Below are 58,607 nucleotides of genomic sequence, written 5' to 3' on the forward strand. Positions count from 1 at the left end.
TGCAGATGGAGAACAAGCAGTAAACGAGGTGAACGAAGGCTGAATGTTAATGAGTATACACTCCCCTGTCTAAATATTAGCTTTGCTTGCTGTTTTTACAGCTAAAGGCCTCAGAGGGTTTGATTTGATTTTCTTCCCAAAAACTAGATAGCGACAAACAGCATCATAGTAAAGCATTACATTTTCTTGATCCATGAGTTCGTTGTGTACACTGACAGAAGATTGAATTTGGGTTGTTTAATCTAACATTAAATTAATTAAATCTCATCTGTAAGTCGCTTTGGATAAAAGCGTCTGCTAAATTAATAAATGTAAATGCATTTTAAAACCCTGAAGATTTATATTGGTAAAAAGGATCCCTGAATCTATCACATTTATTTTTGGAGTTTAAATTTTGTAGGGAGGTCATGAAATACCTGAATTATTTCAATTAACCATAAATTGGTGTTTATTTTGAATAAGTCTATCCAAAAAAAAATAATAATAATTTATTTTGTGCACAGTCACAACATTTTCTTTTTTCTGACATATTGCTTATATGCATGCTTCTCAGTATAGCACTACATGCACACCAAAAACACACACAAAAAGAGTGAAAGAGCAAAGTAGTAAATGGGAGGAAATAAATCCTCTTTGTTTAGACATCAGGTTTCCTCCAACTTCAGTGTGTTGGTCTTTGATCAAGACCTGTTACTGGGGCAACACAGACCTATTCACAGACTTGGAACTGTCATGCACTAACCTCTGGTGCAGAGAGGGTTGCAAGAATGGTGGAGAAGAAAGGGGTGGGGAGCAGGAGAGACAGTTAATTACAGAATGCAAATTACGTTGTCAGAAGAGCCATTCAAAAAAGAGTCTGCTCCTGCCTTTCGGCTCCTCCCCTTTGGTGCAGGCTTAATAAGTGACTCTTTCAGACAGTCCTGCCTGTGGCTTTCAGAAACAACTGGAAATAATCTCAGAATGATGAACAGAATCGGATTGCCTCTTCCAGGCCTTGACAACTTAATTCATGCAAAATAGGGAGCTATGGGTAAAGCCATGGGCATGGGACTATCTTCTTACAAGGGGGTGAACAACATCTACCCCTGGGCTTCTCTGAAATTTGTATCCCTCTTACTCTCTTTTCTCTATAGCTCACTCTTTCTAACTTTAACTTCTCTCCATTTTCCCCACATATTTTTAGCCCTTGAAAATGTTCCCTCTAGTAATCCTATAATTTTATTATAGGACTTGTCACGGCTGCAGGAAACTTGAAGTCTGCTGAATATTGAGTGGTAATCCCACTGCTTCATTTATAGACAGACATAAATCAGTTTCAACATAATGAATAATAACAATGGTGGAAATGAATTATTGAATACTCTATACTGTAAATGTAAGGGCAGATCTGAACAACGCATCTAATGTCATCTCAATGACTGGCTCATTACTTCGTTTAGCCTTTGAAATTGTTTGTTTGATCAATAGCAAGGGGTTCACATACTTTTTCCACCATGCAATCTTAATGTTTTTCACTGTATCACAGATCTGTTTAAAACATGTCAGATGTTTTGTTCTGTCCTTTTCAGAATTGTTAAAGAGAGAACACTTCCCCTCACTTACTAAAACTATTAACATTACTGAAACTGATGTTGAAATGAAAGTGCTGTTTACTTTTCTTTTTTGCCATGGCATTGAAGAAAAAAAAAACTGTGTAGTTTTGTCACAGTGTCTGGTTTGTGTTCCCTGGGTAACCACTAGATGTCCTCCTTCCCCAAGGTGTCTGTCACTTCATGAACCACATTCCCCACGATCTCTGTCTAATCATTGCACTCAGCTGTCACTGGTCATTAATCATTGCACTCAGCCAATTCCCCATTAGCATTGTCATTTCCCTGTGTATTTATACCCTGTCTGTTTTAGTATGTGTCACGGAGTCCTTGTAGTTTTCACGACTATTCTAGTCTTGTTCTTGCCCGTCTGTTTAGTGTCTGTTTATGTTGTTTGGCTACTCTGGTTTTGACCCGGCTTGTTGGATTATTCTTTGGATTACCCCTCAATAAACATATCTGCATTTGGATCGCTCTCTCCTTGTGTCTTACTGGATCGCGAACGTGACAGAAGGACTCCGTCACACAAGAGATCCAGCGGTATGTATGTTGATGTTTCTTCCCCAGCCACCGAGCGGGAGAGAAGGAGTCAGCACAAAGTGGTCACCAGCCCAGCGCCACGATGCAAGATGGCCGCCAGCCCAGCGCCACTGCCCAAGATGGCCGCTGAAACATTTTTGGATTATTTCTCTATGCTGTCCAAAATCCTAGAGATTCCCAGGAGTGTTAACGTCACATCTGCTGATCCAGAGACTGTTCACGTCACGTCTGCTGAGCCAGCGCCACAGTACAAGATGGCCGCCAACCCAGCACCACTGCGCAAGGTGGCCGCCCACCCAGCGCCACTGCACAAGGTGGCCGCCAGCCCGGAGCCACTGCAGAGGATGGCAGCTACAGTTGGCTTTCCAGAGTCGAGTCAGGTCCCCGTTGACTTTCCAGAGTCGAGTCAGGTCCCCATTGACTTTCCAGAGTCGAGTCAGGTCCCCATTGACTTTCCAGAGTCGAGTCAGGTCCCCATTGACTTTCCAGAGTCGAGTCAGGATCCCCGTTGACTTTCCAAAGTCGAGTCAGGTCCCCGTTGACCCTCCAGAGTCAGGGCTAGTCACCGTTGACCTTCCGGAGTCAGGGCTAGTCACTGTTGACCTTCCGGAGTCAGGGCTAGTCACCGTCGACACTCCGGAGTCAAGCCAAGTCACCGGTGAAATTCATGGACAAAGGCAAATTACCAGTGTTCTTCATGGGCAAGGTCAAGTCACCTACTATCTTCATGGGCAAAGTCAGGTCACCAATGATCTTCATGAACAAATGCAGGTCACCAATGATCTTCATGAACAAAGGCAAGTCACCATTGATCTTCATGAACAGATGCAAGTCACCATTGATCTTCATGAACAGATGCAAGTCACCATTGATCTTCATGAACAAAGGCAAGTCACCATTGATCTTCATAAACAAATGCAAGTCACCATTGATCTTCATAAACAAATGCAAGTCACCAATGATCTTCTGGAATCCAGTATAAACACTATGGGATTACCAGAGTCTCGTCACTTTTCTGTGGAACTACCAGAGCCTCTCCACGTCTCTGCTGAACTACCAGAGCCTCTCCACGTCTCTGCTGAACTACTAGAGTCTCTCCTCGTCTCGGCTGAACTACCTGAGTCTCTCCTCGCCTTTGTGGAACTTCCTGACCCTAGTCACGTCTCAGCCGAACTCTCTGAGCGCTCGACTGATCCTGTCGTGGCCACGGAGGCTACCCTTAACTTGTTCATGTTCTCTGTTTCAGACTTGCCCAACCAGACTTGCTCTCCTGTCAATTCGATCCCACTGTGGTTGTCTTCGGCGCCGCCCTGGTGGGCTTCGGTCTCGACCACACGGATGTGGTGGTCTTCTGCTCTGCCCTGGTGGGCTTCTGGCTCGACCACACGGATGTGGTGGTCCTCTGCGCCCCCCGGATGGGCTTCTGTCTTGACCACATGGATATGGTGGTCTTCTGCTCCACCCTGGAATCCTGCCCGGTCTGCACTGTCCTGGGTCCCTGAACGCCCTGACCCACCCTGGTCTCCTGCTGTGTTGTTGTTGTTGTTTTTTTTTTTTTTTTTTTACTTCCTGTCCCTGTTCCCCTCTGTGAGCCTGGCCCTCCGTCCCTCCCCCTGATCCTCCGCCAGTCCACCTCCCTCCTGGTCTCCCTTTTTTGTGTTTGCACTTCTGGTCTCTGTTCCCCAATTTACATGTTCCTCTTGTCTCTGGTTTCCCCATTTTTTTTCCCTGGCCCTCCGTCCCTCCCCCTGAGCCTCCACCTGTCCACCTCCCTCCTGGTCTCTTGTTTTGTCAGTCTCGTCTTGGAGCGTCTGGTAGCCGCTCCGTAGAGGGGGGGGTATTGTCACAGTGTCTGGTTTGTGTTCCCTGGGTAACCACTAGATGTCCTCCTTTCCCCACGGTGTCTGTCACTCCATGAACCACATTCCCCACGATCTCTGTCTAATCATTGCACTCAGCTGTCACTGGTCATTAATCATTGCACTCAGCCAATTCCCCATTAGCATTGTCATTTCCCTGTGTATTTATACCCTGTCTATTTTAGTATGTGTCACGGAGTCCTTGTAGTTTTCACGACTATTCTAGTCTTGTTCTTGCCCATCTGTTTAGTGTCTGTTTATGTTGTTTGGCTACTCTGGTTTTGACCCGGCTTGTTGGATTATTTTTTGGATTACCCCTCAATAAACATATCTGCATTTGGATCACTCTCTCCCTGTGTCTTACTGGATCGCGAACGTGACAAGTTTCCCCTGACAAAGCACACTATATCATAAGCTTGAGAGCTTTATTGTCAATGCATGCATTACAAGTGTAGCTCTGACATTCATTTGAATACAATCATCTTCACTGTGATTTCAGTCAGAGGCAACAGCTGTTTTACAGCAATGTTAAATAGTGCATTTACATCTCACTCTTACTCAGGGCAAAGTGTTATTCGGCGGTTTAAGTGGATATGGATCCCGGTGTTTCACACACATTTCCTCTGAAGTGAAATCAATAGAATTACATGAGCACCAAGCTCCAAACACAACTCATTGTGGATCCGCGCAATAGCCACACATACTTCAATATGTGCCATGAAAGCTCAGAAGACTTTAAAACAAAAAGAGATAGCGGCTTAAAGAAAAAGGGAATTCCAATTACCCCCGTTTGCTGTCACCCATCATAAACCCATTTTATCTTAATTGTACAAGACAGGCTGTTCTTAAATAAAAGTGAATCAAATAGATCAACACATTTATAAGAAATCCATGCAGGCACATATGAATTTGTAATTACTTATGCTAATATTCTAGTGATCGAGGGAGGACATTGAAAAGAGACATAGGCTGACAGAGGTGCTAAATATGGATGGATGGATAAAAGGATGGATGAATGGATAGATATAGAAAATGTGAATGGTAGCCTATCACTCAAAAAAAAAAAAATCTGCCATTGTTTAATCACCCTCATGTCATTACAAGCCTGTATTTAATAAAAAAAAGTAAATGAGCACTGATAATCTCGAGCTTCAAAATGACAAAAAGCACCAAAAAAGTCAATATTCCAAGTCTTTTGAAGACTTAACTTGACATTGTGTGACACGCAGACTGAAATTTAAGTCTTTGACATATGATCTAACACTCTTTGGCCTTTGGAAACGATACATATTGTTTCAAAGTAGCTTTACAGGAGGTTCATGTTTCAGCATCACAAGAGTAAGAGTAAGTAAGAGTATTTTGTTACTATTGTTATGAGAAGTGACTGTCAAAGTACTGTTCGTGTGGCAGAAATATATAATTCTTGGATAATACAAATCATGCAGTAAGTAAATAGTATCTAAACAGAAACAATGAACACAATTAAGACAGTGATTACATGCTGTGATCATAATGTAGGGTAAATTTGTCACTTTTGTATATTTATTCATAGCTGGCATCATCTAAGGTCCTCACTGGGGCTTATAAGTGTCCCATTGGGCAATCAAAGTTCTACACACACGTGGGCCATATAGGAAAAACGTCATGTAAGTAGACATCTGGTAAAGTACAAAGATTGACAGCAATTGTTCACAAATTGGACTTATTCATTCTCAAGTCAGTTGATTTGTTATGAATAACATCTTACATTTCTGACTCTTTTACCACAGAAAACTATTGGACAGCTTCAGAAAACGTAATAATATATAGCTAATAAATCGTATAATGGTTTTATGGTGATTTATGTCTTTTGGACAGCTTGACCGCCCAACACCTCATTCACTTTCATGTATAGCTACTAAAAGTTGCAGCCAGGATATCCTACAAAAAAAAAAAAAAAAAAAAAAACAAAGAAAAAAAAAACTTTTTGCACATTGCACAGAATAAAAGAAAGGTAAGTGAAATGACAGAATTTAGATTTCCAGGTAACACTCTGGCCTGTCTCTGCATTGCCCCTCTAGAGAACTGGAGCCATTAAGGTAGTAATTACTGTTATCTGCCACTTGTTTTATTAACACGTGTCTTCAAAGAATGGAGTTCAACTGCGATGCCATGTGGGCCAAAACCCAGTTTGATAGGTCTGCAGGAAGAAATAATTATTTTGAGGAAAGCTCTTGTTATGCCATATAAAGAGGGCTTTACGTGGAAACACGCACACGGACCCTCACAATGAATGAGGCAGTTTGGTTAATGGAAGGATAGAAGCTATTAAACAGCACCAGAAGATGGAGAAGATATGTGGGCAAGAAAAAAGGGGAGAGGGAGATGATTTTGGGAAGAAGTTTTAAGTGCAGACAGAGAGTTTTAAAAAAGGATCCACAATAAAAAGAAAGGCGGGGTGGGGGTGGGGGGGTGCATACTGGTCCTTGTCTGTGCCAATAGCTAGTAATTACACGCCAATCATCCACCCTGGGGACAGCATGGGATTTAACTAAGCAGAGAAATCGAAGGAAAAATTCAATTAGAAATTGAATTAATACATGTTCTTTGGCTTTCCATACTGGTGTGAGTGGTTTGAGGGATTCGGACAGAATTAAATCCTTTACATGTGAAACACATTTGGTTCAGTTTTGTGCGTACATGTGCCTAGCAGTGTCAATCTGAACAAATTTAATGACGAGAATGTTTATTGACAAAGATTTTGTGTGTGTGTGTGTGTGTGTGTGTGTGTGTGTGTGTGTGTGTGTGTGTGTGTGTGTGTGAACAAACATATAAAAATACATCATGAAGATAAACAATTTTTAAAACCATGATAATCAGAATTCTTAATTTGCTGTTATCGATATGCTGTTGCCTTAACAATATCCTTACATAATTGTATATTAGGCTATGCTGAAGTCTATAAAATGCAAACAATTAATAATTAAAATGAACAATTAACTTTTATATGCTATTTCTCCAGGAGCTCAAGGCATATTTCTATATGCTTGACATATTCAAATTATTATACATTTTAAAGTTTAGTCTGTAACTGTATTGACAGTCTGTTATTGTCAACAAAAATTATATGCTGACAAAAATTTTAGTCCGTAAAATTGACTAAAATGGTTGAATATGACATGACAAAATGTTTTGCATTAAAGGACATTTTTGTTAAAAGACAAAAACTATGACTAAAAGCAAACCAAAAAGTACTGTAAAAATTAGCATTAGGTGATGAAAAAGTGAGTCAGATTAGCCTGGTGTAATAGGCACCTCAGTTACCTGTGTTTGATGGCAGCAAGGGCAATCTTTTCCACTGAAAGGCATTATTAACCACCTAATTGGCCGATAATTGAAGCATTGTTTGTTTGGCACTTTCGTGGTGTGCTAATACTGACCCAGTTTAATGATTAATGGCTCCATAATTTACATTTTACAAGTCTAATTATTTCCCCTCCACCTTCATTATTGCTGCCATGTTAATGGCGTGCCTCTCACCTGAGAGTTTTTCCTCAAAGGAAATGTAGGTCCAGACTCATTTGGCATCCATTGCTGTATCTGCATGTCCTTAATAAAGGCAACTTTACTGTTGACCAAAATCATCTCCTAATCATCCACATTATTGTAGAATGTCCTCTTATTGTTGAATATGTTTCATCGGGCTGATGGGGGTCAAACAGCAGGAAATGGTGTAGGAAAAGTCTCGAATACACTCTTTCCAGCACCTTTAATTGTGGAAGTAGATTTGTAGATGTAATAACTGCTCTGTCATTCTGCTAATCCTATGCCCTGAGTCTCTGTCGGCCCCCAGCAGCGGCTTGACAGAGAAATTAGTTGCTGCTGCCCGGAATAACTTTTGAGTGTGTATTAAAGCATTTAAAATCAGTGCTCACAGTTTAATCTTGCCATTTGATATATCTCCATGGCAAGAGACTTGAATTGAATAATAAATTTGTGAATTTGTTATTTTTACAAAGAGATATAGTGACACAAACCAGTTTTACTCAATTGCGTGTGTGAGGCTGCATTAAAATACAGTACAGTAACACAGTAACCAGAAGTTTCTGCAAAAAAAAATAAAAATAAAATAAAAAGAGGCTCTCTTTAATAGTTGGCATCTATTTAAATTTAAATTCTGTGCAAAGATTATGCAAATTTGATATATCTCCATGGCAAGAGACTTGAATTGAATAATAAATTTGTGAATTTGTTATTTTTACAAAGAGATATAGTGACACAAACCAGTTTTACTCAATTGCGTGTGTGAGGCTGCATTAAAATACAGTACAGTAACACAGTAACCAGAAGTTTCTGCAAATAAAAATAAAAATAAAATAAAAAGAGGCTCTCTTTAATAGTTGGCATCTATTTAAATTTAAATTCTGTGCAAAGATTATGCAAATAAATATTCTAAATATATAAAGCTTTCATATTTAATTCCTCTGAACTACTACACAAATATTTGCATATTTACATAACGTAGCTCCTTCAAATCTGTAAAATAATAATAAAAAAGATGGTAACCAAACTTTCAAAAATAAAAATTTGGACAGGGTCCATATAATAAATCTGGTTCTGTGGGAATTTAACAATGATGTGTATTTTTAAGTCCTGCTATATCCAGCTCTTCAAAATAATCTTCTTCTTCTTCTTCTTCTTCTTTTTTCACATTCATGTACAACCCGAATTCCGGAAAAGTTGAGACGTTTTTAAATTTTAATAAAATGAAAACTAAAGGAATTTCAAATCACATGAGCCAATATTTTATTCACAATAGAACATAGATAACGTAGCAAATGTTTAAACTGAGAAATTTTACACTTTTAACCACTTAATTAGCTCATTTAAAATTTAATGCCTGCTACAGGTCTCAAAAAAGTTGGCACGGGGGCAACAAATGGCTAAAAAATCAAGCAGTTTTGAAAAGATTCAGCTGGGAGAACATCTAGTGATTAATTAAGTTAATTGATATCAGGTCTGTAACATGATTAGCTATAAAAGCTTTGTCTTAGAGAAGCAGAGTCTCTCAGAAGTAAAGATGGGCAGAGGCTCTCCAATCTGTGAAAGACTGCGTAAAAAAATTGTGGAAAACTTTAAAAACAATGTTCCTCAACGTCAAATTGCAAAGGCTTTGCAAATCTCATCATCTACAGTGCATAACATCATCAAAAGATTCAGAGAAACTGGAGAAATCTCTGTGCGTAAGGGACAAGGCCGGAGACCTTTATTGGATGCCCGTGGTCTTCGGGCTCTCAGACGACACTGCATCACTCATCGGCATGATTGTGTCAATAACATTACTAAATGGGCCCAGGAATACTTTCAGAAACCACTGTCGGTAAACACAATCCGCCGTGCCATCAGCAGATGCCAACTAAAGCTCTATCATGCAAAAAGGAAGCCATATGTGAACATGGTCCAGAAGCGCCGTCGTGTCCTGTGGGCCAAGGCTCATTTAAAATGGACTATTTCAAAGTGGAATAGTGTTTTATGGTCATTCTTGTTGGAAATCAAGGACGCCGTGTCCTCCGGGCTAAAGAGGAGGGAGACCTTCCAGCATGTTATCAGCGTTCAGTTCAAAAGCCAGCATCTCTGATGGTATGGGGGTGCATAAGTGCATACGGTATGGGCAGCTTGCATGTTTTGGAAGGCTCTGTGAATGCTGAAAGGTATATAAAAGGTTTTAGAGCAACATATGCTTCCCTCCAAACAACGTCTATTTCAGGGAAGGCCTTGTTTATTTCAGCAGGACAATGCAAAACCACATACTGCAGCTATAACAACAGCATGGCTTCGTCGTAGAAGAGTCCGGGTGCTAACCTGGCCTGCCTGCAGTCCAGATCTTTCACCTATAGAGAACATTTGGCGCATCATTAAACGAAAAATACGTCAAAGACGACCACGAACTCTTCAGCAGCTGGAAATCTATATAAGGCATAATGGGACCAAATTCCAACAGCAAAACTCCAGCAACTCATAGCCTCAATGCCCAGACGTCTTCAAACTGTTTTGAAAAGAAAAGGAGATGCTACACCATGGTAAACATGCCCCGTCCCAACTATTTTGAGACCTGTAGCAGAAATCAAAATTGAAATGAGCTCATTTTGTGCATAAAATTGTAAACTTTCTCAGTTTAAACATTTGCTATGTTATCTATGTTCTATTGTAAATAAAATATTGGCTCATGTGATTTGAAAGTCTTTTAGTTTTCATTTTATTAAAATTTAAAAAACGTCCCAACTTTTCCGGAATTCGGGTTGTACTCAGGATCCAGACAAACACAAAGACCACCCTAATGACATGTCTGTCTAGCTTACAGCAAGTCTGCTTCGCCTGTGTCAAAGTGCGCTTCACAAAGCCTGAGGTTTAACAAATCCAGTGATGAATAATTATGTTGTCAAACACATATGAAAGTCAATGCAACTGAGTTAAGTTCAGGAAAGACAGTAATATTACTAAATGATTTACTCACTCGTGTGTGTGTGTGTGTGTGTGTGTGTGTGTGTGTGTGTGTGTGTGTGTGTGTGTGTGTGTGTGTGTGTGTGTGTGTGTTTTGTGTGTGTGTGTGTAAACTGTGCTTAATTTATACATATTTCTCTGCTGTTTTAGATAAGATGTTTTCAGTGGAGTAAGCAAGATTATGGACTCATGTTTTAGCTGTAAGCAATAGTTTGAAGATATAAACAGCTTATTGATGGATTTGATTCTTAAAAACACAGCTTTTAGATTAACAAGAAATTAATTGATGGACTGGAGTCATGTGGATTATTGTGATGTTTTTATCAGCTGTTTGGACTCTCATTCTGACAGCACCCATTCACTGCAAAGGATCCATTGATGAGCAAATGATGTAATACTGAATTACTCCAAATCTGTTCTAATGAAGAAACAAACTTATCTACATCTTGGATGCCCTGAGGGGGAGTACATTTTCAGCAAATTTTCATTTTCATTTCAACTGTTCCTTTAAACAAAAATACTGAGAATAAAAATGCAAGTTATTCACAGTTCAGTTGGTATTAAAAGCAGGCGTCATGTAATAAGTTGGAACCATACAATAGATAATGGTTTTACCTGCTGATGATGCTGATGTTTACATGCAGTTGCATAACCAGGGGAAGTACTAAAGGTGAGTAATTTCTGAGATCATTCTTCACTGAAATCGGTTCCAGTGATCCAGTTGTCTACATAAGCTCTGCTTTCATCACTGAGCCGGAGCTCTGAATGGTTCTGTAACATTAATTATGCGATTCCTGCCCTGGGCTGCGCTGCAAGAATATTCTTTTTGTCTGTATTCCTTTAATTTGGCATCTGAACAGATTCTTCATTTCTGATGTACTAGCTGGTGTTCACTTCATTCATCAAGTCACTATGTTCTGTCGTTGCTGTACTGAGAGAGTGGCAGCAATGTAATTTCGCATTGAATCCAGTGATGTGCTGCAGGTATATCGACCTCAGTTCGTTAATTTAATACTGGGGATGAGCTGAACAGGGAACGGACTTACATGCAACAGACTGAAGACGATTCCTGTCAACACTAGTTGTTCACACTGTAATAGAGTCATCAATGATTTTGAGCAATTAATTAAACAAAACCCCAGGCTTCAGATGTAATTGGAGTGCACTGAACGAGTTTTAAAGAGTTACAGCTCTTCAGATGTCATCAATATTTCTGCTTCATTCAACTTGGGAAATAACTAGCACATAATGTGTTATGTCAGATAAACGTTATTCCAGCTTTGTGAGTAAACATGAAAGAGTGTAGGTTCTGCAGAGGAAATACTGTTTGTGTGTGTGTGTGTGTGTGTGTGTGTGTGTGTGTGTGTGTGTGTGTGTGTGTGTGTGTGGTTCAATTTGCAAGCGAAGCTCAGCAACTCTTTCATGTACAAGGCTTTTAATGAACAAATGCTGCTCAAATTGTGTTTCTTTTCCTGCCTGCAACCAGTGTTATGAACAGGCTGTTCAATATAGACAAAAGGACCCAAAAAGGTCCTTCTTAAGAGACTTAAAGCACTTCATTAACTTGTATTTGCATCACTAACCCTTTTCATGTGTCGTCTGATTATCACAAGGCCAACAGACTGTAGACAGTCCATTCCTCACAATTACTTTCCATAAAGCCCCTGAGACATCAGAGGAGGAATCTCCTCAAGAAATGGCCTTTAAATTGACAAGACTGCTTAAAATAAACATATTAAAAACATATAATGATTTATACAAGAATTGGCAAATGCCTTTCTATGGAAGCTTGTTTCCACCACTGAATAAAAAATAAAAAAGCTTTTACAAAAGTTTAACTTTTAAATTTCTGACTTTTTTTTCTCAGAATTGTGTGATATAAACAATTACATGTTATAAAGTCAAAATTACGGACTTGCAATTACGAGTTTATATCTCACAATTCTTATATTCTGCATTTTTATATGTATTATATTACAAACTAATTTGGGCCGAGCCTCTGGAAGTGTTATATTTCTGTTCCTTTTCTTACATTTGGCCTGCAGTGATAAAACACCCGAATAAACTTAATTTGAACTGATTTTTACCTCACAATAAATGTTTTATTTACACGAGACACCATGCAACCAACACATTAAAACAGCCTCAGTGGAAGTTATGCAACAAGTCAGTTCTTGCGCTTTGTAAACACACTTACCACAGACCAATCAAGTGCCGCAGCTGGGGGCGGAGTTACCGTCTGAGGCATTTCTTCCTCCATCAGAGTCCTGTTTTCTCTTCCTCTACTAGCACTCCCCATTCTGTTCATGTGTGAAATGAGCAAGGGTCTTATCTCTTAGAAACACACCACTGAGCCAGAGGAGACACAAGCGAGACAGAGACAGCACGGGAGGGGTGAGGGCAGAGAGTGAGGGAGAGAGAGCATTTGAGAGTGTTTTTGCCCACGTGGGCTCCACACTAATAGGCCGTGTTTGGTATGCCACAGGCCACACGTTTATTTCCAACAGCAAGCAGCAATAATCCAGACGAGTATGAGCTCCATACTGCAGACATGTACTGAACATACTGAAACATTCAAGCAAAGTCCTGAGATACACTTTTTTTCTTCATCTCCTTCTTTTTTTTCACCACAGCACTGTTTTGTGATAATTTTTGTCCACGAGGTGGTAATTTTAATTATTCAAGGGCTGGAACTAATCGAAAAGGGCATTCTTTTGTGCTTTTAGACTGAAATACATTCAAGGAGTGAGACACAGAGAACTAGAAGAGGGAAAAGCAATAAGGCATCTGTGTGAAAAAGAAAATCGAGTGAACTGTAAGGGTCTTTGAGTGGGACATGGTTTTATTATCACAAATCATTTCTGCTTCAGCCTCTGCTGTACAGTGATGTCTGTCTACAATGTCTGAGTTGAGAAAATTGCTTCCTTTTCAATGACAAAACTCCATTGCTTCTCAGTAAAGGGTTATTAGAGGTGTTGCTACAGAAACAAAAACATATACAAACCTGTGCTGACTTTTGGGGCTAAAAGCTTAAACAATAGGGGGAAAAAAATTAGCAATAATAAAGTGGCTAAATACAAGGTCACACTTAATTTGTAAGTGACTTCTAGATTGTTCTTTGTAAAAGCCAGAAAACCACTGCCAATGATATTGTGCTTGATCAGAAATCACTTACCTATGCTATGAGTAATTGTCAACGTATAATTTATAGATGCAAAACTTGCAAATTTGCCTGAAAATAAAAAAGAAGAGAAATATCTGTTTCAAAAGCTAAAAATAATGCCCAGCTTTAATTTGGAGAACATTGTAATCTGACATTTAAAACTTGATATTCAGACTTAGGCTACTTCCGCCAACTGAGAGACAAGGCTTTATTAATTCTATACAGTGTATTTTTAGATATCTCATTTGAATTTTCTAGATAGCAGTTATCTTTTCCTCCGCAGGTATTCTTAATGCAGGTGTTAGCACTCAGCCAGCAGACGTCAATGCTAACTTGTTTCTGCGTGGGAGATGCAAACTACTATCGTCATTGCATTAGAATGGCATAAGGGCAGAACACCCACACTGGTTATATGAATACAGAAACAGAAAAAAAAAAACATTTACAGATGGCCCATGAAATGAGAGCACACCATTATTAACGTCTCTATTTCTGGAGTAACAAAGGAGGCATTTTTCAAGGGGTCTTTTGGCTCATCCTTGACTCAGTATGCAGTCAGGTGTTGTAATGTCTAAAATACGTCAAGCTTTTGACTCTTTGCGAAGTCTTTCAAAGCGAGTTACTTAATTGTCACATGTAGCCTACATCTCAAGGTAATTACATAAGGGGGTAGGGGGGTCATTCAGTGATTCATTCAGTATGGCATAATTATGTTGAAATGCTGTTGAATCTGAAGTCCTTTAAATAAATCCAGTCAATAGAGGAGGCATCAGTGATTCACTGCTGTCACATATTCTGAAAACTAAGAATGCGTTGATGTGCTTGCTTTATAAAATGAGTCATATTGTTAAACCAAAAGACTTCATTGAGAGTTATTTTGGACACAACCTAGGCAGTTTGATAGTCTTGATAATTGAGTCTGTCTCCCTCAGTGAGCTACTATACAACATTGTGGAACATGTTTGCTCACTAAATGAAGAGGTGCTGCCATCTGATGGTAAACTCCAAGAGTTTACTGTGTGACAGTTTACTAGTGTTGACTGGATTCAGTTAGAAGCATATTACACAAACACACAACAAAAACATAACAATTTTCTATATTCAGGTGAGAAATAATGGCAGATATACTTTAACAATCAAGGAATAAACTGCTTTATGAGTCAACGGATTCCTTTTGCATTATTTAAAAGCTAGGTTTTTTATTTACTTTAAAACTGTTTTCACAAGCAAATGCGGAATCTCATGAAACTCTTTTTCATCATAACAAAATAGGTTAGCCTACACTACATTTCACTTAAATGAAGATTTCAGTTATTTTAATACTCAACATTTAATCAAATAATTAATCAACTATAATAATTTGGTAATTTTCATTTGTTATTTTTGTGTGTTTGTATCAATATCTTAAAATCTTTATCAGTTTGTACTTTTGAAATTTGACCACTTCTAAAAAATATTAAGTATTAAGTAATATTAAAGTGAACTTTCACACATTTACATTTTTCAAGTTTAAGTATTTGCAATGTTTTAAATTAAGAATTTCATGTTTCGTAATAATTGTGTCTTTTTGGACTAAATGTCAGGACTTGTGTATGTAAAAAATTATAAAAGTGTAATTTTAATTTAGTAAGAATTAATGATTGATTAGGATTAATGTACTCTTAACCAAGGTCTTTTTACAGTAATGGTACTGTATTATATGATTACAGTAACATGTAGTTACTGTAAAACTAAAATGCGGTTCTGGTACTGTAAATCTCAAATACAGTAACTTCTGTTGCCAGTAAGTTACTGTAAAAACCCTTGAAAAGTCTAACAGTGCATTCACCAATCAATCCTATTCAAGTAATTTCTAACATTTTTTTCACGGTTGTGGCAACCACAGTTCGAGCCGAGGATATCTCGTGCTTACTTCATTTTGAAGCGACAACAAACACAGAAACAACAATCTCGAAACAAGAAGCTTGTTTTCATGCAGTCCTAATATAAAATGTGTGAAACATCTTTTTCGTTGGGTCTCCAGGAATGCATGCAGCGTTTGCAAGAGCTCACGGATTTTACAGTGAGTTGTCAAGCTGAACTGAAGGGCTTGGTTGAGGTGCTAGGATGGAGTCAGAAATCAGATTCACATGCAGGTAGAGAAACAACCACCACACACATAAAATGATATGAGAATAGCTTATCTGGCAATGAATGGATTAGTGTATTACTGTAAATTTTCTTTTTGTTTTATCAAAATTATCATTAACTTACTACACGTAAAAACACCTGTCTTTAAATCTAAATATTTCATATAGATTAAAAGGTATTGTCTAAAGATATTGCCCTAAGATATTTGACATCTGTTTGAAATCCCTGTATTGTGTTATGGTTTTACAGATGGAAGTGTGTCCATGCGATCCAAAACACACAGTAGTTTGAACACATACTGTAGGACATGATGGAGAAACACAAAGCCTCATGTAAGCTCAGTAAACTGGGATACTCCAAATAGGAAAAGGTAAATAAGAAACCACATAAATGCCAGTGAAAGCAAAAGATCTTGTGATTCACTTGATCCTAATATCATATTATACCACCATATAGTGGTTAGAGAGTATGACTCCTAACCCTAAAGTTTTGGGTTTAGAGTCTTGGGCCAGTAATACCATGACTGAGGTGCCCTTGAGCAAGGCACCAACCCCCAACTTTGGATGGGTTAAATGCAGAGCCCGAATTCTGAGTATGGGTCAGCAAACTTGGCTGTATGACACATCCCTTTCATATAATTCCTTCCATTACCATGGGTGCGTTTTTTGACTTGGTGAAACACCTTAACTTGTAATAAAGTTTCTGTGACTCTAATTTAGTTAATCCTAATAAGTTTTCAAGAGTTGCAATCCTGTGTGTAGTTGTGTGATGGAAAATCATATCTCTTACAGACAAAGATACATTTCATCAAGTGATTCTGCAGACCCGGGAAAATGCCCCTCTCAAAAAAATCTCTATTTGTCCCATTATGTGTCTCTTTCACCAGTTCTGCGCTGCATGTACTTTTTGCAGTTTGGTCAATTAATATTTTATTTGGAAACACATTTTTTTCAAATAAACACTTTGATAATGAATTTTTTAGTTACAGTGTGTTTTATTCCAACTATTTTACTAATAATTGTAATTTTGTGTAAAATCTTTTCATTTTGTAGGTGACACATCTACAGATCTCCCTGACATACCTCAGCGGGCACTATGTGAACTCACTGTGGCAGACCGATTGGCCATTTATGATCATGTAATACAAGAAGCCAGTCAGCAGAGTGCAAAGAGAGAATCCAACAATAAGGATCTTTATGTAGATCTTGTTGCAAAGCTTAAAAAGGGTACTTGAATTGCACTCACAGACCACACATTAGCCCTCGCTAATGTGTGTGTTTTTTAGTCATTGGATTGTTTTAGTCTTGATCAACTATTTGTTTCTGTGCTTGATTTTCAAGGGCCTTTTTTTTACCAAGCGGATGCAATGTGATTTATTTATTTTAAATGCGTAAAGTGTAAGCATTTCATATAAATACATTCTCAGTTCAATTTCAGTTATTTCATAGTATTCTAAGCAGTGATAAAGTGATAATGTCGATTAGCAATGCATTATTATATATTGTATTATAATAAAAAATTCTAACGAGACAAACTCAGATAAACCATATATTGTAATAGTCGTGTGTTTATTAGTCACATTGAATTAATGAAAGCAGTTAAATCTTCTGTTTATTCAGCAACCGCTAATAGGCATTTCCTGGGTTTCTTCTACAAGGTGTATTTGGAGATTCAGTGGCAGAGCGCCCTCTGGGCTTCGGATGGAGATTTACTGCTGATCACTGAACCGTGATTCACTGAAAGATTCGCATGACAATCGCAGCTTCTGCCTAATTGTGATTTATCACCTTCGCGATTTAATTTTGATTAATTGTGCAGACCAAATTTTATAAATTTCCCAGGTAATGTGGGAGGTGATTGACATCCATTCTGGAGAACTAGGCAGGATTTGGCAGGAAGTAAAGGATGAGGAGTTCAAAGCATCACAGCAGCCATGCCACAGGTCACATGTCTCATTTCAGTGCACTTAATCTCGTTTCTCCCTGACAGAAGCAACACAGAGTGACTAATATTGATTTTATTTTGGTTTTTTGTCGCAGAGGGGCATCTGAGAAAGCCCGCTCCGCATCTGTTGAGTCACGTGAGTCTCGTGTCAGCTCCCGAGACAAGCATGGGCACAAACGGCACCGCAAACACAGTCAAAGTCGGAGTCGAGAGAGGAAAAACATGTGTAGGAGGTTAGGCCATGAAACACTGACCTTAAAAAAACCTTAGTAAGAAATATTTCAGAAATATTTTGTATATATTAATCAGAAACTTATTTGTGTTAGGTTTAAGTTAGCGTGGACAAACTTATATTGTTGTTACTAACACATGATCGCAATTTTACCCTCAAATATCTTGATACTTTGGCCTTATCATTTTATGACCATTTGTGATGGGCTGTCTTTATTGTTTTCTCATTTTATTTTGTCCTCAGAGATTCACACTCTCCAGATGTGGAGAGATATCATAAGAAAAAGAAGAAGAAAAAGAAGTCTTGAGATTTTAATATTTAGAGATATTCTTAGTTTGTTCATTCTTGTGTTTTTAGGTGTGTGGATGCTATGCTACAATAAAATTTTAATCAAATGTTCCAAATATTTGATTATGTGCTTTTCTTGCATTGTTTAACATCCATGCCTTGATAGATTTTTATGAGCATCATCATTCAAAGGATCAAAGGAAGTTAGTGCACATTCAACCAATTTTTTACTCAACCTTTAGCAGTTCATTGGATATGTCCATCCCTACTTTCTGTTTCTAAGAGAGAGAAGAACTAACTGAAATGGATTTTGAGAATTCTGTTAAACCAATGACACATTTTTCCAAGGAGGTCAAAAGGTCATAAAGATCACAAAGTCATAGCTTTAATTTCAGGTTTTCTTTAGCCTTCACTGATTATAATAGTGAACAATTTATATTACAGAAAAAAAAATAAAATAAATTATATAATATTTTATTAAAAAAATACTGTTGGAGTAAAGAATAGTGACATATCTGATATGAATATTATATTTACAGTGCCTTTTATTCTTCACTACTCTCTGTCCAGTGGAGGAGTGTGTTTGTCTGGTGAAGGCTCAGGTATTTCTCACCCAGCTGAGGAGCCTGGGAGATTCTGGTGAGGGTCCAGGAGCTTTCATCTGTCTCAACACAGGGGGACCAGCATCGCATGCAAGCAGGGAGAATGTTTTGAGGGACACTGCAGTCCCTCACTGAAAGAGCGCTGCCTGTGTTCTAAAAAAGACCCCCTGACTGCATTTATCCAAGGGCTCCGTGTCCACACAGCGCCTGGAAACCTGAGCAGGAGACTGCTGACCATGGGAGCCTCCAGGGTGAAGGTAAGATGCAGGATGGGTAACTAGAATTGACAGAGAATTCAGGAGGGAATTATATCTGTTTCATATATGAAAATAAGGAATCAAATAAACTTTATGTTTATACAGTCGCTTCATGTAAAGTGTTATCAGATTTGTGTTGGTTGCTTTCAAGAATGGTCTTATTACAAATTCATTTCATTTGTGTTTTCAACCATTGGAAATATTAAACATTTTGTTGAAATCGTAATTTTAGGCATGGCGTGCTTATTTTTATGTAAGCTGTCAAATAGTAGTAGGCTACCAAGTGCTTAGTAAAGATATTACCAGCTACAGAAATAGTTTGACATGTTTTATGTGCCTTTCAAATAATTTATTGTTTGCTTTATATTAGTTAACGTGTGCTGTCAACAACCTTTTATTTTGGTTACTTATCCCTTATAAATCATGTTACATAAAAAATTTTATGTAATTAATAAGCACTTGTAAAAAATCTCATATGTGGGTTAAACTTGCCAGATTTTAGGACAATTATTATTTACAACAACTTCTGAGGGTCATTTCCAGATTTGAAGCCGGTGGAGATGATGGAAACGTGTGTATTGCTCATGCTGCACCTCAGTGTCCCAGAGGACCTGTGGGTTGGTGAGGAACCCAATGCTGTGGTTGTATCAGCCATTAGCTCCACCCCTCAGACTGCCAGGTTGTGGAGAATTCAAAGACACTTTTGACTAATACACAAGCTGTTTGGTGTTCTTTGTGTTCCATTGGTCTTTTTTTTTATTTTGTATTTTTTATTTTCGTTCACTTAAAATAGTCCTGCCATGTAACAAATACATTTTCATAACAGCGAATGTGAGTTCATGTGAATTCTTTGTAGCCTACAGTACCATTTAAAAGTTTGGGGTTGATAAAATTTTTTAAAAAAGAAGTGTTTAATGTTCACCAAGCCTGCATTTATCTGATCAGATATTCATGATATTGTGAAATATGGTTGCAATTTATATAATTGTTTGCTACTTTAAAAATGTATTCCTGCAATACCAAAGCTTAATTTTCATTAAACCTTACTCCAGTCTTCAGTGTCATTTGCCACATGATCCTTTAGAAATCATTTATATATGCTTATTTGGTATTCTTATTATGACAGTTGAAACTGTAATGCTAATGTTTCCCCATCAAAATTCTTTGAAATAACAGCATTTTTTTTATAGTTTTTTATTTTTTATTATTTTATTTTTTTTCGCGTTATAAATGTATTTGTTGTCACTTTTGGTCACTTTCTTTTTTTAGAGTAGCAGTCTAGTCTAAAATGTGATAGCAGCCTGAGAACTGAAATGTAATACAGCATTTACATCAGGGGAGTTTCCTTTGAGGAGGCAAAGTAGGCAGTGTCTATATATATATATATATATATATATATATATATATATATATATATATATAATATCGGACCTCTTGGAACTTTAATTAAATATCCCTGTTCTAAAGCATGCCATTATGGGTAATTAATGTGGGAAAGTCAGAGGAGCCAATGCCTGATATGACTGATTATGTTTGGCTGTGATTGGTTCATGCGAGAAATCTGGCCTTTTGTGTTCATGCACATTGGCAAATCAATCAGAATCAACAATATAATTGCACTAATGTGAAGATTAATAAAAAAAAGTGAGTAAACAACTCACACACTTAATTTTAACCACTTTGTTACATCAAAAAAAAAAAAAAACTTCAAATGGCATGAAAACATGATCTGTGGGTGTTTAAAGTGAGTAATTAGCTTGGTGAAATTTGAAGTAGTGACTAAAAAATATTTACAGTACTGACATAAGATGACTGCTGATCTGAAAAAAAATAAGTGAAAGTTATTTATTTTATTTTATTTTTTTAAAGAAGAGCTGAACATAAGTTTACAAATAAAATATATTGTTTAAATTGTTATTGCCTTGAGTTATTTTGGAATAAATGTAAAATGCTTAAAAACACTAACTTGATGAGATTTAACTTGGCTTTAATAAATAGAATACTGATTACATTGTTAATGTAAAAAAAAATATTAAATAATATTAATGTTTATTTACCAAAAAAAATGTTACTGGGACAATAAATAAATAAATAAAAAACATTTCACTTTGATGACTTTGCCTCCTCATTTCAGAACACACCACTGATTAACATGTTCTTGGCTGGCTATTTAAAAAAATATATAATGGAATGTAATACAAAGTGCAAAAAACATAAGCCCACTGTAAATGTCAATAACCCGCAGAGATAGCAGTTTCATGCCTCAGCAATGTGCTGCTGTGCTCAATAATGACCACTAGAGGGAAATTTACACGAGGCAACATTCTAAGCTCCTACTAAAATGCTACTAATTCCTGTTCATGTTTATTTGGGGTTGTATAAAAAACGTTTCTCTCAGCCGTTTCCCTGCATTATTAATAAACCATTCTGTCAACATGGTTACTATCGTTATGTGAAAAATCTGTTATTTCTCCCATAGTAAAAAAAAAAAAAAAAGTAGCCTACATTTTGGTTTCATTGTAGCCAACTGATAAATGGTTTTGAAAATCTAGGCATGGTTGATAAATTGGTATTGATTTAAGTAGGTCATTCAAAGTTGTATTTATCCATATATATATTATATCAGCTAGAACATGTTCCATGACCTCATTAGTGACACTTGATCTAATCACATGACGAAGTGCGAAACAGGAACTGGGTTAATTTAAGCACAGAGTCTTAAAAAGACAACAACATCATCTTTAATTACTGCATATTTATTTGTTCCAGCGAGTGAACAAATGAACAAGGAACTGAAATAATGTAATGATTTCAAATCAACCTTAAAAATCCACTTAAATAAGTAAATAAGGTGATAGTGGTAAGGGAATCCCCAGTTTAAGGAAGTTTTTGAGAAAACACACCATAAAGGGGAGACCCCTTTCACTGGCCCAGTTGCGAAAGGACAGCCATTCACTGTTCTTTATGTAAACAGATCATCATTATCTCTAATACAATTTTGTGAATCCATTTGCAAGACTGCATTTACGTATTTTAGAACTTTACCTGAACTGTAATGAATACCTCTGCTTGTGTTTGATGGAGTTTGTTTTGTGCTGATGTCAGGTTTGGGCTGTGTCACTCTGCTCTGTGTTCCTTCTGTGTGTCCTGCCCTCTCAGGCCCAGCATGATTATTCTGGTTTACTATCAGGTGAGACTATCACATCTCCAACATGTTAACATTGTTAGATAATAAAACATTAAAATGGCCGAGTGACATTTTTAATTAGCCTTTCCCCCTCTCTTTTACAATCACAGGAGAAGAACACCTGTATGAAGGCTCCTTAGTTGATCGATATGATGAACAATCTGGAAACACTCACAGTGGTAACTGAGATGTCAATGTTACTACTACCACCAAAAAACAAAAACAACAACAACAGATGTTGTTCAGAAGTTCAGAAGTTGAATATTAACTACTGGTGTCGAAAAAAGTGCAAATTAAAATGTGTGTGTATATATATATATATATATATATATATATATATATATATATATATATATATATATATATATATATATATATATATATATACATACAGTCATGGCCAAAAATATCGGCAACCTTGATAAATATAATTAAAGAAGGCTGTGATAATTTGTCTGCATTGTTAATCCTTTTGATCAGTAATATTATATTATATTATATTATATTATATTATATTATATTATATTATATTATATTATATTATATTATATTATATTATATTATATTATATTATATTATATTATATTATATTATATTATATTATATTATATTATCGTATTATATTTCTTTTGTTTTTTTTTACCTTAAATATATTAGTATATCCAGTCAGGATCAGTGGGCATCTCAGTGTTTTTTTATTTTTTATTTTTTTAAATCTGCTTCCTCAGCCGAGTACCCTCCAGAGTCCAAACACGGCAGTGAAGACGAGCACTCAGCATCTGGCTTTGACCCCTATGTTCCTGCAGCCACTGTGGTCACTATGATCACTGAGGAAACTTACCCATATGCCACAGTCGGGGAGTCTTTTGATTATGCTAAAGAAGAGAAAACCTTGATAACACAGGTCCCATATGGAGGAGATGCTGGGCTGGGATTGGAAGGACCCACTGAATGTGACTGTGAAGCAGGAGAGCCCGGATTTGGAGGCTTCGCTGGACCCAAGGTTGATTATTGCCATGCCTTTGAATAATGTAAAGCTTGATTTCTTGCATCATGCAAGTGTATTGCATTATTCAGTTTGGTTGTTACATTTTATGTTTGTTCATAGGGTTCTAAGGGTCTTCAAGGGAAACAGGGTTTTCCTGGGGTTCAAGGAAGGGAGGTAAGAGCAAAACATAATTTTTAATGTTCATGGTGTTAAATAGCCAATGCAAAAGTTCATCAAAATGACTGTTACTTTATTAGGGTTACAAAGGAACCAAAGGAGTGAGAGGAGGAGGAGGAGACACTGGCCCTGAGGTGAGTGACAGGAAACACTCATTAAACTTGAGCATCCTGTTCAGACTACCAGTACTTTTCAGTACCTTAGCCTTTCCTGCCTTCTGTTTAGGGCGACTCTGGGCCTGATGGAGAGGAGGGTGCATCTGGTTTCTCTGGTGCAATTGTGAGTCAAGAATATAGGAAACTTTACTATTACCTATATGATTTTGTGTTTAATAGCTGGTTCCCGGAAAAGGCTTATATGGAGTTTTCTTACTTTTCTTCATAGGGGCTTCCCGGGTTACCAGGGGACCCTGGAGAAACTGGCCAACCTGGATTAAAGGTAATGGTCTCACAAAAAAAAAGTTATGAGTGATAAGTGTGGATCTTGGTTTACTAGCAGAGCTATATGATGTTATTTTATATGTGTATAATGATGATCATTATGTTCAATGCAATTTAACATTAGACATTATGGCTTGCATTTATTTGTGTCATGCAGGGTGATTTCGGAATAGAAGGCCCGCATGGAGGAGTGGGTCTCTCTGGAAAGACTGTGAGCAAGATAGCATCTTCAGTTACACATATCACCAGCTGCGTTTCCTCTCCACATTACTTTGAATGTTTTTCATTCCTATTTCAATCATGATCACACACAGACACAGTATCTGAGATGTTCTAGATCCCATCAATTGAAAGCAACATCTGTGCAGTCATGCTCCAACTCCTCTATTTATCATATAATAAAGTAATATTTCTCTGACTGACTACAGGGTCCTGTTGGCCCAAAAGGTAAACCTGGAAAACCAGGCAGTAAAGGTATTAAGGTAAGTTGCTTTACTCAAATGTTTACAGTTGTTGTGTGGTGTACTTGCTGAAATGTAATGACCAGAAGGTGAAGGCTTTAATTCTTACTTTATTTATTTATTTTGATACTGGTTTCATCTACCAATTAGAGTGCAGATGTCAACATTGTGCCCTTGAGCAAGTTAGTACTTAACCCAGTGTTTGCTACAAGGGACGGTCCCTTCAATAACTTTTGCTACATGACTATTAAAGAAACACTTATTTTGATATGACATTCTCTGAAAAAATAGATATAAAATATCTGCATAAATATGTGACTTCCCCATTCTGATTAAGTGTCAGTGTCACAAGTTTCATTTCCCATTGGCATGTGTCAGGGAGTTTTTCTTTTTGTTTTGTTTGTCTGCTTTTTCTTCTATTTCTTGTAATTAATATATCATCTGTAGAAATATGTGGGTAGTGGTAATTGATATGACCTTACAAGTGGAGACAGCAGTGACCTGCAGTCTGATCATACATGTGTTTTTATGAACCGAGATTATTTGCTATCACTAATTTAATATTTTGAAGACTGTGGGTAACTGAACACTCCTTTCATAATCTGAAAAAAATATTTATAATAATAACTATGAAAGTCAGTTTGGTTTGGTAGAAGAAAGAAATTCATATAGGTTTACAACAACTTGAGGGTGCATAATAATGACAGAATGTAATGACAGAAGTGAATTGCAAATGAGCTGAAATTGAAAACCCCACACCAGTTACAGCATTTTCTGTAAAACAAAAAAAATATCCTAAATATTTATATTTAATGGGAATGGAAGACCATCTTAATTGTCAACCTCTTATGTAACTAACATCCCCAGTTGGGTCTTGATTTGTCCAGACTTGTCTTGAAACTTTGAATTTAAAAAGTACTGAGAAATTTCCCCATCTCTCAAAAGGGCTCCACTGGCAAAACAGGAAAACAAGGTCCTGAAGGACGACAGGGACAGAAGGTTGGCACCAAGACTTACAGGCATAACTCATTATTAATCTTTATTACATCTACTGCTGTTGACGTTTTCTCTTTGCATAATCAGGGTCAGACAGGAGCACCCGGATTCTCAGGAGACCATGGAGAACAGGGTTACTTGGTAATAACATCACTCAGAAGCTTTCTATTCCTCTTTCCCATATTGTACCCTCAGGAAAACCCCTGTAGTAATCTCACTAATTTTTTCGCCCGTCATGCTATCAGGGTTATCCAGGAGTTCCAGGAGACCGTGGGGTGATGGGACCAAAGGTCTGTTCTCATAAAATCACTTGTTTTTATGAGTAACTAAAATTGAGAGATTGTCACAGTGGATCCCCTTTCCTCATAATGTTCTACAAACACATAATAAACACATAAGAGTTATGTTATACATATTTCCAACTAAAAGTTTTGCCTTGAATCAGAACTTGGTGACTAACTGGTGACTAAGTTTTGGAAGACAAATTTCTCTTTCCATTATCATCTTCAGGGTGCTAAAGGTACAGGTGGCTTGCCGGGGAGTGATGGGGATCCGGGAGAGGATGTGAGAAGCAAGCTGTTTTTGATGCATGTGTCATTATTAAAATAATAATAATAATAATAATAATAATTATTGAAGTACTGTGTTTCAAAAAAAAAGTTTTATATATATTTTTAGGGTCCACTGGGTGTTCCTGGACTTGTAGGGGTGCCTGGGCCTTTTGGACCTAAGGTAAGAGAAAATACAGGAAAATAAAATTGTGGCCTTCCTACTTTAATATTTGATGTTTAATTCAGTATCTTACTTACTTTTTTTTTTACTATCAGTCTCCAAGTGAAAACTGTTTCAAAGTAATTGTTTCTTCAAAATTTGCTAAAAGTTTTCCCTCTTTCCCTCTTCCTCTTTTTTGCAGGGTTTGAAAGGTGATCGTGGTGTGAGGGGGCGACCTGGAAGAGTAGGAACTGTGGTAAGCTATGAATTTGGCCCTTTAGGGGGTTATTACACTTCCCTATCATTTCCAATATGCGTGACACACTTGTGATACAGTGTGAAGACAAACAAAGTTGATCAGTTGACCGACGTGTGAATTATTTTCTAGATCAACAAAAGCCATATTTGTTAGGTTGGAAATCACCAGAAATCTATCCACCAGTAGTCTTCAAACTGTGTTTTGTAATGTTATTCCAGAGAGAAATTTCCCTATATGTTGGGAATTTACCAGACTGTACCAGACCCAAGACTGAAAGTGAAACTACAACTTCTATTTTTAGCTACGGCGGTTTCACTGCATTTAACATACAGTATTTCCTCAAACAGCCATGTAGTTGTTTACTTCTCAGATTAACCAGGTTTTTCCTTCATTTTCCTCCTATTAAATAAAATGAGACTGTACTAATATAGCATAAACATGTAGTTTAGTCTAAACTATAAAAGGCGACATAAAAGATTACTCATTTATATGTGACAAACACATCAGTTATAAACTATAAATATTGTTTAATACTGTAAGATTTCCAATATCAACAACATCTACATCTACAACAACATTTTTTTCATAGGGTCCACAAGGAGACAGTGGGGATGCTGGTGTTCCAGGGAAACCTGGACCAAAAGGCTTGTCTGGGCCAACAGTATGCAACTGATTTCAGTTTCTGAATAATTAATCGATCAGTTAATCAAATGCTCTGTTTTTTTGTTTGTTGATTTTAATTGATGAATTAATCAAATGCTTAGTTTCGCTGTTTAATTCTAATTCTAATAGTCTAATTGATGACACAATTAAAATGACACTTAAAATGAACAGCAATTATTTTATTTATTACTTTTTTAAAATCTGAAATGATTATCAAATGTTCTTCTCTACAGGGTGCCAAAGGGGAAACAGGATCAGATGGTGAAAAGGTAGCATCAAAAGCATATAATATTAGCCACAAACCTTACATAAAATGATGCTATCACCATTAAAATGTCTTGATTTGTTTTTATTGAATCATTTTTTTTCATTACTCGCTTAGGGGGCAGTAGGACGTAAAGGAGGGAAGGGTGCTAAAGGGGATAAGGTATGGCTGCTAGAATCTGAACTTGCCATCACAGTTTCTCTTCCTCTTTCCATTACACTAGTCATTGTTTTATTTTAACCACAATTTCATCATCATTTCACTTCACAGGGAGACGCTGGATCCCGTGGTGACAAAGGGCAGGTTGGTCGTGACTGTTGAGGTCAAACAATATTTTTACGTCAGACTAGTCAACCGTGGCACAGTGGTAGTCCACAAGCTCATGACGTCCAACTTGAAAGTTCAAAACAACACCATTTATTTGAAATAGTTTTTTAATTATTATTATTTAAACAATTTAAAGTCATTATTATCACTTTTGATCAATGTAACGTAGTAACAAGTATGACAATTAAACAAAATAATAATAAATACATAGTGGAACCAGGTTTAATTCTGTAACTTGTTCATCACTTTAACTAATTAGGCATAAACTAGGTTTTTCTTATGTGATGTAGCGTGGGGTGAAGGGTCGTTTCGGTCGTGATGGGCTTCCTGGTCCTATTGGATCTCCAGGTCTTCCAGGTCCCAGAGGAGATGGAGGCCCTAGAGGAGACCAGGGAGTGAAAGGACAGAGTGGGCCGAAAGGAGAGCTAGGTGGACCTGTGCGTATCATAATCATCGACTTAATTTTGAGTGTATGGGAGTCTCATAGGCTTGAATGCAGATAAATATTGATTTCTGTCATAAAATATATTGGTGCAACTAACTGCAGGGTCCAGGACTGACAGACGAGCAGATATTGCAGCTGTGTCAAGGTGTGGTCACCACTCAGATCTCACAGTATGCTTCATCTATACGTGCCAAATGCGTACAGGGCTGTCCAATCAACAACCGTACCCTCATCGGACCCCCAGGACTCACGGGACCCCTTGGAAGTCCAGGAAAACCTGTGAGCTGATATATGAAGTTGCCACAAAACTGACATATTAAAACTCATACTTTTTTAAAACAACACACTGCATTTCATTCAGGGTAAAGCAGGAAAGGCAGGTGCTAAAGGAGAAAGAGGCCCTCAAGGCATGAAAGGTTTAGAGGGCCAGAGGGGAGCTCCAGGGGACAGAGGTACTTCACTGGCGTTACTATTAAAAGCGTTTTTGATAAAAGGTATTGTCCAGCCAAAAATGAAAATTTAGTCATCACTTCTGCTGATGTCATTCCAAACCTGCATGAGTTACTTTCTTCCGTGGAACACACCAAAAAAAGATATTTTGAAGAATATGTTGGTAATCGAACAGTTGTAGATCCCACTGACTTCCATAGTATGTACAACAAATACTATAGAAGTCAGCTGGACTGAAACTATTTGTTTACCAACATTTTTCAAAATATCTTCTTTTGTGTCCCAAGGAAGAAAGTGATAGGTTTGAAATGACACGAGTGTGAGAACATGGCAGAATTTTCATTTTTAGGTGGACCATCCCTTTAACAAAAAAAGAAAAACAAAGAGTTTATGCATACAAATGAGCTCTCTGTGTTTTTCTAAAGGTGCTAAAGGTCTAAAAGGAAAGAGGGGTGAACCTGGAAAAGGTCTACCAGGGCATGGTGGTCACCAAGGTCTCAGAGGTGGGATCACTTTATGTCATCTATTTCAATAATTGTGGATTATATGTAGTTAACTCTGGCTTATTTCTCCATAAAGGACTGCCAGGCCATGCAGCAGAGCCAAAAGATGGAATTGATGGGCCACGAGGACCCCGTGGGTTTCCCGGGCCTGTGGGTCAACCTGGCATGGCTGGCGATGCAGGAATACCTGGCATCTGCGAGGCACGAGACTGCAGCATTCATGCGCCTGTAGTGCGCAAAGAGATGGGATTGGTTAAAGGCCCTCTCAGCCAGGCCTGACAACAGGGACAAATGTGAGTGACCCGGGACAGGAGATAATCTCAAGCAGAGGCCATGAAAATAGAAGACATCAAAAACAGACAAACTGCAGCCAAGAACTGGAGATCAAGTCTCTTCAGATGTTTACCAATTTGAAGTCCAAGAATGAAACCAGCACTTTTGATTTCATCCATCAGCAGTGTTTTGGTTATTATAAATAAAGTACAGACATGTAAATAATTTTGTAAAGCATCTTAAATATACATACTGTGTTCTGAAATATCAAGCTTTTTTTCTTGATTCATCAGGCTGAATTAAAGATCTTTTTTTTTGTAAATTTCTACTGTGTTTGATGAATATAGTGTAACCACAACATTTTATGATCATTCAGGGCACCATACCTTTTTAAATAACTGTAAAATCCACTTAAAAAATGTTCCCTTATTGTGTGTTTGTGTGTGTGTGTATATATATATATATATATGATAAAGGACCAAATTGATTTTTGACTGAAAAAAATTATTAATGTCAATATATATACACATGTAGTCATTTGTAGTGTATAAGAAAAGGCACAGTTTAAAGTAAAAAAAAAAAAAAAAATCTAAGTTGCATTGGTACATATATCTTGGCAGTGTGTTTGAGGTGATTCTTGTGACCTTGTTTTATGCAGTGACCCCAAAGAGTAATTTAACACTTAGCAACAAGTAAAAATATTTAAATGTATATATCAAAGGATATATCAAAACAAGTGGTTTTTATTTTAAAGTAATATATCACAAGCACAATTTAAAAATACAGACTGTATATTAGTTTAATTTGAATATATATATATATATATATATATATATATATATATATATATATATATATATATATATATAGGCTTTACATATCAGTCCACTGAGCCTGTAGTTAATGGCCCAACAAAATTTACATTTATCAGAGGTAGAAATGAAGCAAAGAAAATTCCAAAAACATTTATATTAATACAGTACTATACGTTATATCTTCAAGCTAGAGCATTTGAAAGCAGCGTTGAGCAAAATAGGCATCTGTGGTGTACTTTGAGCTAAAACTTCACAGACACTTTCTGGGGACACCTGAGACTGATTAGATCTTTTAAAAAAATAAATAAATAAAAGAAAAAAAAATTCTCCCTGCTTTTATGCATATTTTGAAGTATCGCATGAGAATCAAGTAATGGAAATGCTGAATTTCTAGTAAAAATTCATTAATTCGCAAAAAAGTGTTTATGCTTGTTTGGGTTGGTTTTTGTCTAGTGCAAAAAAGGGATAATGCTACTAGTGGGAGATGGAATTGCATTTTCATCCTGACAAACCAGTGGACCTGAAATGTTGTTATATGGACATTCGGAAATGTCAGAGCAAAGTCCGTCATCAAAGTATTTCTGTATAATTGCTTCCCAGAACAGTTAAACTACTTTGTTCCCAAACAGCAGCATCCACATCAGGATAACCACATTCATTGTGTTTCGTCTGCTCGTTCTGATGTCCAAGTAATTTATTATATAGGAAAATTATTATATTCAGTAGCTTCTCTTTTCAGTAGTTTTTACTTTTCCTAGTGATGTATAGTCCCAGTTCATCAGGAAGTGACGACTTTGTTCCCTTTGACTCGTTGGATGTAAACGGTGCTTGTTCGCAAATTTTTTCCACCTTTTGATGAAAACCTGGCTATCAAGAGGCTAGACATTGATTCTGTTGTTTTTGTATGCATATCTGACACACAGCAGACACACCACAATGGCTATGAACACCAAGGTAACAGGCAGGAAAATACCTAAAAAAACAAAAAACAAAAAAAAAACAGAAAAATTATTAGAGAAATTCTCTTAAATATTTTGGTACTACACAGTATTATATATGTAGCTCTATCACAAGCAGTGTTTGTTTTGTATTACCAATGTGCCCTCTGTTCACAGGGATGATCAGAGAATGGGGGACTCTTTCGCCTAAAATGAAAGAAAGAAAATGTCTTAGCACTGGCTACCCAACAATAAACAATATATCACTGGTAGAAAATAAACGTACCATAAAAATGAACACGGTATTCAGTCAAATAATCCTGCAAAATAGATACAAATGCTGGTTAATGTTCAATTCAATGCCCATAAAAGTCCTAAAAAACATGACCTGTGGTGCACGAGAAAACGACTCACTCTTGTGCATATTACAGCCAGGGTGATATTGACACAGTCAGTCAGAACGATTCTCCCAACGAACAACTCTTTGCATGGACTATGACACTCTGGGGTGAATTTAAGAAATGTTGCAATAGACTGAAGAATGAAAAAAGCACGAAAGTCAGTGAGCTGCAGTATATAGAGTATATTGTTGAAATTCAATTCTTCAATCTACTCACATGCTCCTGTGCAGACCAATATTGATCACAGTCTGGGTTCTTCATCGCATATTCAGACTCTACATAGTGCGTCTTTTCCATACAGGTGTAGTTTTGTGTCGTCTCTGTGACTGTAGTGAACACTGAGGGATGAGAGGCATAAAATGAGTCAATCCCTTCATCTACAATATTTTGCCATTATACCATATATAATTAGAAAGGGAATCATATACAGGTGCAACACGTGAGAAAAGTCATGAGCTTTTTTTTAATGCAATCAAAGAAAATAATGGAGCTTATCCAGGTGCATGTGTGTGTGTATATGTATATATATATATATATATATATATATATATATACACACACACACACACACACACACACATATACATATACACGTACTTCTTGTTTTTGGCTATACATGTAAAGACCAAACGTCTTCACTTATATAGTGAAATACTTTGAAAACCCCCACTAGACATAATACTTTACTTGTCCTCTAGTTAAAAAAGTTTATATATCAGCAAGAATAGTTTTTTATTATTATTTACATCTAAAGTCATGCACGTTTCTGTGATGGGTAAGTTTAGGGGTAAAATAGGCCTTGGGTTATAAAATATCATTAAACTGATATAAAATTCACTGTAAGTTATAAGAAACAAACGTGTGTGTGTTTCTATGGTGTAACGTTTAATTGAGACGGACAGCGAGGGCTACAAGGTTTCAGTAAAAAAGCACAGCACAGCAACAACATTACTGAATGGGGGGAATCCCAAGGTGTCAATTGAAAATTACTTTCTCTTCCACACATTTTATTATTATTATTACTATTATTATTAACTGCATGTAGACTATATAACTTTGAAAAAAAAAGATTAAGATGCAATGTTAAAATTTAAAACCCTTGAAAGTCAGCTGACAACCGCAGCATTTTCTTTCTTTCTTTCCGCAATAACACAACATAGACAGAATTAAATTCTAGAAAAAGCTAGCAAAAATTAACAAATGACAAAACACAAAGATAACCAAATGTGAAAAACCAGTACAAGCGCTCGCACTTACTTGACTGCAAGAGACGTTAACGAGAAAATAGACGTGCCGCTACGTCATTATTATTATTTGAATAACACCAAGCATCATGGCTATTACAATCAGGATATGTGAAACGAGCATACTGGATAATTGGATAAAATAGCTTACCAGGCACAACAAAAAACGAGAGCAAACAAACAAAAACGTCTTTAATCCAGAGCATCGTGCTGACTAAAGGTGATTTTCAGTGTTTACAAGTTTACTACCTCCAGTGTGTGTGTGTATGACATTACTCTCGCTTTCGCGTGCTAGGGAATTCCCCACTTCCTCAAACCAGAAATAAAAAAAAATCGCAAGAGCAGTAGCCTATAAAGTCAACGTGTGGACTCCCAAGTTACAGTCAGAAACATGCATTACTTCTCGGAATTCATCGCCTGTCTCATAATTTTAGGTAAGACTCGACCCGAATTCCTGAGAGTATCTTCACGCAGACTCTGCTGGTTCAGGTTGACATGAGGTGTTTTACTTTCAGCTGTGACGGAGGGAGTCCGGCACGAGATTCGCTTCTTCCTTGGTGAGGACGCAGTCTTGAGCTGTGCGGCGAAAACAAAGCCCGACGTCCAGTACCGTTCAGTAACATGGTACAAGGTAAAGGGCCAAATTCGTATATTTTTCTAGAACCTTGCGTTTTATCCTCACATATTAATGTTTTGTACTAGGTTGTTCAATAACCACTGAAAATTTCTTCCTCATTTCTTTCTATTTAGAAAGCTTTTTTCCTGGTTCAATTACGCTATTCAGAAACAGTAGCATACATACAAAAAGTCACTTGAATATCTAGACGTTTTCCATTTTTTACATTTCATGTAAAACAAACGAACATTACGTTTTGAACCATATTTGCTTTTATATTTTTGTAAGGTTATACAAATTTGTCCCTAAATGTTTATATTTGAAAGATGTATTGTTTCAAATTAAGACTTCATTTAACTTTAAGCTAAACCTTTCTTCTTCAGGTTTCTGAAGAGCCTTCCCAGCAGTTAAGTGGACTTGTGAGAAAGAGACTAACTGAAAACAGTGGCGATGTGAAAAAATATAAAGGTGTCCAACGAGATGTCAGGCTATTTGAGAGCTCAATGAGTCTTCTCCTGTCTAATGTAACTGCAGAGGACAGCGGGATATACAAATGCTTTCTGACTGCTCCCCTTGGCCATCAGAACCAAGAAGGTGTAATTGTTCTGAAGGTCGATGGTAAGTTTATGTGGATTTATAATGGCCACAAAAAAGTATTTGAACACTTACTTAACTACAACTTAACATATACAAACATATTTGACACCTTTGCAGCTTTTAGAATCAGTTTTCTGGGATTCACACAATTTTAAGTAATGCTTCCAAATACTTTTAAGGTCACTGTATCTTCTGTATACTGCAACTGAGGGCAATATCTCACAAACGAACAATCTGATGCTCATGTGTGTGTGTGTGTGTGTGTGTGTGTTTTCTCATTTTTAGAGCATGCTACAGCTGAGAAAATGGAATTTAATAAAAGTGATTCACTATATGTAGTGCTGGCTGTCACAGTACTCATTATGGCACTCCTGATGTTTTGCATAAGCTATGTAAGTAATAATATATATTTATGCTTTGAGTAAAGATATTATACATGCATTTTTAAGTTATTTACCAGAGTCATGTTTACCACAGGTTTGTTTAAGGAATGTATTCCAAAGCAACAAGAAGCTCTCTGCACTGCAACATCAAGGCAAGAATGTAATCAACACCAATCATTTGATTTGCAAGACCATGCCTGAAGTTTATGTGTGATGGTAACCAGAGTACATGGACTGAGCTCAGTAGAAGTCAAATGTAGTTTTGAACACAGGACATGGACCGTCCACACAGAGCTTGTACTGAAGAGGAACACTGGCAGAAGCACAGGAAATGGCAACCTACTTGCTAGGCCAAGGCGCAAATAGTGGCAGATGCATGCACAAAGGTTTCAGCATCATCAGCGCTTTTTGAAAATGTTTTCAAAACTGCATCTTTACAACATGAAACCATGGAAGTGGAAAAGGACTGACCCGAATGTTTAAATGTTATGCTCTGTCATCATGAATGACAAATGTTATTTTCAGGCTGGATACCTGTAGGAATTCTACCAAAGAAATTATATGATAGTAAAGTTCTTAATCTATTGATAATATAGATGGGGGAAAAATCCCTTTCAAATGTTTTTGTTGTTGTTGTTGTTTGTTTCAATGTTGTCATTCTTATAGAAATACATACAAAAAAAACCTACCTCATAAAATGTGTCAATATTAAAAGTGAATATTAAAATTACAACTTTCTTGATAAATTTTTTTTTGTTCTGTTAAGACTGCACATCTGTTTTTTTTTTGTTTTTTTTTTTATAAAAGTCAAAATCTAAGTATTACATCTAAATATAATTTTGAAAATGTACAGGCCACAAATAATGTATTTCTACCTGCAGGCTAATAGTGATTTTGTTATTGCCAGTTATATTTTATAAACTGGCTGGTGAAACTAATAAAAGTTTCATTGAGTACATATCACAAAGTTAAAATGTAATAGCCTATTCACTATTTTAGACTAAAATAGTTTAATATTTTTTTTCTGTTACTCATCTGAGCAATCAAGAATTTGTTTTGGTTTCTAACTCTTTCAAAAGGACCATCATCACACGAGTTTAATATTTTATCTCTATGATTATAAAACGAGAAGAAATGATAAATGACCTTTGGAAGTAGCACGTGCTTATGAACAAAGACAGAAAAGGACACAATGGCGCTCTCTAGTGCCTTAAAAACCACAAACCACTTTCTAATATCTTTTACTACAAAGAACAAGTTGAGCAGTTTATTGTTCATATATTACACCTGTTCACTACTAAAGGAACCCTTAAAAACAATCCTCCATTGTTTTTATTACATTAGCTATGTCAAAAAGCCCATTTCAAGTATAAAGTACACTTATTTTCTAAGGGGGTCCCTAGAAAAATGCTCCACTGTGATATTGCTTGATTTATTCACTGATTAATTCAAACATCCTTATATATTTCTTATTCGTTGGTATGTTCATTATTCATTCTCCAAACTTTCCTTTATTTTCCTGTTCTTGATGCAAGCTGGTGGTCCGCTAATCAATGGTGGCGCCCGGGGAAGCTTCAATAAAATATGAAACCCTGCCCCCCTGGATGGGAGAGCATAAGAAGAGAGATTAAGTTTACTTGTCCCTGAGTTTAAAGGGTTAGTTCAGCCATTTTAGACTTAGTCCGAGAGCTTTCTGTCCCTCCATTAAAAGTGTATGTACGGTATACTGTCCATGTCCAGAAAGGTAGGAAAAACCTCATCAAAGTAGTCCATGTGACATCAGAGGGTCAGTTAGAATTTGTTGAAGCATTGAAAATAAATTTTTGTCCAAAAATAACAAAAACTACAATTTTATTCAGCATTGTCTTCTCTTCCGGGTCTGTTGTGAGCGCGTTCACTGCAGTGTAGTTATATCCGGTTCGCGAACGAATCATTCAATTTAACCGGTTCTTCTTAGTGAACCAGTTGAACCAGTTCACTAAATCAAACTGAATCATTTGAAACAGTTCGCGTCTCCAATAAGCATTAATCCACAAATGACTTAAGCTGTTAACTTTTTTAATGTGGCTGACACTCCCTCTGAGTTCAAACAAACCAATATCCCGGAGTAATTCATGTACTCAAACAGTAAGCTGACTGAACTGCTGTGAAGAGAGAACTGAAGATGAACACCTAGCCGAGCCAGATAACGAATAAAAGATTGACTAGTTCTCAAGTCATGAACTGTTTCTGTCGGACGCGTCCGATTAGAGAACCGAGGAGCTGATGATACTGCGTATGTGTGATTCAGTGTGAAGCAGACTGACACACAGCCCGTCTGAGTCGAACTGGTTCTTTTGTTGATTGATTCTGAACTGATTCTGTGCTAATGTTATGAGCGCAGTTAAACCGAAGGCTTGAATGAAGGGCAATCATCGCCAATGACGCCATTACATCGAGCGCAAAAGAACTGATGAAACTTTTTTTTTTAAACAGTTTATTGAATCGAACTGTCCGAAAGAACCGGTTCACAGAAAAAAAAACAAAATTCCCATAACTACTGGTGATCTGAAAACTGATGCAACTGGTTCTTGACTCGAGAACGAGTCAATCTTTCGTTCGTTATCTGGCTTGGCTCGTTGTTCATCTTCAGTTCTCTCTTCACAGCAGTTCAGTCAGTGTACTGTTTGAGCTAATGAATTACTCCAGGATATTGGTTTATTTTGACTCAGAGGGAATATCAGCCACGTTAAAATAGTTAACAGCTAAAGTAATTTGTGGATTAATGCTTATTGGAGATGCGAACCGTTTCAAATGATTCAGTTCGATTTGGTGAACTGGTTCAACCGGTTCACTAAAAAGAACCGATTTAATCGAATCATTCGTTCGCGAACCGGATATCACTACACTGCAGTGAACGCGCTCACAACAGACCCGGAAGAGAAGACAATGCTGAATAAAGTCGTAGTTTTTGTTATTTTTGGACCAAAATGTATTTTCTATGCTTCAGCAAATTCTAACTGACCCTCTGATGTCACATGGACTACTTTGATGATGATTTTATTACCTTTCTGGAAAGAATACCATACATACACCTTCAATGAAGGGAAAGAAAGCTCTCAGACTAAATCTAAAATATCTTAAACTGTGTTCTGAAGATGAACCGAGGTCTTACGGGTTTGGAACGACACACGGGTGAGTCAGACATAATTTTCATTTTTGGGTGAACTATCCCTTTAAGATGTTAAATTAGTTATCTTAGCCAGTAAAAGACTTGTTGCTTGCCATATAACTTTGCTCGCCTAGCTTTTCTGTCAGACTGGCAGCAGTGGAAAGTGAAGTGGGCGTGGTCAACCTGTTACTTCAGTTGACCAAAAGTAGAAGGCCTTTCATCCTGCTGGGTAGAGACCGCCCACTGAGATAAAGCTTAACTTCAAGCAAAACCTAAAGTTTTGTAGCATTTCCCTTTAAATGTTAATGAGCTCTGCTGACCCTGCCCCTTTCTTCTGAGCAGCTCTGAGAGACTGTTTACTTTAGCCGCATTCTTCATCTGAAACTTGCTAATTAGCACATTATTAGGAAATGGGATTTACAAAGATTCATTAAAAAAAAACCTTAAACTCACTTTTTCTGTTGGTGAAGGTGGACCACGAATGATTTGCGCAAAGATAGACGCATTTAGGTAATGTTAGATCGATGGCGCATACCCTTTAGCCCGAGCCCGACGGGCCCGACTTATTTATGCCCCTAGGGCCGGGCTTCGGGCCAATTTTCACGTTATAGCTCACATGCGGGCCGGGCCTCGGGCCTTTTTTGGGTTATCCTTCTATTTATATTTTTAGACATTAATAAAAAAAAAAAAATGAGAAGTTGACGTCGACGATAGAAAAACAAACATAGACATTTCATAACCTCATAACTTTCATAATCTGATAATTCAACCCGTTATAATTATACTGCCATACTGACATGACAGTCGCACGCACGCACGCACGCTTTTCCATCAGCGCGACCCACGATTATACTTCACTTATATCCACTTATTGTAGTAGTAGCTATTATAGGCCTCTAAATTAATGTATTAATCATAGCCTAGTTGGCCAACTAATAATTATAAAATGATGATTCATGCAGCGGTGAGCATTTCTGTGTCTGCACCTGTTGTTGCGGGCCACGCAGCAAAGAAGAGAGCGCTGGCCGAGTTTGAAAACATTGTGGAGCAGGACGAGGATGACGACGATGAAGTACAGCAATACATGCGCCTCAATCACAACATGGAAGGTGATGGACGAGATGTGCTGCTATGGTGGAAACAGCACGAGACCCTGCTACCTCAACTGTCAAGACTGGCTCGCTCTGTGTTTAGTGTCCCACCAGCAGCAGCAGCGAACGTGTCTTCAGCGCAGCGGGAAGAGTGATAGAAGAGAGGAGGACTAGGTTAAAACCTTCCACTCTGGATGCTATTCTTTTTCTCCACGATGCTTTGTAAGAGACTGTTCTAACTTTTCATTTGACTTGACTTTATTTTCGTTTAACTGTTGGAAACTAATGGAAAAAAGAATTGACATGTTCTGTGGTGCATTTTTGAGGTAAGATAACCTGCAAGTTTGTTTTTAATTAATTTAATTTGTTTAGATTGTAGGCTATTTCTCATTTCGTTTGCGAGCGCTGTTGCGAGCCTGCCTCAGCATTTAATTTTTTTTTATTTTACTCACTGTGGTTTAATAAATAAACATATATTAAACTAACTGTCTGTGTGATATGCTTGAAGTGTTTTATATCTATGGATTTTATTGTAGCCAAGTAAAGTATTAGCGTTAATTTGAGAGGCTTAATTTATTAAATAAGTTTTAGGCTACTCGCTGTCGGCTCGGCTGATTAACGTAAATCTTCATTTTAAAAAAATGCTCCAAACATTTTTCTAAATTAACTTGATAAAGAAATGAAAAGAAACACAAAACTGACCCCTTTTTTAATTGTTGCAAATAGGGCAGGCTTCTGCTGTGTAATAAAATAAATAAATAATAAATAAAAACACGGGCTCGTGTCGGACTCGGGCTGATAATTCTGCCGGGCTCGGGCCTAGATTTGAGGCTCGTGCAGGGCTCTAATTCCCTTCAGAAACAAATGTAATCCACTTCGTCTCCTGTGGCTCAGATGTCGGCAGTAAATGACGACTGCTATGTTCATTATTACATCCAACAACAAAACACCTCAGTCGCTAAGGAATCATTCTTGTCTGCACCTTCTCCAGCGTCTAAACAATGGCGGTCTGATGACAGTTCACTCAGGGAGGGCCTAAGGTAAGATGCCAGTCCAGTCTGTGCTGAAATGCTACTGTCAATCAAACTGTTGTGGGAGAGGCCTGTCTGTGTGACATCACAAAGACAGGGTCAGGCATCTGAGATTGGTTCGATTTGAGAAAGGGGTACAAATTTTAGTAGATAAAAAAAAAAATTTAAAGGAAAACCCCAGGTGGATTTTTATCATTATAGGGTGGTTGTATACACACACTGCTCAACACCCATTTAAGTTCAAACAACTTGTAAAAGTGCTTGTAGTATCCGATGACATTTTTTTTGCAATCTTTAAATTTTTTAATTACAAAATAATTAGTTTAACTCTCAAACACCTTATGTCTGATTGAATAAAAAAGACTCAAAAGAAACTCCATAGTCATTTAGGTATCGGACATAACAGAAATGGGTCGTGGCTTAGAATGATTTGATTGATTCGTTCAAAAGAAACGATACAATTAAACATCACGATTTCTATTTGTTCGAGTTTGTGTGCAGGACAATGGGACACACTGTAATATTTCTGTTAGACGGTAGGTTACACTTAGTAATAATGTCTTAAAGTGGACGTAAGTGCTTCAATGATGAGACTTTCCACATCCATCTCCGGATTAAATATCATCTGCTTCATTAAACCAGAAGAAGCCCACCATTGTGTGAGAAGCAGTCTGGGCATAATCCCTGGATACTGCTGCTGTCTTTCCTTTAAGCTGGCAATGACAGAGGGTCCAGTGTTTGACTGCCCAGAGAGAGAGAGCAGTGTGGTTTTCTGCTTACTGAGAATGCATAATAACGTGGAGGTTTAATTTTGAGTCTGCTACTAAAGGCCTAATGTGCTGGAGACACTGTGGCTTTGGTTGCGGTTTCATTAGCTCCCACAGGACTCCTCTAATTAGCCATGAGTTTTGAGCAGGACCACTGTCCAACAACAGTGCTCCAACTCCAATGACTGTGAGGGAATAAAGTTGTCAATCTGCTGAACATCCACGACTTCCACACACAGAAATTGATTATTGTGGATATCTGTTATTATTTCTAAACTCTTGACATGAAGTATCGCTTTATTTACAGCAGATCTGATACTTAGGTTTTGAGGTTCTTCGCAAGGCTAAGGTTCTTTGTAGATGTTCAAAATTTATGTCAGGATGTTATATGGTATTTTTGGTGGTTGCCAGGGTGATGGTATGTGGTTGCTAATGTATTCGGAGTGATTCTATGGCGTTGAGAGGTGGCAGCTTACTGGCAAAAGTCAAAAAAGACAACTGCAAAGTTTGTATCAGCTGTGTGAACTCTTATTCTGGAAGCACCCATTCACTGCATAGGATCTACTGTTGAGCAAGTCATGCAATGCAAAATTTCTCCAAATCTGTTCAGATGAAGAAACAAACTGAGGGTGAAAACATCATTTTTGGGGGGTGAACTATTCCTTAAAAATAAATAAGTACATTTATTTATTTAAAAACCCATACAACTTAATAATAGCTGTTCAGACCTTAAAATGTGCCAGAACAGGACAAATACAGTATAGTTTCCAGTTTCTTCACTTAACAGAACGGTTGGCCTCACTTCCACCACACGATGGTGCTGTCTGTTTAATTTGACTAGATAGCACCGCTCTTGTTTAACCTCTGTATGCTCCCAGTAAGTCAAATAATGAGAAAGAACCAAATTGCCTATCACAGCTGTGCTGATGATACCCACATTTACCTAGCCTTATCGCCAAATTAGGCTACTGCAGTCCTATTGACTCAATGCCAATGCACTGATGAAAAGTTGGATGTGCCAGAACTTTCTTCAGTTAAACAAGGAAAAAACTGAAGTCATTGCATTTGGAAACAAAGATGAAGTTCTCAAGGTGAATGCATACCTTGACTCTAGGGGTCTAACAACTAAAAATCTAGTTGGGAATCTTGGTGTGATTCTGGAGACAGACCTTATGTCATTAGTCATGTCAAAGCAGTAACTAAATCAGCATTAATTAAATGTTTTGTTTCCAGTCAAGACTTGGAGAAACTTGTTCATGCCTTTATCACCAGCAGGGTGGACTATTGTAATGGTCTTCTCATCTGCCTTCACAAGAAGACCATTAGGCAGCTGCAGCTCATCCAGAACGCTGCTGCCAGGATTCTGACAAGAACCAGAAAATCTGAGCATATCATACCGGTCCCCAGGCCCTTAAACTGGCTTCCAGTTATATTTAGGATTGATTTGAAAGTACATTTACTTGTTTATAAATCACTCAATGACCTAGGACCTAAATATTTTAATTGCAGATATGCTCACTGAATATAAACCTAACAGAGCACTCAGATCTTTAGGATCGAATCAGTTAGAAAATACCAAGTGTTCAGACAAAACAAGGGGAGTCCACTTTTAGCTATTATGACGCCTGCAGTTAGAACCAGCTTCCAAAAGAGATGTGTAAAAACATTAGTCACATTTAAATGAAGACTCAAAAGTCATCTGTTTAGCCTTGCATTTATTGAATTAGCACTTTGCTACGTCCTATCTGATCTGATCTGCACTTTATTTTATGTACAATCTATTCTTAAATGTTTTAAATTCATTTTAAGTGTTTTAAATCATGTTTTTTAAATAATTTTCAATGTTTTTAAAATCCTTGTTTTATTGATTATTTGATTATTTTTATTATTATTATTTTAGCACTTTGAATTACCATTGTGTATGAAATGTGCTATATAAATAAACATACACAAGCCCTAAACCAGGGAAATACTGAATGAAGCGAGGTCATTTGCTGTTAGTGTTGCTAACACAGCCAAGACAACGTAAATCACCAGCTTTGTTTCTCTGGCAGCAATTTATGGATGATTGTCTTACCGCATCTTAAAGCAGATATCCAAGAAGAAAATAATAGGAGATCAGTTCAAGCTGTCAGTAGTAAAAACGTCAGAATAGCTTTTTGATGCTACATACTAAAATTTACTTACAGTATTGCAAATGCAAACAGCTGCTTACCTTGCAGCACTCCACCTACGTATCCATATATTATAGGCTATATTAAAAATACATTTTTCACTTATTACTTAAAATAAAGGCATGTAGAAATGTCTCCGCACTACAGTTTACATCTGTTTTTAGAATCACCATAGTTTTAAGCGCAAAGTTTGACTGTGCTAATGAGATGTGAAAGTTGCAGATATGCAACAATATGACAGTGAGTAAACCATTTTTATTTGGAATAATTTTGATTAATTCTAAGTTATTTTAAGTACAATTAAAGATGATTTCACATAATACTCATTTTACACAAATCTACAGTAGCAGGGTGCACCCATGCATTGACTAGAACTTTCTTTACATGGAAAATTGAGGTTCAGTACAGGGTTAAGAAAGGCATACAGCAGTGCTGTGACTCTCAGGTTAAACCTGTACCATAATTCTTAAGATCAACGATTGTTTTTCTTGGGATTTCTTCTCCTCATGCACATCTCCCCTCTGCGCACTTCTTTGCCCACTTTTTACTTTTGGAGGTCGACTGTGGATGGTGCTGTGGCTGTCATCCTGTAACGCTGCTTTATTGCAGGTCGGGGGTCCGGGCTCTTCCTCAAACCTTCAATCCCTCTTTTCCACAAGCTGAAAGCAGGAAATATAGAGCCTCTGGAAGGAACCACCACTGGAAGCTCATAACCATAAATATACCCACAATATTTATGTTGTTGCTTTTCTTGTCATTTAATTTTTTTATTATATATATATATATATATATATATATATATATATATATATATATATATATATATATAATTATTTTTTATTTTATTTTATTTTTTAATCAAGAGACGTTTGAGTTTACAGTGTTCTGTCATGGAAAGTACACTACAGAATTGGAACAATCTTTACTGCCCACATGCTGTATTTATCAATGCCTATACCATGATGCTATTAAACTATGTCAAACAGATGGTCCTAATACATGAATAAATAAATATCATAATAGCTGAAATCGAAAACTCTATAACAAATCTAACATGATGATGAGGATGATTATGCAGTTCTGGTCATGGCCCTTGAAAAAGTTGATTTCTCTTGCAAGCCATGTAGCAAAAGTCATCCAAGATACGTCACAATGTTTTGATGCTGTCAAGATTTTGAAGGCTTGCTTTATCATCACTGGTAGTTTATAGATACACTGCATTAAACATAGTGCTCCTTTCAGTATATAGCAGGTCATGTAGCTTTAAATCTCCGTTCTTTGGTCCAGGCTGCAACCGGAGCCTCGAACATGATTCATTGGGACTTGTCCATGCAGCCCAGCATAAGGAATATTCATTTACAGTAATCCTTTGAAGTGAAGAACTGACAGAAATCTGTTTATTTGACATGCCGTATGACACGTTTGACACTGGGAATGAAACAAGGAATGCAGGTTGCCAGGTATGCACCAAAGAGAAGGACATCCAAGGAAACATTGTCCAGCGTTAGGTAAGACTTAAAATACAGACAATAAAATACCTTCTGCACATTTTTAAAAGTATTAGTCCGAGACAAATTAAAAAGCAGAGTGCAATTAAAATAAATCACTAAGTAAATGTTAGCATGTGGAAGTTTTCCTTTTGCTCTTTTTTTTTAATGTAAGGAAAAACCCAGAGGCAGAGTTATGCAGCTGCATATTATTACTACATACACCTGGTTTTGATAAGACCTATTACAATCAAAATCATAAAAAAGGTAATGTGGTCCTCTTGAACATTTAAATATAAGAAACACTATACATACAAAGTTCATCTGTTCATGGCCACTCTCAACTCCATTAATGAAAAAAAGGAAGGAATCACTTTAAAGTCTATAACTTGGAGTAATTTGCACTTGGTGTAGCCTGACCATGTTACGACATACTCTCTTAATGAATAAGAACTGTGAATATGATTATGTGTCTGCTTATGTGTTCAAGTTTTATGATAAAGAGTTTTATGATGTTTAATTATATAATGTGATTTACATTAACTGTCTAATTTCTGTCAGCTTGTGTTTAATGGGTTTAATATCACTTAGTAGATGCTCTTGTGCAAGCCCTTAGCTGAGGATTTTTTGGCACACAACATATTTTCCAGCATTTAAAAATCCTTGCGATCCACCCACATACTTTAGGATCTCACATTTTAAGCGGCAAATTACGTATTATAAATAATATTGTTACTATTGTCGTTTTTGGACAATTGCAGTATGATTGAGTCAGTTTTCATTGTGTGTGTGTGTGTGTGTGTGTGTGTGTGTGTGTGTGTGTGTGTGTGTGTGTGTGTGTGTGTGTGGTAACAAGCATCGATTTCTAAAGTTCAGCTGTGTAGCAAACAAGCAATTGCTATTTTTATTTTATTTTTGTCACGTTTGAACTGTGCATACTTTACTTCACAAATTTCAACTTCACTGCCGAACAAGATGAGAAAGTGCTGGAAAGTGGCATTTTTTATCAGTATGTATTTGTATGTATTTGTCTAATAAAAATGATGGATCATATAAATTGTGGAGAAATCTTTTTCTTTCTTTTTTAGATATATGAAAATTTGTCTAATTTGGGTTGGTCAGTCACTCAAATTTCTTAATTGATATAAGAATAAATTCTGTCATTGGATAGCTGTATATTTATAAATATATATATTTACAAAAAAATCATGCAGCATGTATCATGCAGCTTGTCAAGAATTTCAAACTAGCTTACCTAGCACTACCACAATGCATGCTGGAAACAAAATTCTTGAATCTCTTATATTTTAAAGTGTGCATCTAATCTCTGCCGTTAAATTTAATATGTATCAGTATGTAGATAATGCAAACTGTCATGCCTCTAGACTGTTTGTGTGTGTTCTCCTCATGTGCTCCCCGTGACCTAGTTTCTCCCTTGTTTGATTGTGTTCATTTGGTTCAAGTGTGTCTTGTTAATTGGCCTTGTTTCCCTATGTATTTAAGCCCTAGTCTGTGCAGTCTATGTTTGTCTGGTTTCAAACATCATGTTCGTGTGTTACAGCCATTCCTAGTGTGGATTACCCCCTTTTTTTAGATTTGTTAATGACTGTTTCTCTGATCCACATCTCAGTCATTCTCTCCGACTCAAAGTGTGACAGAAGACCCGGCCCACAAAAAAGTAGGGCTGGTCCGAATACCATTTTTTGAGTTTCAAAACTTTGGTAGTAATCAACACAGAATATTCAACGTTTCGGAGGGAGGGGCTGAACATATTCTTCTCTCTAATAAAGGCAGTCTGTCTGTTTGCATATATATTATGTCGAGAGAACCGTTCATCCAATAGACTTCATTCGTGGCAGGTATGTTGCTGCGGACCCAAGGGAGTGCAGTTATGCATTTTGGTGCATTATGGACACATAACACGTTCAGAATTAATCAACTTTTAATAAACTACAGGGCAGGGCTTCTATGCTCTGAGAATGGACACTGCACTAGTGATACAAAGAAAATTAAGTGCACATTTTTATCGTGTGTGAAATTACTGATTAACATGGAGGATAAAAGCAGCTTGTTTTTTTACAACAACAATATACTATAGGCATACTACTTACAGAACTCAGGTGATTTTTCAAACTTGATGTATTGTTGAGGTAGGCCAGCTTCAAATCTGGCATATCTGGCATACTGCCTTTGTCTTGTCCTGACTCAATTTAAATTGCTCCCACACAACTGAGGTCTTCTGCTTCCCTTTCAAGGGAACTTCGAACTGCGTCCTCTGAGGGGACACTATGGGGAACACCTCGTCGTGACCCGTGTCTGAAGCATACTTTGAAAAACGCCAACGTGTTGGCCGGCGACAGCCTCTGATGTCACTACCAGCGCGACTATAAATACGCGCCCGTAGGACCCGTCACCATCTTCTTCGTCTTCATTGACTGTTTTGTTTGAAGCGTGCATCTGAGAAACGACCAAAACGGTAAGAGCGATCTATTATTGTTGTCATGGCATCCACTAGCAGGCGTTTAAACAGTGTGTACATCCGTGTCAGTGTTATACGGCACACACACTCTTTGCGCCTCTTGTTTGGGCACGCACGTGATGTCCTCGAGGGGGCAATCTGCGTGCACTGCGAGCGTTTTTCGGTGAAAAAGCTCCTCTCTCGTTTGCCTCTCTTTCCGAGGAAAGAGGGACAGCCATCTGGATCCCGCGGCTCAGGACCCACCGTTGCTGAGGCACGGAGGAGGATGAGCTCGGGGGGATTACAGGTGGATCTCGCTGAGGAGTGTAGAGAGGGACTTTTTTCCTTTCACACTCTCCGGCGGCAAACGAGAGTGAACTTTGGGAGGAAGATGCGTTGTCATTAACCCTTTCTTGTACTGAAGTTAGTGCTCTGCTGGGTTTTTTCCCAGGAAGAGCAGGAGATGTCTGAGAGTGGAGAAGAAGCTGAGGCTGAGCCTTTCTCAATCCTCCTGCCCTGCGTATGGGGAGCTGTTAGCTGCAGAAGTTGAAAGGGAATGGAAGAGGCCGTTTTTCTCTCACATCCATCGGTTTCAGCATACAAGTTATGCTGATATCGGGGGCATGCACGAAAGCGGCTATGAGAGGATGCCCCCTGTAGGGAGATGCTGGCTAGCTATCTCTCTGTGGGGGAAACGTCCTCTCTCAATTCCCCCTTTTTTAGATCCCGCTTAAATGGCAAAACATACGCAGCAGCAGGTCAGGCGGTGGCTTCGTTGCACACGATGGCAGTGCTTCAGGCTTACCAGGCTGGCCTGCTGAAGGACCTGGATACCGTCGAAAGAAAGGAGTCCAGGTCCGAGCCCGAACAACACAGGGGTACTGGCCCATCTCGATCTGAGGATCTTAGATGGGCGCAGAAGGCTAGTGTTGCGGCTCGCGCTCCTCCCCCGCCTACGGGCAGGGGCAAGAGGAACCTCGGGTCACGGTGTGGTAAGCAGGGTCTGAGGGACGTGATTCAGACGAGGCTGCGTCCTCGCCCGGGTCAGAGCGGTTGGAAGACCTAGTATCTCCGTATGTTTTAACCTCTGTTTTAACCTCTGTTTTTTGTCCTCCCCTGCCTAACTCCCCTGTAGCCACCAGCTTTCCACCTGATCGAGGTTAGGTGGACAGTCTCTCACATAACAGTCTCCTACCTGGACCGATGATGTTTTTGGTTGGGTCTATGTTCATAGCAATCACCTTATTGACGGTCCGGACCAGAAGGGGGCGCCCCGCAAGCGGGACTCCAGTACAGGAGGGTGGGTGAGTACGTAACCCTTGCTCTACCTGTTTATGGACGTTATGTTGCTGGTGGTTATATGTCTACTAACAATCTCTGCGAGTTTCCTTTACAGTAGCTAGGTGGCCAAAGAATTGGCACAGCACTGCAGGGAATTCCATAGATGTCCGGCCAGGTCACCCTGAGGGGCCGCCTGGCCGCTTGGCGCATCCGGGGAGGTGGTGGTGGTTACGGCAAGAAGCTCTGTATTTACTGCCTCAGGTGATGCTCCCCTCGCCTAGAAAAGAGGGTTAGAGCTCACCGCTCCCGTGCGATCCAGCGCCTCTGCGATGCTTGGGAACCTCTCTGTACACACGCTTGCCTGTGTACTTTCTCAAAACCACATAGTGGTCAGTGTGCACGTTAACGCTTTGCGCACTGTCTGAAATCCACGTAAAGTGGTAAGTGTGCACGCAAGACTCTGCGCACTTTCTGAAATCCACGTAAAGTGGTAAGTGTGCACGCATGACTTTGCGCACTTTCTAAAATCCTGTACGGTAGGGGTTACGCGCTTCGCTTCGTTCCCTTTCTTATGATGATTAGCCCTGGGTTCCATGGGCTTCATTCAACCAGTGTGTATTTGTTATAAACCTCAAGCATCGCTTCCCTCAACATGAGGGGCTGGGTGGACTCCCACATATTGTGGTTATCAGGTGGTAGGCTTCATCAGGCCTCCCTGATGGTGAGCTCCCACATACTGTGGTTGCCAGGTAGTAGGCCTCACCAGGCCTCCCTGGAGATTTAGCTCCCACATACTGTGCGTCTCCACTAAATAGCATATTGTGGTTTTTTCAGATAGTAGGCTTCACCAGGTCTCTCTGAAGGTGAGCTCCCACGTTCGGTGGTCGCCAGGTAGTAGGCCTCACCAGGCCTCCCTGGAGATTTAGCTCCCACATACTATGCGTTCCCACGGGGTAGCATATTGTGGTTTTTTCAGATAGTAGGCTTCATCAGGTCTCTCTGAAGACGAGCTCCCACTTACTGTGGTTGCCAGGTAGTAGGCCTCACCAGGCCTCCCTGGAGATTTAGCTCCCACATACTGTGCGTCTCCTCTATATAGCATATTGTGGTTTTCAGATAGTAGGCTTCACCAGGTCTCTCTGAAGGTGAGCTCCCACGTTCGGTGGTCGCCAGGTAGTAGGCCTTACCAGGCCTCCCTGGAGATTTAGCTCCCACATTCTATGCATTTCCACGGAATAGCATGTTGTGGTTTTTTCAGATAGTAGGCTTCACCAGGTCTCTCTGAAGACGAGCTCCCACATACTGTGGTTGCCAGGTAGTAGGCCTCACCAGGCCTCCCTGGAGATTTAGCTCCCACATACTATGCGTTTCTACGGAATAGCACATTGTGGTTTTCAGATAGTAGGCTTCATCAGGTCTCTCTGAAGACGAGCTCCCACATATTGTGGTTGCCAGGTAGTAGGCCTCACCAGGCCTCCCTGGAGATTTAGCTCCCACATATTGTGCGTTCCACTAAATAGCACATTGTGGTTTTCAGATAGTAGGCTTCATCAGGTCTCTCTGAAGACGAGCTCCCACATACTGTGGTTGCCAGGTAGTAGGCCTCACCAGGCCTCCCTGGAGATTTAGCTCCCACATACTGTGCGTTTCCTAAAAAGCGAGCTCCCGCGATTTGTGGTTGTCAGGTAGCAGGCTTCACAGGCCTCTCTGAATGTGAGCTCCCACATACTGTGGTTGTCAGGTAACCTTTCAGTACACACGCTTGCCTGTGTACTTTCTCAAATCCACATGGTGGTCAGTGTGCACGTTAACGCTTTGCGCACTGTCTGAAATCCACGTAAAGTGGTAAGTGTGCACGCAAGACTCTGCACACTTTCTGAAATCCACGTAAAGTGGTAAGTGTGCACGCAAGACTCTGCGCACTTTCTAAAATCCTGTATGGTAAGGGTTACGCGCTCCGCTTCGTTCCCTTTCTTGGGATGATTCGCCCCGGTGTTCCTTGGGCTTTATCCAACCGGTGTGTACTTATTGTACACCCCAAGCCCCCTCAACTTGGGGGGGCTGTGTGGGCAATTCTCGGGTAGTTCAGCAGCGCCCCCCTTTTCTGAAAGGGTCACCTATGAGCATGCTGCTCGGAGCTCGGAGTCTTCCTCTCTTGGGAGACTGATTCCCGGTTCTTCAGAGCGCTCCAGTACCACATACTGTTTGAGACGCTCTGTGAGAGCAGGCATCCTGCTGAGGCAGGGGCTGAGGCCTCCAATTGCTCTGCTCCCGGGCCACTCTTCTGCGAGCTGCTCTGACAGAGTTCCACGAGAGCCCCTCCTTAGAACAGTATTTGTAAATCCATGTTATGGTAAGTGTGCACGTGGAGTCTTTGCGCACTTTCTGAAATCCACATTGTGGTAAGTTCGCACGCTAGTCTCTGCGTTCTTTCTAAAAACCCTAGATGGTAAGGGCTTCGCGCTGCTGCTTCGTGCCCTTTCTTGAGTTGGTTTAAGCCCCGTTCATCTTGGGCACCACTCCACCTAGGTATCCTCGGATACCTATCTAGAACAGGGCGCCGCTACTAGAGTGCTGTGGGGACAGCCCTTTAGGCAAGTTTTGCGACAGCTAGCAGTAGCCCCTGTGTGACAGGCAAAGACTTGGTAGAGGAAAGTGCCAGGCTCTTAGCCGTATCCCTTTAAAGGAATCTCTGTGATTCCAAGCCTTTAGCTCTACCCCGGGCCAGGGCCCTACAGGATAAGTTGGGTATGTAGCTTAGGCCTTTGGCCTTAAGGGATAATGTCATAAGGCAGCCGTCAGACTTTCCCAGGGGCGACTCCCGATGAAGAGAAAAGCGGTAGAGTTGGTACTTAGTGTTTGCCATGATTCTGGTCTGCACTCCCCTCAGCATGGCGGCGTGGGTATACTGTTCCCCATAGTGTCCCCTCAGAGGACGCAGTTCGAAGTTCCCTTGAAAGGGAACGTCTCAGGTTACGAATGTAACCATGGTTCCCTGAGAGGGAACGAGACACTGCATCCTCTAGCTCCCTGCCATGCTTCGGACGCAAGCTTCACGAAGAAGATAGTGACGGGTCCTACGGGCGCGTATTTATAGTCGCGCTGGTAGTGACGTCAGAGGCTGTCGCCGGCCAACACGTTGGCGTTTTTCAAAGTATGCTTCAGACACGGGTCACGACGAGGTGTTCCCCATAGTGTCACCTCAGAGGACGCAGTGTCTCGTTCCCTCTCAGGGAACCATGGTTACATTCGTAACCTGAGACGATTTTTGTCTTCTCTTCCAGAAGAACTGAATCATGACATTCATGATGTTCAATCATGGGCGATTCATAAGCTGCTTTTCAATGTTGGGCCGAATGGTTCTCTTTGATTAACCATTCCATTCCGTGCCGATCTGGGGTGCGTTTCCCAAAACCATAGTTGCTAACTAAGTTAGTAACTAACTTTGTTGGTTGCAATGCAATTTCTCATTGCCAACCAACTAAGTTGCTAACAGGTTAGCAACTATGGTTTTGGGAAATGCATCCCTGGGCGAGTCAGCACAGATACTGTTCCATATTCCATATACTGTACTCAGTAAGACACTCTGTTCCTGAGTCAAGCCTGCTGGCCTCTCCACTGTCAGGCCCACCGGTCGATTTACTCCCAAGTCCTATAGTGACAGCAGCAATCTCCTTAACCTCAGCCCAAAAAGAGAGGAATAAGTAGAAAAAGACAGTTGGCTCTAGCCCCTGAGCAGAGTCAAGGGAGGGTTCCTGTTTCCATGTCCAGCCCAGAGAGGGCTCCTGTTCCTGAGTTTGGCCCAAAGAGGGCTCCCATTCCTGTGTCCAGTCTTGAGAGGGCTCGTGTCCCTGTGTCCAACACAGAGAGGACTTCCGTTCCCAAGTTTGGCCCAGGGAGGGCTTTTGTTCCTGATTGCAGCCCTGTGAGCCCGGAGGCTAAAAAATACCCACCCACCTGCCGGCTCCTGCCACCTCCACTGCTGTTATCTGGGAACGCCTCTGCTCACTCTCAGCCCACCATCTGTATGGTGCAAGCTCTGTGGGTCTGCCAGTCACAATCGTCGGCGTGGCTGGAGAATCATCAGTCCACTGGCTCTGCTAGGCTCCCTCGTCAAAACATATTTAGCTGTTTTTTGATCCTGACATAAAATGATAAGCTAACATTAATTGACTAATCATATCAGCAGCACACATGAAAGTGTGAATGAGTACTAGTCAGGCAAAATCACTATCATACAAAATAGATTGTAAGAGCAGACTGGTTCCTATAAAAAGACAGAAGAAGCGCTTCCAAACATTGTGTTCTTTTTTGCAGCCATCATAGCATCATGCATCAAAATGGCCTGACATGCAGGGGGATTGCTACAAAGAATATTGCACCTGAAAGAACAATTTACCGGGTCATCAAGAACTTTAAGGAGAGAGATTTGACTGCAGTGAAGAAGCCTTCAGGAAGTCGCAGACTGTCCAGCAAGCGCCAGGACCGTCTCCTCCTTTATTTAGGCAAGTGGACAAGCAGAAGCCCACAAATTGTGATCAACTCCAAGAACTAATAAGGCAAGAATGGATCACTATCAGTCAGGTCTTGACCCAGAAGCTGATATCCAGCAGGCCAGAGCGAATTGCTGAGGTTATGAAGAACAAGGGGTCAGCACTGTAAATATTATTGTCAATAAAAGCCTTTAAAACGTATGTTATGCTTTTCATTGTTTTTTCAGTATACCATAGAAACATGTTAAAAAAATATCTACAAATACTGAAACAGCAAACTTTGTAAAACACAAAATTTATGTCTCTGCATAAACCTTTGGTCATGACTGTATGTTTTGAGTGAGAAATATGAGGGTGAATGTTTATTTATACACAGCCATTGTGGGGGTGTCTGGAGTTAAACCTATGAGCTTTTATTTGAAACGAGGAACAGGATCATCAATATGCTGTTGTGCAACATTTGTATTCATGGAGAAAAGTTTGCTCTGCACATTTTACTACTGAAAGGTCCCTCCACCTATTAATATGTTTAGATAGCAGGTGTCATCTCTATAACCTGGCAAATAGTCTCATATATGGCGATTGCTCAGCAATTCCTGACAGGAATGACAGCTGTAGCTTTATTTTGGAGGGACCACAGACTGTCGAGTTTCTACTAACCAGAGATGAAATTGTCTTTCTAGGTCTACTTTCCCCAGCATTAAAAATGAATATTTCTTCACTGTCAAAGGGTAAAGTCTAGGTTTTGTGAATGATTCATTGGCAGGACATGCCATTTCCTCTACAGATTCTTCATTCAAAGGCCCCCTCATGTGCAGTGGATGTGGATCATCTGCAACTCAATACTTCAACAAAGCTCATAATACACTGATTCTTGAGAATTTGGATAAAACAGGATTTAATTTAGAAAATAAAAAGTTAGTTAAATTACAAAATCTGAAGGTATATCATTATAGAACAAGGTCTTGGCTGTTCAGCAATGTCCTGGTGCAACCTCCCCATTTTGTATTTTTTTCATAAAATAGGTATTTTTCCAGTTATTACTTTGTTTCTGTTGACACCGTCAGACACAATATAAATCTAATATTGTTTTTTATTTATTTGGTCTAATATGTATTTAGAGTTTTTAAATAATTAAGTAGCATTCTTAGTACACATATATGCTGTTAAATGTTGAATATTCACTTTTGTAAAAAAATTTTATGCTGTTTCACTTACACTCCTTTAAAAGATCTAACATCATATAACGTTTACTTTAAGCCTAAATATAAAAAGTAATGTTTTTTTATTTAACAAACATATTTTTGTATTAAAATAGATTATTTCTTTAATAACTCAACAGCACTGAAGAAACATATTGTAAGCATATTCATTTAAAACAAATACAACTCCCTCTGACGGTGGTGATACTAATCTGACGGTGGTGACAGTGGCCTCATTACAACATACAATTCCAAAATGTATACCACTCAAGTCAATGGCTTCCTGCTTCCAACTTTATTTAACTATTTTGTCCAAAAAATAACAATCCTAAACACTGTGATAAACATGTTTCAAGGAATATAAGGTACAATTAAGCAATATCTAAAAGTACCACATCCTACATGTCATCAATTATAAAAAAAAAAAGTAAAAAAAAAAAAAAATCATAGTAAAAAATCGTCATTACCAGTAGGAATAATGATGCATTACTGACATCATCTTAAACTGTCATCTAGTGACCCCTACTCATAAAATAATACATTATATTCTTCTGAAAACTGGACTGTAAACTGTATATTGGACGTGAAGAACAGATAACAACAATTGTAACAGCACAGTCGCAAACATTCAATAAGAAACATATAGGTTTAATTAGCGATAGGCTATCATTAATAAAAGGCACTACATTAATAGGCACTACCCCTTAATAATCATCATAAGTAAAAAAAGAAATCATTACCAGTAGCAATAAGATAGAATTCATCACTGACCTCAGATTTAACTATCATGTAGTGCCCCCCACTCATAAAATAATATAATCAAATTCTTATGTAAACTAGACTATAAACTGAAATAATAGATAAACTGAAATGTTGCAAAATACAGAAAGCATTCTGTGTAAATACCACAAAAAACATCTGGCACAACAATATTAATAATTCAAATGTGAACTCATGTGAGTATTCCCTGACTGATTTACATCACTCCACCACTCATGTAGCTTTATCAGGAAGTATATGGTGTATATGTTTCTCCTCTATGAAGTCCATGACTTCAGAAGACAGGTTGTAAATCTCCCTTGTCCTGCTTGCACGACCTGGTGATGACGGTTCCACAAGTTTGACCAGAATATGGTCAAATGGTATGAAGCACATATCCTTTCCACCTCCTTTTGGATAGAATCGTGTGTTAGGCCCATGAGGGTGGAAAAACTTCACTTCCAAATCTTGATGATGAGCATCCACAGTGACAGCTTTTGCTAACCACCAGTTCTGGTCATAAATGACTGCAAGCCAGTCTCCGCAATGAACTACATCAGCAGATATATCTGTCACTGTCCCATCAGGACCACTCTTGGTCAGTGATTCTTGCTCCATTGGCTCTTGCTCACTTTCCTCTCGTTCCATTTCCTCCAACAACATTGCCAAAGGACCTTTCCTCTTTTGCACTGGTATAGGACTGTCATCCTCGACCTGTACCCTGGGTGCATTGGCAGTCAACTGGAATATTGTTGGGCTGAAACACTCGCACATCTGTGGCTCACTGCAGAAACAGGACAGTGATCTACAGTGGATCTCAGAGTCATTTCTGTATGTCGGTGTGACCTGGTGGAGTTTCCTTGTTGCAGGTACAGGTTTTAGTGGTTGAGAAAGGAGTGCATCATATGGCTGCATGTCAGCTTCAGTAATGATATAGAGCTTAGTGCTGCAGAGGCTTCTGCCAACCATCTCATGGAAGATGTTCCCATTCACAATGTCATTCCCCCGCAGTATAAGGCTGTCTGCAGTCCTTTTCACAGTTCCTCCAATGCCATCTGGGGCTCCCTTCCCATGTGAGGTGGGGAAGAAGTTCCAGGTTGTTCTCTTGAAACCTAGAGTTGGAGGGACACTGCAGAGGAGAGAAAAGTTCTTCTTGTTCTTGTATTGCTTGCTGGGGCCGTCTGACCAAAAGTGAATAGTATCAACTTTTGGAAACTTTAAATGAATATCTGTCAGGACTGGTTCCATGTGAGTCCAAATTGCAGACGCATCTTGTCGCTTGGATTCTGATACAGTGCAAAAGCCTGTCTTCTGTTCTTTTGTATAGTACATGCCAGTGTGCAAGTTAAGCTGTGGGAGGTTCTGACCAAAATGGCATGACTGTACCTCAGAACTATACTTGCATTTCCACGCCCCAGAAAAGTCCACATGCACAATTACTGTGCTATCATTACACTTCTCGATCATGCTCCTGAACTCTCTGGTCTGGTTCTGAACTGAGCACACATGTGTTGTTGTTTCGGTCTTCAGTTTGTCTTCATATTGTTGGATAAGCTCTCCCAGTGTGCCACTGTGCATCACACGTCTTGTGTTGAAGTGGAATCCTCATACAAATTTGTTAACATCCTTAGTAGCAACAATTTTTATTATTATTATGCTATTTTTCTTTGTTAGAGCTTGCACTCCTATTAAATTGTTTCATCGACCTTGTAGTAGCCTGATTTTATTGCTTTTTATAAATATCTGACGGTGGTGACGAATATGTGGGACACAATTTGAGCAACCACAAAATAATAGTAAATATTTTTTCAAAACTCACTGTTTGTAGTTTTAAATACATATTACAGTGTACTCTTTCGTGTGGTAAAGATATTATTCAATTAAATTATTTCTTTTTGTTTTTTTTAATCAAGTTGAAATGATAACCTCCTATCAGGGGACAACTGATTTTGTAGGCAATGGGCCAGCATATAATCATTAAATAAAAAAAATAAAAATTAAACCTATAAAAAAACCTTACAAATTTGCAAAGGAGCCCCTGATTATAACCTTGATTCTTTTTATGCATGAAAATTGTATTAATTTCCAACAGAATTAGCACTTTTCTTAGGGGGACATGTTTTTGCCAATGTTTCAAGAACCAGCTGAGCAAATATATTAGATACTCATTGTGTAAAAGGTGACATGTTAAATTATGAAAGCAGGATGGATAAAACATGCACAGTTTGTGGTATATCTATTCAAGCTACTTGCTAGAGGAGCTACAGCTATAGAAAGATGAAGACTTTGTATTTGTATTCTAAATCTCCTCAAGTGAATTCCATTTCAAATGCCAATGTAAATGCATTTCAAAGGAATAGTTTGCCTAAAAATTCTGTCAACATTTTTTTCACTTTCATTTCATTTCCAAACCTGCATTTCTGTGGACTGTGGAACACAAAAGAAGATATTTTAAAGAAAGGTGTGTAGTCCAAACAACATTAGACCCAGCTGCTTTTAACTGTAGGCTATGCAAAATAAATAAATTATTCTTTCTTTTCTTTTCCTTTTTCAAAAAGAAGCAAGAAAGTCATATACATAAATATGGATCAACTGTTAATGATTACTGATCTGTTATACAGAAAATTTAAGTAAGCCGGTTATAAATGGAAAATTTGGCATTATTTTTCAGATAGAATAAAGGAGCATCACAGCAAACACTTAAAATAAATATTTGTAAAAAAAAAAAAAGTGCAAAAGTGATGCTTGGTTTGCAATCATGACTAATTAATTCTGGAAAATAGCAGGAAAATACCTAAGAAGGTTTTACCACAAAAGCAGTTACACATTTTGCTGTCCATTTTATTTTTTAGCATAGCTCACACAGGTCTTTAATAAGTGAAAATTGACTCATTCATCTCTTATAGTGGCTTTTGTCTAAGTAAAGAGTGCTTTGGGGGTGATATGAAACACCTCAAGGGCATTTTCTCTTGACAAACATACATTTTTACATCTCTGACAGCCAGAAACCCAGGAGGCCAAGGTTCACAGTTATTTCCAGAGCAACCACCTCAGAGTGGCATGCCAGACAGCTAAATATAACTGTCCCAATCAAAATACCCAGGCAGTTGTTTCTGGTTTGGTCTTCAGGATTAATTAACCATCAAAGGACACAGTCTGTGCAAATTACAGAGAAATGTAAGCTACTGTAGAAGGTTGGATATACAGTATATACATGGAGGCCATAATGCACTGCTAATGCAAACATCAGTTTATCTGTCTGGCTCTCCAATTTAATTGTATTTGCTCTTGTTGGAGCATAACCTGAACTTCAGCCTACCTACCTGTAAGCATCATTCATGTGGAAATGATTTGGTCTGCCAGTAACCAGCGGTGTATGAATTCCTGACCTACTCTATGCCACTATTTATTCCCCCAGCACTCTTTGAATAACCACATCTTTAATAATAAAAGCTTGGGGAAATGCAATATGGCGGCCCCAGGGCCATTAAAGAGGGCCAATTGGGTCTAAACAGGTCAAATCGAATAATGAGCCAGACTCCTCAGCACCACATCAAACCAAAAACACACCACCTTCTCCACCAGTTTATTCTGCAACAGCAGCAGACACATTTTTAATTGACCTTATACTTAAAATGTTTCACACATTATCATAATGTCATATTGATATGTTTTACCAGTGACATCCGCTCAGGGCCTCATTTATATCTTTAATCAGGATTTATATGCTCATAAAATGGGTTTGAATTAAACAAAATCCTCATACAAATTTGTTAACATCCTTAGTAGCAACAATTTTTATTATTATTATGCTATTTTTCTTTGTTAGACCTTGCGCTCCTTTTAAATTGTTTCATCGCTACACTAAAAATGCCCTTTGACTCTGAGTAGAAGACATCATTTGCGTACAAGGCCTCACAATTAAAGCCATGCATGCTGCAATAAGCCCTGCTTTGTTTCCAATACATCCATGGTAAAACATTTATTAGTCTAATTACAGCAGGCTCCTGTTGAATTTTCTTCCTGTGTTACAGATGCGTTGGCAGAGTTCCCATGTCCTGTCACAATGTCGTTTTATTCAGCACCGTGCCACTGGGAAGAAACTTTTATGGGATTTAGTTTAACTAACAAAAGTCTCAAATGGTCTTCCACACCTTTTAGCTTTATAATTGTTAGTGCGTCGGTTCTTGGCGTGTAAAGTTTTGCTTTGTGTTTCTTGGATGGAGTTGTGCTAATCTTTGGGGAGCTAGTTGATGAAGAGTAGGATTGAGAATTAACAAGTTTTGTATAATGGCTTTGCAGTTTCCGTGGGCTAGTCTAAGACTAAACTGGTATGCTATAGTTATAAGCAGTGTGTGGTGTAAGAGAAAGCTGCCCTCACCATGTCATCTGCCTCAGCACAACTGTCTTTGTGTGTGGGCACTACTCTCGTTTAAACTACGCTCTATATAATCCTGTTTTGATTGGAGCTTAAGTCTCCCCTGCAGAGA

At 38.5% G+C, this 58,607-nt stretch overlaps 3 protein-coding genes across 3 annotated transcripts; all 3 read left to right on the forward strand.

Annotated features, from left to right (window-relative positions):
- Positions 1-16,071: 16,071 nt before the first annotated feature.
- LOC132103522 (SR-related and CTD-associated factor 8-like) lies at positions 16,072-18,244 on the forward strand. Its single transcript, XM_059508639.1, has 5 exons — positions 16,072-16,093; positions 16,814-16,959; positions 17,603-17,703; positions 17,801-17,938; positions 18,181-18,244. The coding sequence occupies exons 1-5, from the start codon at positions 16,072-16,074 to the stop codon at positions 18,242-18,244; spliced, it is 471 nt and encodes a 156-aa protein (XP_059364622.1).
- A 629-nt stretch (positions 18,245-18,873) lies between these two features.
- LOC132103271 (collagen alpha-1(I) chain-like) lies at positions 18,874-29,642 on the forward strand. The gene is made up of 25 exons (XM_059508234.1): positions 18,874-19,084; positions 22,190-22,274; positions 22,382-22,450; positions 23,000-23,274; positions 23,380-23,433; positions 23,517-23,570; positions 23,662-23,715; positions 23,821-23,874; positions 24,034-24,087; positions 24,305-24,358; positions 25,283-25,336; positions 25,421-25,474; positions 25,579-25,623; positions 25,844-25,897; positions 26,012-26,065; positions 26,247-26,300; positions 26,893-26,964; positions 27,200-27,235; positions 27,349-27,393; positions 27,502-27,534; positions 27,849-27,995; positions 28,106-28,282; positions 28,365-28,455; positions 28,879-28,956; positions 29,033-29,642. Exons 1-25 carry the CDS (start codon positions 19,064-19,066, stop codon positions 29,233-29,235), a joined length of 1,971 nt encoding a protein of 656 aa, XP_059364217.1. The 5' UTR covers positions 18,874-19,063; the 3' UTR covers positions 29,236-29,642.
- Positions 29,643-32,711: 3,069 nt separating this feature from the next.
- On the forward strand, positions 32,712-34,812 carry LOC132103275 (putative butyrophilin subfamily 2 member A3). Its single transcript, XM_059508240.1, has 5 exons — positions 32,712-33,061; positions 33,143-33,258; positions 33,627-33,861; positions 34,126-34,232; positions 34,318-34,812. Exons 1-5 carry the CDS (start codon positions 33,019-33,021, stop codon positions 34,435-34,437), a joined length of 621 nt encoding a protein of 206 aa, XP_059364223.1. The 5' UTR covers positions 32,712-33,018; the 3' UTR covers positions 34,438-34,812.
- The last annotated feature ends 23,795 nt before the right edge of the window (positions 34,813-58,607 follow it).

This window comes from Carassius carassius, chromosome 24 (genome assembly GCF_963082965.1).
Source record: "Carassius carassius chromosome 24, fCarCar2.1, whole genome shotgun sequence".
Lineage (NCBI taxonomy): Eukaryota > Metazoa > Chordata > Actinopteri > Cypriniformes > Cyprinidae > Carassius > Carassius carassius.

Bases quoted from the DNA above. Each gene is read 5' to 3' on its own strand.
- LOC132103522 (XM_059508639.1), top strand. From the start codon at position 16,072: ATGGAGAAACACAAAGCCTCAT. The intron at 17,704-17,800 runs GTCACATGTCTC...TTTTTGTCGCAG, and splicing joins TCACAGCAGCCATGCCACAG to AGGGGCATCTGAGAAAGCCC. The intron at 17,939-18,180 runs GTTAGGCCATGA...TTTTGTCCTCAG, and splicing joins AGGAAAAACATGTGTAGGAG to AGATTCACACTCTCCAGATG.
- LOC132103271 (XM_059508234.1), top strand. From the start codon at position 19,064: ATGGGAGCCTCCAGGGTGAAG. The intron at 24,088-24,304 runs GTGAGCAAGATA...GACTGACTACAG, and splicing joins TGGGTCTCTCTGGAAAGACT to GGTCCTGTTGGCCCAAAAGG. The intron at 28,957-29,032 runs GTGGGATCACTT...TTCTCCATAAAG, and splicing joins TGGTCACCAAGGTCTCAGAG to GACTGCCAGGCCATGCAGCA.
- LOC132103275 (XM_059508240.1), top strand. From the start codon at position 33,019: ATGCATTACTTCTCGGAATTCATCGCCTGTCTCATAATTTTAG. The intron at 33,259-33,626 runs GTAAAGGGCCAA...TTTCTTCTTCAG, and splicing joins GTTCAGTAACATGGTACAAG to GTTTCTGAAGAGCCTTCCCA. The intron at 34,233-34,317 runs GTAAGTAATAAT...TGTTTACCACAG, and splicing joins TGATGTTTTGCATAAGCTAT to GTTTGTTTAAGGAATGTATT.